This window comes from Salvia splendens, chromosome 11, assembly GCF_004379255.2.
Source record: "Salvia splendens isolate huo1 chromosome 11, SspV2, whole genome shotgun sequence".
Lineage (NCBI taxonomy): Eukaryota > Viridiplantae > Streptophyta > Magnoliopsida > Lamiales > Lamiaceae > Salvia > Salvia splendens.
Window position 1 is genome coordinate 9,408,454 of NC_056042.1, and position 72,089 is coordinate 9,480,542.

The 72,089-nt window shown below is 38.3% G+C and overlaps 2 protein-coding genes and 1 pseudogene across 3 annotated transcripts; 2 read left to right on the forward strand and 1 right to left on the reverse strand.

The window, feature by feature from the left end:
• The first annotated feature begins 4,033 nt into the window (after nucleotides 1-4,033).
• On the forward strand, nucleotides 4,034-12,823 carry LOC121754402 (annotated as a pseudogene).
• Nucleotides 12,824-18,959: 6,136 nt separating this feature from the next.
• LOC121756173 (CTL-like protein DDB_G0274487) lies at nucleotides 18,960-22,284 on the forward strand. 2 transcript variants are annotated; one of them, XM_042151645.1, is made up of 8 exons: nucleotides 18,960-19,213; nucleotides 19,943-20,016; nucleotides 20,299-20,394; nucleotides 20,736-20,919; nucleotides 21,052-21,276; nucleotides 21,354-21,470; nucleotides 21,669-21,902; nucleotides 21,981-22,284. In XM_042151645.1, exons 1-8 carry the CDS (start codon nucleotides 19,142-19,144, stop codon nucleotides 22,191-22,193), a joined length of 1,215 nt encoding a protein of 404 aa, XP_042007579.1. In that variant the 5' UTR covers nucleotides 18,960-19,141; the 3' UTR covers nucleotides 22,194-22,284. The 2 variants fall into 2 exon arrangements, with proteins under 2 accessions (XP_042007579.1, XP_042007578.1); XM_042151644.1 differs by having other exon boundaries at nucleotides 19,943-20,394.
• Nucleotides 22,285-66,715: 44,431 nt separating this feature from the next.
• Nucleotides 66,716-68,788, reverse strand: LOC121754403. Its single transcript, XM_042149766.1, has 3 exons — nucleotides 68,434-68,788; nucleotides 67,400-67,541; nucleotides 66,716-66,903 (listed from the first exon to the last, which is right to left on the reverse strand). Exons 2-3 carry the CDS (start codon nucleotides 67,536-67,538, stop codon nucleotides 66,716-66,718), a joined length of 327 nt encoding a protein of 108 aa, XP_042005700.1. The 5' UTR covers nucleotides 67,539-67,541; nucleotides 68,434-68,788.
• Between the last annotated feature and the right edge of the window lie 3,301 nt (nucleotides 68,789-72,089).

The window sequence follows — 72,089 nt, forward strand, 5'->3', positions numbered from 1 at the left end:
TACTAACCCCGCCTGCCATCCCGGGCATACTACCCCCGGCTGCCATCCCGGACATCATCTGCTGCTACGGGTACATGTTGTAGTACCCGGGCATCGGACCCCATCCACCTCCCACGGGTACCAAGGGAGTTTGAGACCCCATCGTCACTGGAGTACCTTCGTTGTTGTTATCCATTTCGCGTTATTGCTTTTGTACAGAAATTAAGATAGAGAGAATACTCGTTAAAACAAGCGGTGTAAATGAAAATGACGTGCAAATCGCGTATTTATAGTGTTTCGAAAATTAAATAAAAAAAATCCGCTCGCCGATCGCTCGCCGATCCGGAGCCTGCAATGGCGGCAAGCGGATCGGCGAGCCCATCTGCCAGTGCTCGGAAATCGGCGTGCGCTCGCCGATTTTTTCGCCGAAATTTGGCTAACCGGTTACAATGGTTCGGCGAGCGGACCGGCTAGCGCCGGGGATCGGCTAGCCGGTCCGCTCGCCACCATGGTGGATTCTCTTAATAACAACAAAATAAAGAAAAAAAGGAGAATCCAAAAGTAATTAATAGTTAACTAAATGTGGACATGGAAGTAAACTTGCACCTATATATACAAAATATTAAATAGCTAAAGTAAATAGCTAAAGTAAATATATAGATACTACCTAATTATTATATATTTTGAGCATAAAAATAAATAAATCTGAATACACTAAATATTAAATAGTTAAAATAGATATTTTGGGCTTAGAAACAAATCTAAATACATTAATAGCCCAAATAACAACCCAAAATAATGCCTTCGTAGTATACATAACTCAATACTCCTATTTCTCAAACCGTACAATAACGCCTCCCTCTCTCTCCATCCATCCCTCTCTCCCCTTTAATTAGCGGAAATCATCAACCAGCCACAAGCACTGTCCCTTCTGCCTCGTCAGTCGTCCCACCTGCCTCGCCAGTTCCTCCGCCTTGCTTGCACCTAGGCATGCACAATGGATCCGAACCGCCGGTTCCGGTTCATGAACCGGCGGTTCACGGTTCATCATATGCATGAACCGGAACCGGCCCGCCAAGGGTCCCGACAGTTCCGGTTCCTGTTCAAAAAACCGCCGGTTCACGAGGCGGTTCAAAACAGCCGTTTTTTGCCTGAACTGCCGGTTCCGGTTCATGAACCGGCGGTTCAACCGAAATTTAAAAAAAATATTTATTTATAAAAATTGATTTTTATATTTAAAAACAATTTTTACAAATAAATGAATACAAGAAATTCATAATATCCCATATATATTTGATTGGCTTGCGAATTTATGAAACCATTCTTGGTTGTTTCTCTTATATAGAGACATCCTTGAATGTTTTATGTTTCACTTTCGATGTGGGACAAAGTCATTCTTGGTTGTTTCCCTTTTATAGAGACATCCTTGAATGTTTTATGTTTCACTTTCGATGTGGGACAAAATCATTTTGGTTGTTTCTCTTTTATAGAGACATCCTTTTTTTTATAGAGACATCCTTGAATGTTTTATATTTCACTTTCGATGTGAGACAAAATATGTTGAAGTATTTTCTTTTATAACTACATGTTTAGAGCATTCATTCATCTTTTTCCAATGTGGGGTACAAAATTTTCTTTTGTCTTCTACTTTTCTTCATGTTTTGTATAATATATAAATAAAATTATTATTCAAATATATTCTTGATTGATAAAAATAAAGAATTATTGAGAAATATGATTTGTATATAGAAAATATTTATTTGTATATTGTTAGGTTTATACCATTTGTATAAGAATTATTCTTTTAATGTGTATAATATTATTTATTAGTTAACATATACATAAATTTATAAACATAAGCAAATTATTAATGATAAATAACTAATGAATAATAGTTTATGTAATAATATTTATTATTAATTTATAATAATAGAAGATAGAGTATTAATATAGACGAAGAATGATGGACGATCTATCATATACTTAAATAATGACTTTTATCCCACATTGAAAGAAAGAGTAACACATCCAAGAATGTGTAACTATAAAAAAGAATAATCCAATAAACTATCTTCCAATTTAAATGCTCAAGTCCAATATTAAGTATTGATATTTTAAAAATCAAAAGGTTTAACTTGAAATAGTGTTTATTAATTTTTATAAATAAAATGTATTCATTATAAGTTGTAATTTTTAGTCTTATTTAAATTTATTATCAATAAAATTGTAATTTTCACCTTATTGTTTAAAATTTGTTTAAGCACATTTTATACATAATAAAGACTAAAAAGCAAAAAAAAAAATACTTCGTACTTAAAGTTGGATTTGATTTTTAAAATGCCAATACTTGGATGAGAGTATATTGGATTTGATTCAATTTGGAAGAGAGTATATTGCATTATTCTCTTTTATAGTTACAAATTCTTGGATGTGTTACTCTTTCTTTCAATGTGAGATAAAAGTCATTATTTGTAAGTTTATAATAGATCGTCCATCATTCTTCGTCTATATTAATACTCTATCTTCTATTATTATAATTTAACAACAAATATTATTACATAAACTATTATTCATTTGTTCTTTATCATTAACGATTTGCTTATGTTTATAAATTTATGTATATGTTAACTAATAAATAATATTATACACATTGAAAGAATAATTCTTATACAAATTGTATAAACCTAACAATAATTATTATACAAATAAATATTTTCTATATACAAATCATATTTCTCAATAATTCTTTATTTGAATAATAATTTTGTTTATATATATCATACAAACATGAAGAAAAGTAGAAGTCAAAAGAAAGTTTTGTATCCCACATTGGAAAAATATGAATGAATGCTCTAAACATGTAGTTATAAAACAAAATACTTCAACATATTTTGTCCCACATCGAAAGTGAAACATAAAACATTCAAGAATGTCTCTATAAAAGAGAAACAACCAAGAATGATTTTGTCCCACATCGAAAGTAAAACATAAAACATTTAAGGATGTCTCTATAAAAGAGAAACAACCAAGAATGGTTTCATAAATTCACAAGCCCATCAAATATATATGGGCTATTATGAATTTCTAGTATTCATTTATTTGTAAAATTATTTTTAAATATAAAAATCAATTTTTATAAATAATTTTTTAAAAAAAATTCGGTTGAACCGCCGGTTCACGGTTCAACATTACTTCAACCCTGAACTGGCCCGTTGGAACCGGCAACCCGCCGGCCGGTTCAAACCTCCTGTTCCGGTCCCGGTTCTGATTCATGAACCGGTGGGCCGCGAACCGGCGGTTAACTGCCGGGCCGGTTTGGTTTGTGCACGCTTACTTGCACCTGCCCCCGCCAGCCTCGCCGGCCTCCTGTGGTGTGCGCTTCGCCGTCCGCCTGCAAAACCTCCGCCAATTCAGCCTCCTCTACAACCCTACTTCGCCTACTCCCGCCGCCTGTCTTGCGGGAATCCTTCTCCTGCCTCAATGGCTTCGCCGCCCACCTCCTTCACCACAACCACCATGCTCCTAAGATCCAACTTTCATCACAAATTCAATTACTTTTATTGTTTTATTGTAATACTCTTCCTGAAATTTAGTACTCCCTCCATCCCATCTCCCAAGATTTTAGGAGATAGTTATTTTATGTGTTAAGTGGTGAGAGAAAATATAATTTTATAATTGATATGAGAAGGAACTTTTTTTAAAAGAGGAAATATGACATCTTTTGTGGGACAAATTAAAAAGGAAAGTGTGATATCTACTATGAGACGGAAGGAGTATAATGGACTAGTATTTTATAGAGATTTCAATCTTGTTTGGGAAGCTATCTATTGTCTGTCATTGTATTGGACAATCATTTGGTCCAATATTAACTTTTATTATGGAAGATTGTAAAATAAATATAGAAAATAAAGATTACACAGTCAGCTTCTCATTTTCCCTCCAAAAAGGGTAAAAATGTCTTTTCATCCAACTGTCCCTTTTGATAGTATAAATTGTCGACATCATGTACACGTGTATTATCTTGCACAATATGATTATAGTAGACGACGGACCGATGACAGCTAACTTTTTCGACGAGAATGAAGCCGGAAGCTCAACCGCAAGCTCTCCCACCCGTCGAGGTGTGCATACGACGGTGCGCGAGAGGAGAAAAAAGAAGACACACAATGCGCGATACCAAATCCCAAATTGAGCTACAACAAGACCTAATTCAACACATTTGGGCGAAATTTGGCCACGAGAAGTGGGTTTTTTTAATTTTATAAATTTAATTATGTAATTTTAATTTTTAGGAATTTAATTATGTAATTTTTATTTGTTTAGTAATTTGTAATCGTATTTCGAGTATGTTTAATGCATTTTAATATTGTGAAAATATTTTAGTAATTGAAGTATTTAAATTGAATAATAGAATGATGAGACCCTTGAGCATGCTCTTGCGGAAGAGCATGGGTGAGAGTGTTGTGCTCTTGCCGAAGTACAGGGAGTAAAAAATGAATAAAAGTAGGTCCGGGCCGACATTCATGCTCTCAAGGATGTGGATGCCCTAAAGCTCTTACTATCAACCCTGAACCTCTCCCTTCCATCGTTAATTTCATCCCCAATCTTCGTTTCTTCACATCCGTTTCAACCTGCAACATCTTCAATGCTCCAAATCTGATCAGATCCATTTGCTGCGCCAGATCTTCCAAGCCTCTCACGCCCCAAGCATTCTTCTCCTTCTGGAACAAACCCAAGCCTGATCCTTCACCTCCATGTAACAATTCCCTAGATTTCGGTCCTGATTTTGTTCAATTGATTACGAATTTAAAACAGATCTGCGATAATTTCTAAGAAAACTGAACAATTTGCGATGTCTCTGTTGTGGTTTGCACCGCCGATCTCGCACACAATCGATGAACAAGAAAATAAAGCACACGAAGGGTTTACGTGGTTCCGCAAAGGTTGCCTACATCCACGGAGAAGATAATCGGAGTTTATTGATCTAGCTCACAATTACAAGACTCTCACACTCTACAATTGAAACGCCTATGACTAATCTCAAGCAAGGCTTCTACTATCAAATATGTGTGTGTGTATGTGTGTGTTCTCTCTCTACTCTACAGATTCAATCTCACAAGCTTATACCATGGGGTATTTGATTACAAGAATGAGAAAACTAACTAACTTCTCGAAAGCAAGAATCAGTTACAACTACTGCCTCCAAACGACTATTACCAGCTCCTCACTTCTTGATCTTTCACCCGAGCTCCAACGGCTCTTTCTCTTCAGCTTGATCAGCTCATCTCTTCAGCTTGATCAATTTAGGTTGCAGGAGCATAACTCACAATCCTCCACCTTGATCCTGCAAACCAGATCAATATCTAACTCCATTCTCAATTTTTCCCAGAAGCTCAACATTCCACAACCGCTACCAATTCCAAGAAATGCTTGAATTTTGAAACTGGTAGAGACTTTAGTTAACATATCTGAAGCATTATCCTCGGTAGGAACCTTCACAACATTTATCCTCCCATTCTGAATTTCATCTCTGATAAAGTGCCTTCTAATGTCAATATGCTTACTCCTCTCATGAAACTTATGGTGTTTTGCCAAACATATGGCTGAGTTACTATCAAAATTTATCTTCACTCCTTCTACATGAATGTCAAAATCCTCAAGAATTCCCTGCAGCCATTTTTCTTCCTTTGCAGCCTCTGTTGGTGCAATATACTCAGCCTCCTCTGTTGTGGACAAAGCAACCACAGACTGCAAGTTTGACTTCCAACTTATTGTTGCTCCATATAGAGTGAATACATAGCCACTTTGAGACTTCCTGTTGTCCAGATTAGCCGCATAATCTGAGTCACAAAAGCCCTCAGGAATTTCATGTTTTTCTAACCAAGCTCCATCTCCAAACTTCAGACCCACATTCACTGAACCCTTTAGATATTTTAGGATCCATTTCAAAACATTCCAATGCCCTCTGCCCGGATCAGCCATATATCTACTAGCCACACTGATAGCATGTGCAACATCTGGCCTTGTGCAAATCATCAAATACACCACACTGCCTATTTCTTGAGGAGACCATCTACATGGAACAACCCGAAGGATATGCCGTGAAGGGAAAGGATCTCATGGTTTGGAAGCTTAAGAAGGCCATTTATGGCCTCAAGCAAACATCTAGATCATGGAACCAGTGCTTCGATCAGACTGCTCATAAGTTTGGATTCGAAAAGTGACCAGATGAAAGCTGCATTTACAAGAAGGTTGAAAAGGGGAATGTTGTGTTCTTAGTTTTATATGTAGATAACACTCTTCTAATTGGAAACAATAAAAAGATGTGGTCATCAGTACGAACTTGGTTGTCGAACCAGTTCGAGATGAAGGATATGGGAGACGCGGGACATATCCTCGGGATCAAGGTTCTTCGGAATCGTGAGAAGAGGTCGTTGTGCTTATCTCAAGAACCTTACATCACCACTGTACTTAGTCGCTTTAGCATGCAAGATGCCAAGAAAGGTTTCTTACCTTTTAGACATGGCATCCATCTATCTCAAGAGATGTGCCCCAAAGCGCCATCTGAGATAGAAGAGATGAGAAGTCTCATGTATGCTATGCTTTGTACAAGGCCTGATTCAGCAGTTGAAATTGTCATGTATGCTATGCTTTGTAGAAGGCCTGATATTTGCTTTGCTGTTGGCATGGTGGCAAGATATCAGTCGAATCCGGGCCAAGGACATTGGACTGTCGTAAAGAACATACTCAAGTACCTTAAACGGACTAAGGACTATGCTCTAGTTTACAATGCAACTGAGCTTTGTCATTTGGGATATACTGACTCAGATTTTCAAGCTAATCAGGACTCGAGAAAATCTACTTCTGGATATGTGTTCACCTTAGGAGGTGGAGCCGTAATTTGGAAGAGTGTGAGCATAAATGCATCATGGACTCTACCATGGAAGCCGAATATGTGGCCGCTTCTGAGGCTGTAAAAGAGGCTGTATGGTTCAAGAACTTCCTTATGGACTTAGGTTTGGTTACGAATCTGCCCAAAAGCATCACCATTTATTGTGACAATTCTGGTGCTGTGGCAAACTCGAAAGAACCAAGGGCTCACAAAGCGAGCAAACACATAGAGAGGGAGTATTATATCATTAGAGATATAGTGCGAAGAGGAGACATACAAGTGGTCAAGATTGCGTCAGAGAATAACCTGGCAGATCCTTAGGCATTGGCGGTAAAACCGTTCGAGCGCCATGTTGAAGGGATGGGAGTTCAACTCATTCAAGACGTCAACTCGCTTTCAATATAAGTGGGAGAATTAGACGTAGTGCACAATTATATTGTATACTCGAAAGCTGTTTTGAGTATAAGTGGGAGATTGTTAGAGTTTGTAAACTAGAAATCACCTTTCGAGTGATTGAATACTGTAAAAATCTATATTCTATTTTCCAATGGATGCAACAGATTATTTTTTGTCATAATGTTGTTATGTTTTACATTTAATGGATGTTTATTACATATTTAAATGTATGAGCAATGTAACAAAGTCTAACTCTTTATTTTAGTAGACCGATTGTGGGCGTCGTTCACTTTAAGGTAACACGGTCAGTTCTGAACAAAGAAAAATAAGAATTTCACAACCTAGATAGGCCTAGACTACCTATCGTGAAAGGTTGCAATGTCAGTCCGCATATTTCTAAGCCTTACTGAAATAAGATGACATTGGTGTGGTATAGCACTGAATTGGATCTAACAGCAAGACGAGTCTTTATGCTATCTACTGAAAGACGAGGTCTTGATAATTAATTTCTTAATCAATGTACGTTAGCATTGAGCATACGGTATTGATTATGCACTACTTTGACTTACCAAATTGTGCGGGTTTTTCGCAACCCAAGAATCCTGGTATATTGGGTAGTGTTGATTAATATCTAGCGGTGCTAGGATTGCTATTATATTGAATCGTGCGCGAGGTGAGTCTCGTGTGATAACATCCAAAAGAGGAGCTCGAAACAAGGTTTTATTATTCGGAACCTAGCTAGTTGGAGAATTGATTACTCTATGAATAATAAATAAACGTTTCTTGCTAAGTCCACTCTTGGAGTTAATAATATGTTAATTAATTAAGTCCATAGCAGACCTTAATTAATTAATGGACGTTTCTATCTTAAGCACGAGAAATGAACGACAAACAAATGGAAACCCGGAATACTTGTAATTTCGGGTTTGGATGGGCAGTGCAATATTACTTCTGTAGTGGCTGCTCGTAATATTCTAATATAAGCTTATATTAAGTTGTGGGTTCAATTTAATTAGTAAAAAAGCTAATTGGGGGATGCCATATCCAAATTCTTCCATAGATCCCTGACTTGGCCCAATATGTGACTTAATATAAATAGGAGAATAAAGGAGACAGAAAATACACTTATTATTTTCATAGAATTTTCGTCCCCCTCCCTGTCTGGAAGAGGGACGATTTTCAGCTCTCCTCCGTGAGGGAATTCTGTCTTCTTTATTCGAATCCTAGTATTCTGGTGAGATCAGCCCAATATCAGTTTACAGTTCGGGAACCGGTCAGAAGATCTGTGGTTTAGTACTCAAGATCTTCACGTGGAGAAGGTGCTAGCTATCTTCGATTCTTTGGAGAATCAACGAGGTAAATTGGCTAACTCCATAGTAAGCATGTTTTAGGTGTTAATTGCGCTAAAGCATGTTTAAATTCAAGTTATGAGCATGATACACGTGAGAATTACGCGAATAGATTTTGTCTAAATAATCTTCTAAATAGATCAGAATTATTATGTGATCAATTCCATGCACGCTTCCGCTGCCAACCCCTACAATATCATCTACATACAATAGCAGAAAAGCAACTATCTTTCCCTCTCTCTTCTTCATGTAAACACAGCTGTCAAAGCCTGATCTTTCAAATTTCATTGTCTCCATATATTCATGTAACTTCTTATTCCCTTGCCTACAACTCTGTTTGAGACCATACAGACTTTTTTCTTCAACATAAAAACTCTATGCTCTTCTCCAGGCTTCTCAAAACCCTTTGTTTGTACCATGTATATTGTTTCTTCCAGGTCTCCATGTAGGAAAGATGTCTTAACATCGACTTGATGCAATTCCCAATCAAAATGAGCAGCCAAAGCTAATAGAATCCTGATAGAAGTGTGCTTCACCACATGAGAGAAAACTTCTGTGTAGTCAATCCCTTCTATTTGTGTGAATCCCCTGGCTACCAGCCTAGCTTTGAACGTGATGCTTTCAATTTCTGCCACTTCTTCATTATTCTTGAAGATCCACTTACAACTAATAAGTTTCTGAGTTCCTAGGTTATCCACCAAGATCCAAGTACCATTTTTCAGCAGAGACTATATTTCTTCCCTCATTGCCTTGATCCATTTCTGACTTTCCTTGCACTTAATGGCCTCTTCATATGTTGATGGCTCTGCAAACAATAACTCTTCAGATATACATAGTGCAAAGAAACTCATATCATAGTCTGAAAATCTGTCAGGCAATCTGTTATTTCTCCTTGGATTTCTTCTTGGCATCTGATTCTCAGCTACTGGTTGTTGATCATTGTTGTTGTTAGTTGGTTGAAGCTCAGTAGCTCCACATTCTTCCATATTTTCCATGATCTCAGTGTCTTCATCAATATCTGATCTGTTGGAGCTCCCTCCTACTTCAAAATTCTGCAAATCAGGATTATCATTCTTACCAGAATTCTCCTTTTCTTGAATGACATTTCTTCTTCATTGAATACTACATCTCTGCTCACCACAATGTTCTGGCCATCTTTTTCCGAACACCACAACCTGTAGCCCTTCACACCATCCTGGTATCCCAGCATTACACATTTCTTGGCCCCAGGTTCCAGCTTATTCTGCTTCATGTGCATATGCAGCACACCCAAAAAATTTCAAACTGGAATAATCTCCTAAACTCCCATACCATCTATGATCTGGGATTTCATTAGAGATTGCAGAAGAGGGACATTTGTTGATAAGAGTTGCAGTAGTAGACACAGCCTCAGCCCAGAATTTCTTGGGCAACCCAGAAGAAAACAACATGCACCTTACTTTCTCTAGTAAAGTCCTATTCATTCTCTCTGCCACCCATTTTGTTGGGGATTCCTTGGTGCTGTCTTATGCCTTCTAATTCCCTTTAATTTGCAAAAGTCCTCAAATTCAGCAGAAAGAAACTCCATTATCAGCTCTTAGATACTTCAACACAGTTCCCTTCTCATTCTCATGCCTAGTATGTCATTCTTTAAACTTTTCAAAAGCTTGAGATTTATCTTTCAAGATATAGACCCATACTTTCCTACTATAGTCATCAATGATGGAGATAAAATACTTACCTCCACCCATGGATTCTATTTGAGCAGGCCCCCACAAGTCACTATGAGCATACACAAAAGGAGCATTTGAGATGTGTTTCCTAGTTGCATATGACAACTTCTTTGCCTTTCCTAAAATGCATGGCTCACACTTGCTTAGATTTTCTAATGCAGCTACTTTGATCACACCCTGCTTGGCCAGCTCCATGATGCCCTTTTCTCCAACATGGCCGAGCCTAGTGTGCCAAGAATCCAGACTCTCTGACGGAATAATGTTAGCTGCTACAGTTACAGTCTCTGCCATCAGATAATATAGGTTATTACTTCTCTTGGCCTCCATAATGATCCTAGAGTATTTGGTGACTCTTACGATACCATTTTCTGACTCAAACTTATAACCTTTTGACTCTAGTATACCAAGAGAAATGAGGTTTCTCTTGGTCTTTGGTATAAATCTGACTTCTGTCTGAATCTTGATGCTCCCATCCCTCATCATCAGCTTGATCTCACCAATCCCTTTGACTTCACATATCTGATCATTTCCCAGCATTACTGATCCTTGTGAGCTTCCCAGATTCTGGAACCAAGACTTATGAGAACAAATATGATAAGTGCATCCAGAGTCCATAATCCATGACTCTTCAATGGAAACTCCAGTGTGTACGTTCAAGGCCTCATGGGCCTCTACTTCCTGGGCCAAATCTGCTGTCTCCACCGCACCAACCTTCTTTTGTTCTTGCCTTCTCTTCCAAGCAAAACATGCTTTCTTCAGATGGCCTGGCTTTTTGCACTAGTGACAGCTTCTAGTTTCCTTCTCACCTTCACCTTTCTTTTTCTCTTGCTTCTTCTAAAACTTCTTCTTGGATCCCTTCTTCTCACTATTCTTGAGATATAAACTCTCAGCCGCTTGATCAGTTTGCTTTGTAGTAGATCTCCGTGAGTCCTTCAATTTCAGAGCTGAATGGACCTCCTCGTAGGTGATCTTGGACTCTCTTCCAAGAAGCATTGCATCCTTGAAATGCTCATAGCTTTTAGGCAGGGAATTGAGCAACATCAAAGCCTTATCCTCATCCTTGATTTCTTCATCAATGTTCTCAAAATCATCAATGCATTTGCTGAATTCTTCAAGCTGCTCTGCAATACTTCTTGTGTCTGATATCTTGACGGTCAGCAACTTCTGCTTCAAGTGCAGGCGATTGGCAAGAGATTTAGTCATGTACAATGACTCTAACTTGGACCACACACCTTCTATTGTCTCCTCTTTTGAGACCTCCCTCGGCACTCTATATGTAAGATTCAAGATCAAAGTGTTGTAGGCTTTGTACTGCATTTCTTGCAACTTCGCCTTCTCTCTCTCTCATCTAACTCGGGCTTCTTGTCATCATTTCCGCTGCTACTCAGAATATCCCACAGCCCTTGTTGCATTAGGATTGCCTTCATCTTCAGCCTCCATAGGCCAAAGTCATTCCTGCCTGTGAATTTCTCTACCTCGAACTTGGCTGTGGACATCTCTCGAACAACTGGTGAGCAACAACCAAGATTGGCCTAGACACAAAACTTCTGAACTTCGATCCACCTAGAAACCAATCAAGAAAGCCCTCAACTCGCTTCCCACAGACGACGCCACTTGTTGTGGTTTGCACCGCCGATCTCGCACACAATCGATGAACAAGACTCTCACACAATCGATGAACAAGACTCTCACACTCTACAATTGAAACGTCTATGACTAATCTCAAGCAAGGCTTCTACTATCAAATGTGTGTGTGTATGTGTGTGTTCTCTCTCTACTCTGCAGATTCAATATCACAAGCTTATATATGTGCTATGTGATTACAAGAATGTGAAAACTAACTAACTTCTCGAAAGCAAGAATCAATTACAACCGCTGCCTCCCAACGGCTATTTCCAGCTCCTCACTTCTTGATCTTTCACCCGAGCTCCAACGGCTCTTTCTCTTCAGCTTGATCAGCTCATCTCTTCAGCTTGATCAATTCAGGTTGCAGGAGCATAACTCACAGTCTCAGCCAAGGTTCAGGAGCTGTACATGTAAGAGATGAACGAGCGCGATCGCGGTAGCCCTGCCTACTTGCGCTGAGCCAGAAGGAACAGAACAACCTAGGCGATCTCGCCCCCTTCTCCAACAAGCTCTACTCCGGCGAACTGCGGAAAAGATTAGGGATCACTGCCGGTCTCTGCGTGCTAATTCAACACTTTTTGGAGCAGAATGCCGACCGTTACGAGGCGATCTATAGCTTCTACTTCGGAGATTACGGCCACATTTCGGTGCAGGGTGCGTACCTCACACTCTCCGACACTCACCTGGCCATGACGGGCGGCTCCGGTGTGTTCGAGGGCGTTTCCGGCACGGTCAAGTTGCAGCAAATAGTGTTCCCGTTTAAGCTGTTCTACACGTTTTATTTGAGGGGGATTAAGGATTTGCCTGCGGAGCTGGTGGTGAATCTGGTGCCACTGACGCCGGCTGCCATCGCTAACTTCACGAATTGATGTTGTGGGGGTTAGAGTGTCTACAATAGGGAGGACACTTTAGTGGACAAGCCACTTTTTTTTCCACAGCCACAAAAAAGTGTCCACCGCAATAGTGGACACTTTTTTGCCACATTTCAAATTATTTTAACAATTGTTTGTATATTTTAATTCAATTAGAATTAAAATTATCGGACTGAAAATAATTAGAAAATGAGATAATAATAAAATAAAAAAAGAATTGGGACCAAATATTCATTGTATTATAGATACGGGAAAATTATACAACAAATATTTTATAAATAAACAAATAAAAACACCGCCACAGTCTACTCGGTGGATAGAGAGTGAAATGAAGGGTTTAGATGTGTGTGGAGTGAAAATAAAGGGGGAGGGGGTATTTATAAAAAAAATTTGAAAATTAAAAAAAATTGAGGATCAACTCAAAATTAGTAAATTTTTGACCTAATTAGTATACTAATGCATAATAAATTAAAATTAAATAAAATAGAAAATTAATAAAATTAAAAATTTTCAAAATACAACTTCCTCTCTCACTTCTTCTCTCTCATCTCTCTCATCTCCTTACTTCTTCCCCAAATCAAACGTTCTAACTCTCTCTCTTCTTCTCTCCGGTTGCGTTCCAACCATGAGTACGTCGTCGTCGTAGTGTCTTGCCGGAAGCCATAGTCCAGCAGCTACTGCTAGGGGTGAGCAAAAAAACCAGAAACTGAATATCCGAACCGAACCAAACCAAAATTTTGAAATTCGGTTCGGTTATTTTGGTTTTTCGGTTCGGTTCGGGCAAAGAAAAAAATCGAATAACCGAATTTATTTAATTATTTATTTTATTATATATATGTTACTATTATTTAATTATAACTACAAGTAAAAGCCCTAATTGGAAACTCACGTCTCTGAATTCTGAATATGGATTAGGGATATTATCATTTTTATCATGTTATGTTTTGTAGGTTGAAAATTTCTAAGTTTGTGTACTGTTTTCTTTCTCTCCAGATTTTCGGTTTTTTAATTCGGTTTTCGGTTTAAGGTTTTTCAATTTTTCGGTTTTTTATATAATTTAAGTTTTTCGGTTTAGTTCGGGTTTTTAAGTTTGATTTTTGGTTTTTCGGTTTTCGTTTTTTCAGTTTTCGGTTTCGGTTCGGTTTTAGTTTTAGGCGAAATTCGGTTTTTCGGGTTCGGTTCTGTTAGGGTGAAAAATCAAACCAAAACCCGAATGCACACCCCTAGCAACTGCCGTCTCGCCCCTAGCTCTCTCTCTCTCTCTCTTTGTGCTCGCCTCCTTAGTGAGATCAAAATATATGCTATAAATATTTTTTTGTCATGAATTTAAAGTTAAATTCACTTGCCTTTGCCTTTATTAGTTAATACGTCCTCCGTCCCACAAAAATATGCACTCTTTATTTTTTAGTGCGTCCCACAAGAATATGCACTTTTTAATTTTGGAAACTCTTTTCTCTTTAATGAGGTGTGACTCATTCTCCACTAACAATACTTTATTTACTTTTTCTCTCTATCTCTCACTTATTTTACCAATTTTGCATTAAAACACGTGACGAACCCAAAGTGCATATTCTTTCGGGACGGGGGGAGTAGTAATTTTTTTTTTATCATATATATATATATATATATATATATATATATATACTAGAAATAAGTCTTTTATAAAATAATACTTTTAACTTTATCTATTCTTATACTCCGTGGAATATATAGTACTAAAATTATATATACATTAACTAATAATTTATATTTAATAATATATTATAATAATTAATTATAAAATGTACATAAAATTATACTTCATCCGTACAAAAAAGGACATTTAGACCATCACGTAAATTAATGTATAATTGGTAAAGTATGAGAGATGAAGAAATAGATAATTAAAATATTGTTAGTGGATGGTGAGAGTCATATTATTATTAATGTTTAATGGTGGACTCTTGTAGTGTACGTTGTAAATAAATTAATGTATTTGGGTAATTAGTTTGAGAGAATTTTCCATAATAGAAATGAAATAATTTTATGGGACGAACGGAAAAGGAAAGTGTCCTTATATTTATGAGATAGAGGGAGTATTTATTATCCACACAATTTTAGTTATATTTTATTATTCATTAAATTTTAATATTCTTTTAACTATGTTAAAACTTTTCATACATAAGGTTTAATATTTTTATACTAAATTCACAAAATTCTAATAATATATTTTGTATAATATTTATTGAATTATACTTATATTCCTACAATATTATGGTTTAATTAGTGGTCCAAAACTTCAAATGAACCAATAACTTTCTCAGTTCATTTGCCAATCTGAATTTTAAAATATATTAGTAATATGACCTCAAAGCTGCATGACACTAGCTGTTTATGAAGCATATATTTATTTATAAATAATGCTCCGTTTAGTTTAGAAGAGGCACTTATTTTATAATTTCATCTATCACAAAATATTTTGTACAATACTAAAAATAACCAAAGTCGGTTTTTCACATTGCACGACCGTATTTTTTGAACCGAAAATTTGAATTGAAAACTAATCGTTAGGGGACTAGTTTTCACATTGCACGACCGTATTTTTTGAACCGAAAATTTGAATTGAAAACTAATCGTTAGGGCACTAGCAATGGGGCCGATAGCAAGGGCATAGCTATCGCCCCTTCATCGGCTCTCCTAGGTCATCATTGTGGGGATGAGGCCTATCTAGGGGTGGGTCGGTACGGTATACCGTACCGACCGTGCCATACCGCATACCGTACCGGAAAGTACGGTATGACAAAATTTAATACCGATACCGTACCGAATTTTCGGTATACCGGAATTCCGGTATACCGAAAATTCGGTATGATATTTTTTGATACCGTTACCATACCGTTATTACGGTGTACCGAAAAAAAACCTATTGTGTCCAAAATATTTAAAATAACAATTCAAGTGTTCAACTATTTAAAAAAGCCCAAAATAATAAAACTTCGTCACAATCAAATCTTGTTCATAGCATTCAAATTAATAAAACTTCAACATTCAAATCTAAAACAATTTATGAAGTCATGATCAACAACATTATCTTCATTTCTTGCAACCACGTTGTCTTCATTTCTCAAAATTCCATAAAAAATCGTTGAAGATGACCCTGCATTTGATAACCTTTATTAATAGTTGAGCATAATCACAATACACAAACAACCAAACCAAAAGAAATGTATGGAGTGTAACATCCATATATCAAAACACCTAATTATTGCAACGTAAACTTGCTCCTGCAGTTATAACTCAACGGTTAATTCATATTTTCACAGATTTAAAATGCTTTTTAATTTTAAGTCTGATATTTAAATGTCAAGACAATTTATTAAAATGTCAACACAAATTTGTGTTGAAATTTTAATGTGATCGTATTGACATTTTTAAGAAAAGGTGGCATTTAAACGCACTCGTGTGGCTATGTGGGGTTAATGTGATTGAAAAAGTATAATCCAAAGTAAGAGGATGTCGAATATTCTTTTGTTTATCATTTCACAACTTTTATTTCGCATAATGAAATAAATATGAAGAAATTAAAATGACCCGTGCATCAAACGGGAGTGACACTAGTTAGTAATTTAAATTGGACATTTATTTCTCTTTAAGAATTAAGAATGACTGATCAGTATCCTATTTATTCATCCTTCAATTTAAGTAGTATATAAAATAAGTTAGCATACAATGAATTAAACACTAATTAAACGATTTGATTCATTTTCAGCTGCACATATTTTTAATTGACATTTTATGAAGTGGGACGAAGAATAAAATAAAAATTTTAATTACTTTGTATATTTGGAATATGACATTACACAAAGAATCATATGCTAAATGGTGTGGGTTAATACAAATTCTTTCAAATGTGCTATGTTGAAACATATTCCCGATATCGTATTTCCAATCTTCTTTCAGTGTTATGTGCTATTGTGTTTATTATATTTAATAGGATGAGTTGATAAAAAAATAATTCAGGTTAATTTTGAATTTGTTTGAATAAATTATCATTTGAATGTTTAAGTTTATTGTATTAATTAATGTATTAAATTTTTTTAATATAATATATATAAATGTAATATATATATTACAACACATTTAATATTAATATATCTATATAATAATCTATCGGTATATCTGTATACCACGGTATACAGAATATTCGGTATACCGTAGTATACCGGTATACCGCGGTATAGAAAAATTGATACCGTTACCGTACCGAAACACTGCGGTACGGTATCATACCGTGCCGGAAACTGCGGTATACCGAAAAATCGGTATTTTCGGTACGGTAAGTCCGGTATTACGGTATTTCGGTATAATTTCCCACCCCTAGGCCTATCTCCCATCTCCAAGGCCTCGCCCCCATGCCCGATCAATTGGCAAAGCCGAAGCCCCATTTTTATTTTTTGTTTTTTATATTTAATTCATTTTTAATCCATTGTATACATCTCATTCCCCATCAATTCACATTTCCTTACAAATCACGCCGTTTACTCAGTCTTATTTATTTATTTTTAAATCAACATACATTAGAGCATCCGCAGCGGTGGCGAAAGACGCCACCGCCGTCCGCGCCGTTGGCAAGGCGCAGGACCGCCGCCGCTGCAGCCGCGCCGCTGGCACGGCGCTGCTCGATGTATCGAGCACGTCCGTGCCAGCGGACGCACACGTGGCGCGCTCCCATTCGTCAACGGCATAGCCGTTGTGTTTAAACTTTTTTTTATTTTTATTTTTTAAAAATCGGTATTTAATTATAAATAATGCTAAAAAATAAAAAAAAAATATTTTCCAAATCCCAAAAATATGGCCGTTTTTTTCCCGTTTTTTCTGAATTTTTTTGATTTTTTTTTTATTTTTTTTTCCCCAAAATCATCTATAAATACACACATTCATCATCCATTTATCACATCAAATCATCTCTCATTCATCATCCATTTAAACTTTCCCGGAATGCTTGGCAGCATTGACTGCATGCATTGGAGGTGGAAGAATTGTCCGACTGCTTGGAGGGGGCAACACTTGAGCGGTCACAAAGGCGGCGGCCCAACGCTTATCCTTGAGGCGGTCGCCGACTACCGCCTATGGATTTGGCATGCATATTTCGGCGTTGCTGGATCCAACAACGACTTGAATGTGCTATATTCGTCACCACTCTTCAATGATGTGATGAATGGTGTAGCACCGGCGATCGACTTCACCATCAACGGAAATATATACCGCATGGGTTACTATCTCGCCGATGGTATCTACCCAAGGTGGTCGACGTTCGTGAAGACGCTCCACAACCCGCACGACCCGAGACGGGTTCTTTTTGCGCAGCGTCAAGAGTCAGCGCGGAAAGATGTCGAAAGAGCCTTCGGGGTCCTTCAAGCTCGATTCAACATTGTGAAGGCCCCGGCTCGGCTGTGGTACGTGAATAATATCGCCGACATCATGTTCACGTGTATTATATTACACAACATGATTATAGCCGACGAAGGGCCGAGGGCGGCTAGCTTCTACGACGAGGACGAAGCCGGAAGCTCAACAGCGAGGTCTCCCCTACGCCGAGGCGAGCATACGACGGTTGGCCAGAGGATCGAGACAAGACACACAATGCGCGATACTCGAATCCACAATCAACTACAAGAAGACCTAATCAACCACATGTTGGCGAAATTCGGCAACGAGTAGTGTCATTTTTAATTTTTAGGATTTTAATTATGTAATTTTTAATTTTTAGGATTTTAATTATGTAATTTTTAATTTTTAGGATTTTAATTATGCAATGTTTAATTTTATTTGTCATTTGTAATATTTATTGTGGGTTTTAAATGAATTTTAATATTATGGAAATGTTTTTGTGTAATTGAATTTTATATTAATTGTGCTCGTCCTTGCGGAAGAACACAGTTGTGGGTGTTGTGCTCTTGCCAGAGAGCAAGCATGAATAGTACCGCCCGGGCCCACAACCGTGCTGCTGGCAAGAGCACGGTTGTGGATGCTCTTACTCACAGGAACAGGGTGGCGACTATCTTGCAACTCACGCCGTTTACTCACTCACATTTTTAATTTCATTTTTTTTGCCTAATCTATCGCTAAAATTAAAATAATAGCCGTTTCGTTTTTTCCTCACTTCACTTCCAAAATTTTCCCTTTCCCCATTTTGCAAATGCCGTCACCCTCTGAAACTACTATTTGCTGTCAAAATTTTCTAAACCCTAGCAAAACTACTCATGTTCGCTACCAAACAAATTTCTGATCCAGTATATACGTTGATTTTGCCGAGTTCCTGGTAGCCGTGGCCTAATGAACGACTTTCGCTCTTCATCCTCGTCGTCTTCTTCCTCCTATGACTCCGCCGTCGGACCACCGCAAGCGGTATGGAAATGGCTAGATTATGTGTTGTTTCGGAGCGACTATAAGTTTGGATTTCGCTTTATTAATATCTAGAGTTTAATTTTGTCGATTGCTTCACTGTGCTTGATCCGGCGACCTATGCAGGCGTTTATGTTTTGGTGAAATCATCTTATTCTTATTCTATTGATTTAGGAGAATTTGTGTGCTTGTGCTGTGTGGATTTTGCTGTGATTGATTTTAAGATGTGCCAGCGATTGGAGACCGTGGCAAGCGGAACAGTTCTCGTAAGAAAAAGTCGATTTGGTTGAATTCTCGGTTTAGATGCAAATGAAGTTGGGCGGCAATTTTAGAATCTAGTATAGTTAGTTTTTGCAGATCACTGAATTGGTTTTTTCCTGCATTTCCGGCCGATTCTGCTTTAGATTTCCCCAAGGAAAAACCAGAACGCACTATAGATCCTCTTGTTAAACTTTTTCTTGTTTTATTTTAATAATTTGTGCATAACAGGAATTTACTCTGAATGGATATGATCATAAAATTAATTTTAATTAGCTAACCAAATGACTGTATTGGTAGCTGCAACAAGGATCATGATGGGTCAGTACCTAGACATATTCGTGTTATTAATTTCTGTGTGAATGATCAACACTTGCTTGCAGATATATGAACAAGTGCAGGATGTAATTGTACTCTTTATCTCCCCCAGTTTTTTTCTCGTTTATGTGGATAACATTATAAATTGGACTGCAGAATGTCATGGGGAGTCAGTCATCTTCTCAAGGAATCTCTCAAATAGTGTCTCGTTGCTGGCGGGATGTGTTCTGGTTGGTGATATTTATAGCACATTTGGTTGTGGTAGGTTTTGCTCTCGGGGTTTTCGGGCTAAATAGGTTTAAGCAATTGGATAGGCTAAATATTGATAAATACACAATGGGATTTCTCGAGAATAAGGACGGTTTAACTGAAGACTACTGGCCATTGTATGCCGTGGCTGGTGGAGTTGGTGCAGTTTTGGGGTGGACTTGGTTATTCTTGCTCGGTTCATGTGCTACTCAAATGATGAAGTTCTCAGTGCACATATTGACTACATATCTTGCTGTCATCAGTGTGCTGTGTTTCTGGATCGAGCAGTTCTTCTGGGGTGTTGCTTTTGCTATTGGTGCTGCATTGCAATTCCTGTATGTCATCTCTGTTATTGACCGGTAAGCATTGTGGCCTTGTGGTTAATACCTTAGTGTTTGTTGATTTTTCAATAACTTTAATGGGTAAAAATAAGGGCCCAGTATGTTTAGATGCTCTTGCCTGTTGCATTTCCCAGTAATAACCAAAATCCTTTTCTTTTCTTTAAGTACAAGTATTAATATTAAAGTTTTCCTCTTTCAATTTGTGTATATTTCTAATGATTTTTTTTTGAGATTTTTAATATTCTGAAACATTTCAAGGATTTTTTTATCATTTTCAATTTGTGTATATTTCTAATGATTATAGCAAGGATTTGACATTATATGCATGGTTTGATCCTGTTTCTCTTCTCTCCTTCCAGGCTCCCGTTTACCATGCTGGTACTACAAAGAGCAGTACAGATGGTCTGGGACCTTCCTGAGGTCACACGAGTAGCTAGCCTTTTCATGCTTGTAATGCTTTTGTGGCTAGCCCTGTGGTCTTTTGGTGCAGCTGGGGTTATTGCTTTAGGCATCGGGGATAGTGGTCTCTGGTGGCTTCTTGTGGTGAGCTGGCAAGTTTTTGCTCTATAAATATTATATATATATGTATTTCAGCTTTTCTAGGGTTGTGAACTAGTTAAGCTCTCATCTACTCATCTTATAACATATTATTGGTCCTACGACATGCATTTACAGGTTCTGTCAGTGAGTTTGTTTTGGACTGGTGCAGTTCTCTGTAATATTGTCCACGTCGTTGTTTCGGGTATGGTTTTTCTTGTTCTTATCCATGGTGGTCGAGAAGCATCGTCAATGCCTCCCAAACTAGTTATGAGTTCGTTGCAACATGCTGTCACTACTTCTTTTGGTAGTATATGCTACGGATCACTTTTTACTGCTGCTATTCGAACTCTACGGTGGGAGGTGAGCACATTTAAACCATATGTAGTTTCACTTCGATTGCCTGTTACCATCAATAATTTGTTTGATGGAATTTACAGATCAGAGGATTGCGGTCAAAAATTGGCAACAATGAGTGTCTGCTCTGCTGTGTTGATTTTTTGTTCCATTTAGTAGAGTTTCTGGTTCGCTGGTTTAATAAGTATGCTTATGTCCAGGTACTAACGAGTACGTCTATGCTAGCAATAACAACTACCTACAGAAGACAATAAATCCTTTAATTTGCCTCACTTTTTTCGTTACTTGGGGAAATTGTGAGGATAATATGTACAGGAGTGGAACTTAATAATTCTTAATTTGTAAATTGAGATTACACTTGGATACCTACCTAAACATGGATTCGGCATCTCATCCAGATTGGTGTTTACGGGAAAAGCTTTAATCACTCAGCGAAAGATGCGTGGGAGTTGTTCCAGTCCACCGGTGTGGAGGCACTTATAGCATACGATTGTTCAGGTGCTGTTTTGTTCATGGGCACAGTATTGGGCGGGCTGATATCAGGAACATGTGCAGCAATCTGGACTAGGATGAAGCATCCAGAGAGGGTGGTTATGGTGGGCTCTACTGCCATGTTGATGGGTATGATCTTGGTAAGGAAGCAGCTTTTGACAGTGACAAGCATTGCATTTGGTTTGCCTGCTTACTGGTTTCTTATATATGGTTTGCAGGTTGGACTGGCCATGGTGGTCGTGGAAAGTGCAGTTACATCGATTTATATCTGTTATGCAGAAGATCCTTCGTTAATAAGCAGATGGGATGCAGCATTCTTCGCCCAGATATCGGAAAAACTACATCAACGCCTGCAGCACAGAAGTGCTCGTGCCAGACAAGTATTAGCAAATAGAATAGACCAAATACAGGAAGAAGCAGGACTTGCTTGACTTGATTTTATATAAAATTACGTACGTCTGTATATTTAAATATGGCTTCATGTAACTGATCACCGAACTTGTATAAAATGTTGTCACATTATATCCCTGTTTTCTTAAAATAGCATAGCATAATGGCCCTCTGATATTTGGGTTCAATTATTCAGACACCAAAACTAAAAAAGAAAATAATTTCATAATCATCAATTTAATATGTGCATTCCATTTTGAAAAGTTATACTATCAATTTATTAATAATGTAAGTTGCACTATTCATTAATACTACTTTAACTATCATTATCTTCTTCTCTCTTACTTTACCATACCATTCTGTTCATCTTTTTTACTTTACTAATTTTATCTTAATTCACGTGTCATATCTATTGCCCATATTTTTATGGTACGGAGGGAATAGCACCTACCTCTACTGGCCTACATATTTGTGTTTGTATTTATGATAGTTTCCCAAGGATGGTAGAGGTATCACGGCTAACAGCATCTCCAATACACGGATGTCCCACTCGGACATCCACTAGTACTTCCCAAAAACACCTCATGCCACGTCACTAGGACTTCCATCCCAATGCCACGTCACTAGGACTTCCCCTGCACAATCCGCCTTTCCCATCGCCCTTCCCACTAGGACTTCCCGCAATTAAAAAAAATCACAATTATTTAATTATGAAACGGAATTGTAATTTTGACACGAATTACGGGAAAATTACATAATAAAAAAGAAAAAATACATAATCATACAAAAAAGAAAAAATACATAGTCATACATTCTCGGCTCACTCCGCGTTAACACAAGTGGTGCGAATGAAATGAGGTTCAACGAGCCGTATATATAGAGTTTTAATAAATAAATAAAAAAATAAATACCGGACGTCCGACCCATGCCACAATGGCGGACGTCCGCCCGCCCGTCGCCCGGACGTCCGGTCGCCCGTCGCGGATGTCCGACAGGATGTCCGCCATTGGAGATGCTCTAAGGTTAATGTGCTTCATCTACTGTTGAGATATGTCGAATAGTGTCGAATATTAAAATTATTAAAATTATTAAATAATAAAAATTAATAGTTTTAATTAATATTTGATAGTGTCGAATATTTAATCAATAAGATATGCCGACGCCAATTTAGTTTTAATCAATATTTAATAGTTTTAATCATAAATAGATATGCATCTAATGTCAGACTATATAATTTTTGTTTATTTATTTGAAAACAATCAAAATAGCTAGAAAATTCAAACAAAAATACTCCTATATAAATACTTCAAATGGGTAAGTGGTAAGAAATAATGGATAGCGAGACACATACTTATTATAGTACGGAGTATAATGTTTTGATAAAAAAGTTTTCAAAAAATATAAAAATGAACTAATTTTGTGAGATGAACAAAAAAAGACTATGTTTTAGGAATGGATGGAGTATAATAGAATAATAGTAGTCTCAAATTTTTAGTAGAATTAAATTTTTAGTCAACTTCATAATATTTAATCACAAGTAACTATAACAAAAGAACGAATACTAAGTAGAATATCTCTTATTTTTCCATCATGATTCATACTCCCTCCATCCCATAAAAATATGTGCACTTTCTATTTTCATCCGTCCCACAAAAATATGTGCATTCCATTTTTGAAAAGTTATCACAATCTGTTACCCCTTTACATCAACTTATTTACAATTTATAACACCATTAAACACTACTAATAATGTAGGTCCACTATCCTCTAACACTACTTTAACTATCATTCTCCTCCTCTCTTAGTTTACCAATTTTGTCGTAATTCTCGTGTCATATCAACTGCACATATTTTTATGGGATGGAGAGAGTATTATTTTTTTGTACTTCTTCAATTCAGCGGAATATTATATTAAATAACAAAAATTAATAGTGTTAATCAATATTATATAGTGTTCATAAATTAATAGTTTTAATTAAAAAAATTATTGATATTTAAAAATCTAAATTTAAAATTTAATTTTATAAAATTAAATCTAATATTGAAATAAAGAAACAAAGTGAAGGATGACAAAAAGGAAGGAGAATGATAATTTTGAAATAATATCAGATTTAGTACATCACTGAAATAATACTATCATACTTAAAAAGTTAAAAGTGTAAAAAAATCAAATTCCCCAACATCCCAAAAGGGCATTTTCGGTTTAAAAAAAAGCCAAAAATACCATTTTCGAGATAAATCCTTATCCCAAGGATGTCTAGCGATATTTATAAAGTTCAGAGACTATGAGTAAGATAAACTAATAGTCTAGGGACTTTTTTTGTAGTTCACTCTAAAGTATGAACTAATAGTTGGTCGCAATTTTCTATAAAAAAATTAGTAGTTAGACAATTTTCAGACGAAAATATCCTTGTCTTTTTAAGTATTCCTAGTAACTATTGAACCTTGATTGAAAACTCATGATTTGAGCTATAAAACCCGACAATAAATATCAAACAACCAACCAAACCTATAAAACTATGAGTTTATTAATGCCAATTGTTGATTTAGGGAGGAGTAAGAGGGGGCAATCACCTCTATTTGTGGGAGAAATAACCAAAAAATCAGTATATTGGCCTTATCATATTAAAAATATCAAAAGTGTTGAATTTTTGGTATACCATGATTTTCGTTATGGTATAATTCCACAATGAAAATTTTGGTACGGTAATGTTATGATTTTCCTTTGTCCAGCTGAAAAATACTATGATAGCTCCTCCGTTCTATAAATATACTACTTGTTCATACATGTCATTCGTCTAGTGGAAAAATTTAAGACCTTTAAAACATGCGGTCTTCTGTTCTATTTTCAATGGAGCACAATGGATAAATTTTTAAAAGTTGCATGATTTAATTATTAGATACTTTGATAAGTTATGTGATTGACCAGTGGTCAACAACCAAGAATTGTGAGTTAAGGTTGACAAAGAATTGTGAGTTAAATGTCAATTTTCCTTAGTTATAATCATATCTAAATTTATTTAACCAGACAATAGAATGATATTGTAACCAAGAATTGTGAGTTAAGGTTGACAAAGAATTGTGAGTTAAATGTCAATTTTCCTTAGTTATAATCATATCTAAATTTATTTAACCAGACAATAGAATGATATTGTAACCAAGAATTGTGAGTTAAGGTTGACAAAGAATTGTGAGTTAAATGTCAATTTTCCTTAGTTATAATCATATCTAAATTTATTTAACCAGACAATAGAATGATATTGTATAATACTCTCTCCTGCTGCCATTAGATGTCATACTTTGAGTCGAAATGATTTTTAAGAAACGTAAGAAAGTGGATTGAAAAAGTTAATGAAATGAGAGTCGTATTTTAATATATTAGTTTTATAATAAAACGTGAGTGAGAATAAGTTATTGGTATATAAGGTCCATTACCAAAAGTAGTAAAAGATAAATGTGACAAGTATTGACGGACAAACGAAAAAGGAAACTAGTGACATTCAATAGCAGACGGAGGGAGTAGAATTTAATGAATTGTAGAGTTATTATCGTCTATTTATTAATCTGTAATATATTTATTATTTTTGACAATGTTTTAGGATATAGTCATATACTCTTCATTACCAAGATATTTGATTCATATTCCTTTTCTGTTTGTCCTAAGGTAATTGAATCATTTCTTCTTTTTTTATAATAACTTTATTTCATCTAACTTTCTCTTCACCTCTCTTACTTTATTACCTCTCTTACTTTTCTCTCTCCGTTTTAACTTTTAACAAATCAATTTTTTAAATCTCGTGCCAAAATAAATGCCCCAACTACCTTGGGACGGAGGGAGTATGACTTTTGGTTTAATTCAATTTTTACTCCCTCCATTCCATAGTAGTAGAGTCATTTTGTCATTTTGGTACGTTCAATAGTAGTTAAGTTATTTCCCTTTTTAGTAAAACTCAATACATTTCTTCGCATTTACTTTACTTTCTCTTACTTTATTCTCTTTTCATATATCTACCTTTTTTCATTTCCTACTTTATTCTTAATTTATTTAACTCACTTAACACAATTTTTTTAAATCGCGTGCCAAAAAGAAACGCCTTCACTACCGCTGAATGGATGTAGTATTTGATAATGATAGATAAATCTTGTGTGCATGATTATGAGTAACATCGACCACAATTAGAGCCTAACTTAATCCATAAATCTTTTGTGTAACGTAATATAATCAATATATATTGCCGCTCAAAATTGCAAGAACGAAATTTTTTCTTTGAGGTCTACAGAAAACATTACGATCGTCACCTCGTTTTGAAAGAAGAAGACATTAGGCCATCCACAAAGCCGTTGCTATACCGTTCCTTAACTTACTATTTGTGGACTCTACTGTACTTTTTTACTCAATTCCTTAACTAAGGATAGGAACATGCAATCCTCCGTTCCTTATCCGTTCCTTAATCGTTCCTTAAATTACTATTCATTCAATTTCATCTTTTATTTTTATTTCCAACCCAATTCAATTAAAACAAACACACTTCATTAAAATTAAAATAACATTACAACTTAAAATAAAAAAAATAGAAAAAGATATAATTAAAATCCTAAAAAAAAATGACATAATTTTAAAAAATAGAAAAAGACGTAATTAAAATCTCACATCGAAAGTGGAACATAAAACATTCAAGGATGTCTCTATAAAAGAGAAACAACCAAGAATAAGTTTGTCCCACATCGAAAGTGGAACATAAAACGTTCAAGGATATCTCTATAAAGAGAAACAGCCAAGAATGAGTTTGTCCTACATCGAAAGTGGAACATAAAACATTCAAGGATGTCTCTATAAAAGAGAAACAACCAAGAATGAGTTTTATAAATTCACAAGTTCATCAAATATATATGAGCTATTACGAATTTCCTGTATTCATTTATTTATAAAAATTATTTTGAAATATACAAATCAATTTTTATAAATAAAATATTTTTTTTAAAATTTATTTTTTTTAAAAAATGAATTATTGCGTCAGCGGTGATGACGCTCACTCGCGGGCCGGTGAGTGGGCGTCACGCATGGCGCAGGAGCGCGCCACGTCGCCGTGGCGCGTGGTGAGACAGTTCGTCCCTTGTCTCGTAGTATTTGATAATGATAGATAAATCTTGTGTGCATGATTATGAGTAACATCGACCACAATTGGAGCCTAACTTAATCCATAAATTTTTTATAATCAATATATATTGCAGCTCTAAATTGCAAGAACGAAATTTTTTCTTGAGGTCTACAGAAAACACTACGATCGTCACCTCGTTTTGAAAGAAAAAGATATTATGCCATCTATAACGCTGTTGCTATATTGTTCCTTAACCGTTCCTTAAATTACTATTTGCGGACCCCACTGTACTTTTTTACTCCATTTCTTAACTAAGGAACGGAACCTGCAACCCTCCGTTCCTTATCCGTTCCTTAAATTACTATTCATTCAATTTCATCTTTTACTTTTATTTCCAACCCAATTCAATTAAAACAAACACACTTCATTAAAATTAAAATAACATTACAACTTAAAATTCAAAAAAATAGAAAAAGACATAATTAAAATCCTAAAAAAATAAAAATGACATAATTTAAAAAAATAGAAAAAGACATAATTAAAATCTCATATCGAAAGTGGAACATAAAACATTCAAGGATGTCCCTATAAAAGAGAAACAACCAAGAATGAGTTTGTCTCACATCGAAAGTGGAACATAAAACATTCAAGGATGTCTCTATAAAAGAGAAACAACCAAGAGTGAGTTTGTCCCACATCGAAAGTGGAATATAAAACATTCAAGGATGTCTCTATAAAAGAGAAACAACCAAGAATGAGTTTGTCCCACATCGAAAGTGGAATATAAAACATTCAAGGATGTCTCTATAAAAGAGAAACAACCAAGAGTGAGTTTGTCTATAAAAGAGAAACAACCAAGAATGAGTTTGTCACATATCGAAAGTGGAACATAAAACATTCAAGGATGTCTCTATAAAAGAGAAACAACCAAGAATGAGTTTTATAAATTTGCAAGCCCATCAAATATATATGGGCTATTACGAATTTCTTGTATTCATTTATTTGTAAAAATTGTTTTTAAATATAAAAATCAATTTTTATAAATAAAAAATATTTTTTTAGAAATTCATTATTTTTAAAAAAAATGAATTATTGCGTCAGCGGTGATGACTCCCACTCGCGGGCCGGCGAGTGGGCGTCACGCATGGCGCAGGGGCGCGCCACGTCGCCATGGAGCGTGGAGAGACAGCCCGTACCTTGTCCCGCAGGGACGGGTCGCGGAACGCGATCGTGACGGGCGCGGGACGGGCTGGTGTGCCGCAACGCGTCGCGCGAGGGTTCCATCTCTACGGAATGCGGGACGGTAGCGCGCCGCGTAGTGGATGGCCTTAAATTATATCGTTTTGAGATTTCTTTAATATCTTATTTGTTAAACTACAAATTTACCCCATTAATTTAAAAAAATCGCTTGTTCACCATCATTCGTTCACTCATAATTCCACCCCCTCCAACTTATTTCGTAGATATACCACGAGTATACATTACAAGGGTGTTCGGTTTGGCAAGATTAAATCTAATGATTAAATATGTATCATATTTGGTTCATAAGATTGAACCCTACAACTTAATCTTAGATGGATAGTCTCATGATAATTAGTCATAGCCTCTCCCTCCAACTAAAATAATCCCAAACTTAATCCTAGATGGATAGTCTAATGATATAAGTCATGTCAACCGAACGGCACCTACGTGTATGGATTATCTGCAGTGTGTATTATGTCCATAGTTGCATGTAGTATGTGTATTGTGTGTGGTGCAAAATGTATAGTGATCTAGGGAAACCACTGCTAAAATGCAATCTAGAGAACACAAATTTAGTTCACTATAAGAGCGATTTAGTTCACTACACGAAGGAGTGAACCAATACGCCATTACAATGAACTAAATCATTTACAGAGTAAATACTTCACTATAACGGTGTTTTGGCTCACTCTTTGTTTTTAAATTTATATTGTGAACTAAAACGCCCATATAGTGAACTAGATCAAGAGATCGTCTTGATCTAATGGCTGAGATTAGTTTTCTAATTATGCACTTAATATTAGTTATACTTTGATCATCTCCTGTGAATGTATACCATATGTATGGTGGGCTGATCTTATCGAAACACTAGGACTCAAATAAAGAAGACAGAAATTCCTCACGGATGAGGAGCTGAAAAACTCACGAAGGAGATATTCACTGAAATTTTCGTCCCTCTCTTATAATTAGGAGTAGGCGAAATTTTCACTTAAAAATTGTATATCTCTTCTGTCTCCTTTATTCTCCTATTTATAATAGTTACATATTGGGCCCAGTCAGGGATCTATGGAAGGCTTTGGATATGGGCTCCCCCAATTAGCATTTTACTAATTAAATTGAACCCACAATTTAATACAAATCCGAAAATCCGAAGTAATATTAAACTCCCCATCCAAATCCGAAAATTACAAGTAATCCGGGTTTCCATTTTGTTTATTATTTATTTCTCGCGCTTAAGATATAAATGTCCATTAATTAATTAAAGTCTGCTATGGACTTAATTAATTGACATCTTATTAATTCCAAGAGTGGACTTAGCAAGAAACACTTATTTATTATTCATAGAGTAATAAAACTCCAACTGGCCAGTTTTCGAATAATAAAACCTTGTTCAAGCTCCTCTTGAGGACATTATCAAACGAGACTCACCTCGCGCATGATTCAACATAATAGCAATCCTAGCACCGCTAGATAATGATCACCACTACGCAATATACCTGGATCGTTGGGTGACGAAAAACCCGCACCTCTGGTAAGTCAAAGTAGTAGATACTCAATGTCGTATGCTCAATGCTAACGTATGTAGATTAAGAAATTAATTATCAAGACCTCGTCTTTCAGTAGATAGCATAAAGACTCGTCTTGCTGTTAGATCCATTCAGTGCTATACCACACCAACGTCATCTTATTTCAATAAGGCTTAGAAATAATCGGACTGACATTGCAACCTTTCACGATAGGTAGCCAAAGCCTATCTAGGTTGTGAAATTCTTCTTTTCTTTTGCAAAGCATTGCTTAGAACCGACTGTAGTACCTTAAAGTGAGCGCAGCCCACGACCAGTCTACTAAGCAAAAAACTTAGGCTTTGTTTACTTCTTATGCATTTAAATGTTTATAAAACATCTTATAAACGCACAAGCATATAAAATGTAATAATATATTGATTCTATTCGTGCGAAATGCTCGAATAATACTGAATCGGGTCAAAAGTGGATTGTAGAGTTTTTCCGTACACAAGCAAGATTCTATTCGTGCGAACTCGCTCGAAACATGCTTTTCAGTATACTAAACCTAACAATCTCCCACTTATACTCAAAACATGCTTTCGAGTATACCCACTGCCAAAAACTCTCCCACTTATACACAAAGTAGGTCTTGGAGCTAGATATATCAAACTATCATTCATTTCACATCATGTTTGAAACATGTTGCCACAAAGGCATTTTCTGTGAAAAATCTGCTTGGTTGTTCTCTGATAATATCTTTTCCACTACTATGTCTTTCCTGCGTACTTTATCTTTAATTAATTTCATCTCTCTATGTGAATTCTTAGCTTATGATCTCTTGTGTCCCTTGAGTTAACCTTTGCTAGAGTGAAAATTACTCATAGGCATACTCAAACTTACGATCAAAGCTACTAGGAGTATACTTCTAATGTAAACACATATAATGAGGATGACTTACTCGATCACTGATTAGCCATGAGACTTAGTCAATGTATCCCTAAGGACATTACATGAATGACTGGTAAACTAGAATATAGCGATTAGTCTTTCTCAAGTACTATAGTATATCCATTACCTCAATCAAAGTCCTTTGCCATGGTTAAAATGATATATACTTGCTATGCAAAAGCACAACTAATATCAAACTTAGTACACATTATAGCATATATGAGACATCTATCTGCAGAACTAGTCTCATAATTCTTGTTCTCACTAAGTGTCAAACGACACTTGACTAGAGACAAGACAATTCCATCTTGAATGGTAACAACCTTTTCATGGAATTTCCAATGCTAAAATGTTACAAGCTATGTATAGATATAGGATTTCTAAGAGAATCTCAACATTCTTTCTAACAATCTTAAAGAATTAGATGCTTAGAATGTAATTAGTTTCTCTTAAATCCTTTATCTTAAACTGGGTTGACAACCAGTTTCCTACGCTAGATGCCAATAATACCATATTCAATGCACTCTCAACTTCCATGTGCTTACAAACACACTTAAAGGGCACATGTTAAATTCGAAACATTTGACAATCTCAGCAAAACACTTATCTCTGATTTAGATGCTTGCCTAAGACCACAAAGGTCTTCATAAGCTTTCAATCATGTGTTTCTTGCCCTTTATTACATACCCATTAGAATGTTCCATGTAGATGATTTCCTCAAGACTTCTATTAATAGAAATCTGTCTTGACAATCATAATAGATACATTCTAATTTATGTAATTTCTGATAGACAGTAGGATCGAACAAATCTTGGCACAACGACAGCGAGAAGAATGTTCTCATTGGGTAGAACCCATTGTCATTGTCTAGCCATTTGAGATCCATATTTACACTTGCAAATATACTAGCTCCCACTGACTGACACAACCTGTAGGTAGTATTGCAAGTCTTGTAAAACATGTTGTCTATCTTAGCATGTAGTTTGGAATCTATCACCTTTCCAAAGATGAATATCCAAATGAACCAATTCTACATTGTAGTTAAAGGGATTATGTTCAAGTTAATCTAAGACTGCGTCTTACGATACTCTCAGACCCATGAACTTGTTATGTTCCTTAGGAACGCTACCACTACGACATGGTTCTTACAATCTTAGGTTCTGACGTTGATATTATTAGTGCAAATTTTATAATGGTATGAGTCCTTGGTAATGTGGAAAATTCGATATCTCTCTTTATCTTGAGAGTTATCACATTGTTAGGTTTATAGTTCATCTCCTGATCTTCATACAATAATTCTATCTTTGAAGATTACAGAACTAATAATCTTACATCATTTGGGACAACCTTAAAACATACCTCAGTACTCAACTCCAATTACTTGGATACCTTTCCAACATGTGTTGGAACAACATTACACCTTGAGATGTACCAGACTAAAGTCTCTGTAGTCCACAACTCGTGTTTTGTAGAAGGTACTGATTTTGGTAATTTCTTTAAGGTGTATTTCGTTGTATCTAACGTTTATCCCATCAATGATAAGATTTTCATGAGTAAAACTCATCACTTAATCAAACTTGTCTTAGAAAGACTTCGATTCCTTCTTACATGACTATCCCATTCTTTAGAAGAATGCTTGGATTCGTCAATGGAGATTAGACTCCCACTACTGATCATAACCCATTGCTCGTCTTCTTATGGTGTAAACCATTAAGACTTGCTAGTCTCTAGTCTTTCTATGTCGCACTTGTATAAGTATTCTGAATCATAGAATTCTAACTCATAGTGCATCATACAGACATTCTACTTTCAATTTATTTAACAAATAAATTGTTAAAATCTTGATAGTCTAGATCAGTTTGAACAATAGCTAAGTATTTTCTTGGCCTTAAGACTAAGAGCCATAAATACTTTATCATTCATAGTTTAAGAAGTTGATGTGTTGTTTAATACTCAATCTTGTTGCATCTATATTGTTTCAATACTATGATGCCTTAAACATCAACCATAAAACAATAATTGAGCATTAATAGCTCCCACTGCAACAAAAACCTAACTGGATTAAGATCTCATACTTAGAAGTTGCATTGTCATGTAAGTCATTGTCCTTCTATAAAAGATGTCAATCCAACTTACAAAGCATCTTCACTCGCTTTAAACAAACTTTGATGACAATTCAGGTTCTCTCATTTCCATATCTAGTCTTTTGTTCAAATGAACTAGGACTTAGGAAAAATGCAGCCTTTACGAATTCGTCATCTATCATGTTACTTTCCTCTAACAGTAATATAACGACTAATATTCTGAAGGTTTTCTACTTTTCGGTTAAACATTCTTTTAGTCATTTCTTATTACTTCAGGCGATGACTTGAGTCAGAAATTATTTGAGTGATCAAAAGATTCCTCAAAATATTCTGCCCCTTTAGGATATTCCAATCGAATCATCTTGACAGATTCTATTGATATCCATCTTTCATCGTCACTAACCAAGACTTGTCGTGCTACTTAAAAGAAAATAGCTTGACCTTATTCCTCAAAGAACTTGTCAAGTACATGCAAGATGCATTCTCGAACAATCTTCTTGTAATTATGTCGAGAAAATGGAGGACATGAATCAGTGAGTATAAACTCCAAGTTTTAGCGATGAGAATCTTATCCATTTACGTTTCCAGTCTACATAATTTTGGCATTCGAGTTTATTTCTTTAAGGATCGCAGGCAAGATACTGAATGACATAATGAAGATTTGGCAAATAAACTTATTATCACATACTTATGCTCAATACATAATCGCAAATAACCACAAAACAATTATGTATCTTGTAACTGTAAAATTAAAATTTTGTATCCTCCAGAGGAAGTCAATACGCATTAAAATCTTACAATTTTATTGGTCACAACACCGTCGAATAGTCCAGAGACCACAGAGTGGCATGGCCGCCTAATGTTGCCTAAGCAAGACCACCGAATTTAGCATTACAGAATCTCATTTCTACAACACACTCCCATAACAATGCTCATGTGCTGCTAACAAGATCAAGCTATCCCATAAATTCTGTGTGAACTTCTGAATCTCGCAGTTTCTTAGGATTATTGTCCCCACAGAGCAGGTGGCGATAATATTGGAAACCACATTCTAGTTCATACTATTTATTTTTGAGAAGTCCGCCCTCATGAACTCGCTATTTCTTAGGATTATTGTCCCCACAAAGCAGGTGGCGATAATATTAGAAAAAAACTTCATAAATTGCAGACCAATTGATGAAGACCATATACAACGCACTTGTTGTAATTATCGCTTAGATATTTTATATGGTTTTTGCATAATTATCACATAAGTAGATAAGACAGATAATCCACTTAAAATAGATAAACACCAAATAAACAGATAATTCCATTTAATGCATGGCATTTAAACACGCTGGATAATTAACGGAAATTATTTAAGATTTATCTTGGATAATAAGTATCCAATTTCACTTAGGATTTATCAAGATAGTGTTAACTATCTAAATCCAATTAGAATCATTCTAGATTTTATTTCGATAAAATCAAATCCTTCAATTTAAGATAACCTTGACACTTGATTATCATTATTTAAATCGTTCTAGGATATTACTAGATAGAAACGATTCCATCATAATCCATACGATAAATGAAATCCAATTAACTTAGATTTATACAAATCTTAATTCTATTTAGAATAGACATCTAGAATATATCAAGTATTACTTAGAATTTCTTAGATAAATAAATTTATCTAAATCCAATTAAATAAGGATTTTCATATATTATCTTTATCCTAATCTATCTAGGATATAAATCCAAAAGATGATGATAACTTGGATTAATGTTTATTTTAATCCATCTAAGATTTGTCTTAATAGAATTAAATCTATTCAAATCTATAGGATAAAATAAATTAATATAAATATTTATCTTAATTCATCTAGGATTTTATCTTGGATAAATCCACATAAATCCATAGAATAAGATAATATTATATTATAATTATTCATATCTATCTAAGATTTATCTAGGATTAAATCCACATAAATCTATAAGATAAAAATAAAATATTATATTATCACTATCCAAATCCATCTAGAATTTATTTATGAATAAATTCATATAAACTCATAGGATAAGAATAAAATAATATTATCATTATCTAAATCCAACTAGGATTTGTCTCGGAATAAATCCATAGGATATAGATAAAATTAGATTATTATTTTCCAAATATAACTAGGATTCATCTAGGAATAAAATCCAAATAAATCCATTAAATAAAGAAATAATCTAATCAATCCACGATTTGATACAAAATCAAATCTTATATAATATATAAAATCCACAAGATATATTCAAATCTTATTTCCGTATTTATCTTGAATTATTTCCAAAATTGAATCCAAGGATTTAGAAACCCTAATCAAATTTGAAAAGCGAAGTCACGAGACGAGTCGATGCGACGTCGCGCGGGTTCCACCCGCGCGAGCGTCGCGCATAGGGAATTTACCCCAATTCAGCGCCGCTGCACTCCCACTGAGCCCGCAGCCGCTGCTGCTCGTCTCCGTCTCAACCGCTGCGTCGTCGTCACAGCTGTGACGTTGCTTACGCAGCCACTGTTGCCCTCCGTTATCTGGAACACCGCGTCTACTGCCCTAACCGAAGTCAGGGCTGCCGCTGTCCAACGAGGCTGCTGCCGCTGCCTCTACGCATCCGCTCCGATTCAGCGTTGCGACAATATGCTTCGAATTGCCGTCGAATTGAATTAATTCACGTAAAGCATAACAAAGCAATTAAGCTATGCAAACGTCACGCAATTCAAAACACATAACATTATAATACGTAATGATTGAAAGCATAAAAACATGTAATCATTACAAAGGTTTAATCCTCACGTATCTTGAATTAATCACCAAACAAAGTCAAAGCTTCATAAAAGAATTAATTCACGCAGCGGAATATACGGAGCATTCACAATTCGTCGTTAGACAAAAACACTACGAATAGAAATATGCATTCAAGCCACTCATATAACATGAAATTAATTTATATAATCAGAGCAAAAAATTAGCTATGATACCAATTGTTGGGGTTTTGAAGCCCTTGCACAGCGGAAGACATATACAAAACAAATAAATCAGACGTGAGATCTATTTGACCGATTATGAGATTAATCTATTCACTTATTAACACAGAATTGCATGCTAGAACGCAAATAATTCATGCTCATAGAATATAAATCCTAAACATGAATTCTACGGTTTAGAGTTACCGATTTGATCTCCAAAGAATCATCGATTGCTCGCACCTTCTCCACGATGATCTTCAATACTAGACCACAGATCTTCTGACTGGTGTCCCGAAATGTATTCCGACATCAGGGTGGGCTGATCTTATCGAAACACTAGGACTCGAATAAAGAAGACAGAAATTCCTCACGAAGGAGGAGCTGAAAAACTCACGGAGGAGATATTCACTGAAATTTTCGTCCCTCTCTTATAATTAGGAGTAGGCGAAATTTTCACTTAAAAATTGTATATCTCTTCTGTCTCCTTTATTCTCCTATTTATAATAGTTACATATTGGGCCCAGTCAGGGATCTATGGAAGGCTTTGGATATGAGCTCCCCCAATTAGTTTTTTACTAATTAAATTGAACCCACAATTTAATACAAGCTTATATTGGAATATTACGAGCAGCCACTACAGAAGTAATATTGAACTCCCCATCCAAATCCGAAATTACAAGTAATCCGGGTTTCCATTTTGTTTATTATTTATTTCTCGCGCTTAAGATATAAATGTCCATTAATTAATTAAAGTCTGCTATGGACTTAATTAATTGACATCTTATTAATTCCAAGAGTGGACTTAGCAAGAAACACTTATTTATTATTCATAGAGTAATAAAACTCCAACTGGCCAGTTTCCGAATAATAAAACCTTGTTCAAGCTCCTCTTGAGGACATTATCAAACGAGACTCACCTCGCGCATGATTCAACATAATAGCAATCCTAGCACCGCTAGATAATGATCACCACTACCCAATATACCTGGATCGTTGGGTGATGAAAAACCCGCACCTCTGGTAAGTCAAAGTAGTAGATACTTAATGTCGTATGCTCAATGCTAACGTATGTAGATTAAGAAATTAATTATCAAGACCTCGTCTTTCAGTAGATAGCATAAAGACTCGTCTTGCTGATAGATCCATTCAGTGCTATACCACACCAACGTCATCTTATTTTAATAAGGCTTAGAAATAATCGGATTGACATTGCAACCTTTCACGATAAGTAGCCAAAGCCTATCTAGGTTGTGAAATTCTTCTTTTCTTTTGCAAAGCATTGCTTAGAACCGACTGTAGTACCTTAAAGTGAGCGCAGCCCACGACCAGTCTACTAAGCAAAAGACTTAGGCTTTGTTTACTTCTTATGCATTTAAATGTTTATAAAACATCTTATAAACGCACAAGCAAACAAAATGTAATAATATATTGATTCTATTCGTGCGAAATGCTCGAATAATACTGACTCGGGTCAAAAGTGGATTGTAGAGTTTTTCCGTACACAAGCAAGATTCTATTCGTGCGAACTTGCTCGAAACATGCTTTTCAGTATACTAAACCTAACAAGGGTTTGGCATCTCACATTACTGGAGTTACAGACCCTTCCCCTCCGACTGATCCGAGCTACAATCGTTGGCAGCAAAGGGACGATTGTTGCTTCAATTGGATCATAAGCAATATCGACGCCAGCCTCGTAAATGAGGTTTCCCAATACGAAACGGCTTACGACTTGTGGGATAGTATAGCCACCACGTATGGAAGCGGCGCCGATCAATTCCAGATTTCAGACCTACACAGACGAGCATATAACATCAAACAAGGAGATTCAACACTGAAACAACTATGGCAGAAGCTTCATGATCTCTAGATATCAATCGATACAAGGGATCCAAACCCGATGGACACTCCGTCCAGCATCGAGAAGTATAACCAACACACACAAAGGCACAAATTGTACCAGTTCATATGGGCCTTAGACGATCAACGGTACAACAAAATTAAAAGAGAAATCCTAAACATGGATCCCATCCCAACCGCAAGGAAGGCCTATGGATTGGTCAGAAGGGAGTTAGTCAATGAAAAGCTCCTCAACCCAGAAACGAAGGATACCGGAATCAGAGTAGGACTCGCGGTATTCGATCTAAACTGATCTCAACAACATCAACCACCAAGGAACCCTAACTATTAGAAGGAGGACGATAAAAACAAATTAACATGTAGCCATTGTGGAGGAAGAAAACACACCAGAGATACGTGTTTCCACATTCACGGGTTCCCGGAATGGTGGGAAGAAATGAAGCGAGCAAGGCAGGCCCGGAATGGAGGCCGAAACGGAGGAGGTAGAGGAGGCGGCAGAGCCTCAGCCGCCGTCGGTCACGACCACGCCACCAGCACCGAAAATTCGGCGGGTGGCAGCGTTGGTAACAACATCAGCAGAGAGATCAAAACCGAGGAGAAACCCAAAATCGGCTCCGTATCCATTGCAAGGACATGGTCCGAAGGTACAACACCACCAATCGGAGAAACCAAAGGAGAATCTGCTAGGGTTCCCACAGGCGAGAGGATGGAGGCGACTAGGGTTCCGGAAAAAACCTCTTTAAACGCCCTACTCCCAGAAATCCCAAAACCACCCCAAAATTTGCCAAAACCCCGAAAATTACCCCATCCCCTAAAATATCCTCCATTTCTACCCCCAGATCCTAAGATATCCCAAAAACACCCCACATTAATTTTACATCACTCTTTCCACCCCAAACTTTCCACAAATCCCAATTTAACCCCCACAGAAAGGATAAATTCCGAACAGACCCCTCCCTTGCAAAAACTTTGCAAATCACACCCCAACCTTCCGAAAAATTTGAAAGCCAACCAACCATACCGTGTCGGAACTCCTTTGACGCCTTAGCATGTTCCTCTACATCCATTTCTGTCCCAAAAGACCCTCACTGGATTTTTGATTGTGGGGCAACGGATACGATTTCATGCGAAGCCTCAGATTTTGTAACAATTGCCAAATCCAAAAAATCCTACGTCCAAACTACCAGTGGGGACCTAGCCAAAGTTATGGGGGCAGGCACAATAAATATCTCGCCGACTCTATGCCTCTCTAATTGCCTTTTTGTCCCGTCTTTATCACATAAGTTGTTATCAATTAGTCATGTGACTAGAAAACTGAACTGTAAATTACTAATGCAACATCGATTTTGCATGTTACAGGATATCAAGACGGGGACGATAGTTGGGCGTGGCACTGAGCGGAGCGGACTGTACTATGTGGACGAGATAGCCCAACAGAGTGCGGCAATGATACTGACTTCCGGACCGACTGACAGACAGGCTTGGCTATGGCATCGTCGGTTAGGACACCCATCCTAAGGATATTTTCGACTTCTTTTTCCTGAATTAGCTAGAACATTGAACTCTTTTCATTGTGATACTTGTGTGTTGGCCAAAAACCATAGACATTCATTCAAGTTAAACAATACGAGAGTCAAATCTCCTTTTTCCTTGGTTCACTCCGATGTTTGGGGTCCAGCACCTATCACTGGGGGCAAGGTTTTCGTTATTTTGTACTTTTTATTGATGATTACTCCCGCATGACCTGGATCTATTTCTTGAAAAATAAACATGACGTGTTTGATAAGTTCATAGATTTCTATAACTTTATTCAAACTCAATATAAACACACCATTCAGATTCTTAGGTCGGACAATGGGGGGGAATTTGTCAACAATAAAATGCAAGAGTTTTTAGGATTAACGGGTGGTCCACTAAACCTCATGTGCATACAATCCAGAATAAAATGGGGTTGCCGAAAGAAAAAACTGTTACATCCTCGAAATTACCCGAGCCCTTCTAATTGAATCCAAGGTTCCAAAATCTTTTTGGCCCGAAGCTACAGGCACTGTCGTATACCTCATAAATTGTCTACCTACCGGCATACTAAACTTTAAAACTCCCTTGGACACCTTTTACCAACACTTCGACATCCCATCATCTCTGTCCCTAGAACCCAGAGTCTTCGGATACTCGGTCTTTGTCCACATTCCTAAGCAAGACCGTTCCAAATTTGATCCCTGTGCCCTAAAATGTGTATTTCTTGGCTATGGAAAAAATCAAAAGGGATATCGATGCTACGACCCAAAGACCCGTAGGATACCCACCACCATGAATTGCGATTTTGTGGAAGGTGAATACTTCTACGCCCAATCTAGTAGTCAGGGGGAAGCACAACCTTCAGACAGTAGTCCTCAAGATGGCCTCCTAGATTGGTTGCCAAGTACCCAAAATCACCAATTCGAGGGAGAACCACGACGAGGGGGAGAGCCACAGCCAAATCCTATCATAGATGTTGATCCACCTGAGAAAGTTAGCAACACCGCCGGGTCATCGAGTCGTGTAGTACAGAACGAAGAACAAAGTGACACCAACCAGCCGTCAACCCCGCCTTCGATTCCTGAGGTAATCAGTTCTGATATTGATACCATACACTCGGATGGCACTAACCTTGATAGGAACAACGACGAAGAATGTGGAACTTGTGGAGATACTAGTGATCCATTCGAGTTGCCCCCAAGAAGAACAAGAGGAGTACCTCCTCGGCGGTACTCACCAGACTGGAAATGGAGAAAAGCAAAATACGCAGTATCCAATATTGCGCAAGGCCACCTATCAGAAATGGTCCGGGCTTTCGAGGCCGCTCTATATGGAGAAGAAGACATTCCACAGACGCTTGAGGAGGCAAGTAAGCATAAGCACTGGAGATAAGCCATGAAGAAGGAAATCGATGCCCTAGTAAAAAATGGCACTTGGGAGAAATGCACGTTACCAAAAGGAAAGAAGCCAGTTGGATGTAGGTGGATATTCACCATAAAAAGGAGAGAAGATGGTTCAATCGAGAGATACAAGGCTAGACTAGTGGCGAAAGGATACACTCAAGTATATGGAGTGGATTATGAAGAGACCTTTTCCCCAGTTACTAAGATGGAGATTGTACGAGCACTGCTGTCTGTAGCAACATGTAAAGATTGGACACTACACCAGTTTGATGTGACTAACGCTTCCTCCATGGAGAACTAGAAGAAAACAATGAAGTATACATAGAGGTTCCACCAGGTTTTTCCGAGGAATTCGGAGAAGGAGAAGGATGTCAACTACGAAAAACTTTGTATGGGTTGAAGCAGTCCCCACGGATCTGGTTCGGAAGATTCTGCCAGGCTATGCTCAAGCACGGATTTCAACAAAGCCATTCCGATCACACACTCTTCACAAAAAGGAGAGATGACAAGGTAACATGTCTGATTATATACGTTGATGACATAATTATCACTGGAGATGATGTAGAGGAAATCCAGAGATTGAAGGAAAATCTATTCAAAGAATTCGAAATGAAAGACTTAGGGGCATTGAAATACTTCTTGGGGATAGAAGTGTTGAGATCCAAACACGGAATCTTCCTAAGGCAGAAAAAGTAAGTCCTAGACCTATTGGCAGAAACTGGTCTTCTAGAATGCAAGCCCACAGTCCAATGATTCCCAACCATGGTCTGAAGATAGAGGAAGGAGCGGAACTCACAGACAGAGAAAGATACCAACGGCTTGTCGGAAAACTCATCTATCTCTCACATACTAGACCCGACATCGCATACGCCTTAGGCATCATAAGTCAGTTCATGCACTAACCTCAAGCTAATCACATGGATGCAGCGTTGAGAATCGTGCAGAACTTGAAAGGTACTGTGGGATATGGAGTATTCCTAGCAAGGAAAGATGATTTGGAGATTGATGGATACACCGATGCCGACTGGGCAAGCAACCCTGTGGATAGAAAATCTACAGGAGGATATTTTACCTTTATTGGGGGAAACTTGGTCACCTGGAGGAGCAAGAAATAAAAAGTTGTAGGCCTTTCCAGCGCCGAGGCTGATTTCCGAGGGATGAAAAGTGGACTCATGGAAATCCTATGGCTAAGAAGGTTACTCACAGAAATTGGCTTCCCACCTACTCGGAAGAGCCAGTTATTCTGCGACAATAAGGTACAACACAACAGAACCAAGCATGTAGAAGTTGATCGGTATTTTATCAAAGAAAAACTGGAATGAGGCATTGTTGAATTCCCATTTGTCCGATCTGAAGAACAACTGACAGACATACTAACCAAAGCGGTTCATCCAAAAGTCTTCAAGGAGGAATTGGGCAAGTTAAGCATCGGAGATACCATTGCTCAACTTGAGGGGGAGTGTCAAACATACCAAACTTAAGCAATTACCAAAGGAAGATGCGACATTACATGAAGAAGATTTTCAATTGATATCAAATTTAATTGTATTACATTGTCCTAAAATAGGTGATTTGATACCTAAATTACATTGTACCTCTCCCCTACTTAAAGGGAGAGAACCGATGGATGTAAAATACAAGATATAAGAAAAACAGTCTCTTCTTCCAATTCCAAAAGCTTCCAATGCATAATTCTTTCAATTCTCTCGATTACCATCGTTAAGATATGGTGTGTATCAAATTCACTTTCATATCAATTATTTTAATTTATTAAATAAAGGATTCTGATTCCGTTTTCGTTCCTGATTCCAGTTCCATGATAACAAACAAACCTTTTTAGTCCTAATAGGAACTGAACTTGAAATGATGGTTTCACTTTCACCTACAACAATAGTGAGAATACCTCATATTCATATTTCAGCACCAACTAAGGTTGTTACATAATTTGGAGATATAAATAAAATAGGTCGTATTTTAAGTGAGATGTTAATGATAGATACTGCATGCATGAAACATAGCAGCAACTTAGTTACGAGTATTAAAGACTTTATGAATTAATATGTGGGTCCGATCAATGCTCCTCGCCAGATAGGTCTATCTATATAGCTACCCCTCCGTCCATCAATAAACTTCTCATTTTTTCATTTTCATTCGTCCACTAATAAACTTCTTATTTACTTTTCTAGTACTCCCTCCATCCCACTTTAGAGGTCCTATTTGAATTCGGCACATGTTTTAAGAAATGCAAAAGAAAGTTGTTGAAAAAAGGCAATGGAATGTGTGTCCTACATTTTTATGTTAATTTTACTATAAAATGTGAGTGAAAAAAGTTGTGGAATGTGAGGCATATTACCATTTATGGAATATATCAACCGGGACTCTTGAAGTGGAACACCCAAATATGGTTAAACTGGGACTCCTAAAGTGGGGCGGAGGGAGTACTACATTTGATAGTGGACCCACACTCCACTAACTTTATTTTACTCACATTTTATTATAAAACTAATATTCACTCTGTAAGACGACACACTTTTCTTTCTAGTTTGTCTCATCCAACCAAGATGACACATTTTTATTTTTGATAACTTTCTCTCTCCAATTAATACGTATAACCACTTTTTTCTCTCTCCTATTAAATATTCAACTATCTTTCTCTCTCCAATTAACCACATTAACCAACAACTCCTAAAATTTCGTACTGACTAAGAAATGAGTCATCTTAACCGGGACGAAGGGAGTATATAAAAGTAGGACTTATTGTCACACCTCAACCCCTCTGACGTATACTCTTATAATACATAAATCCCTTATCATAAAAGCAATCAATACACGTGTCTAATTCATAGAACACACATACTATATAATTCTAAAATTCATCATTTAACAAGTACATATTTCAAAACATTCTACACAGTAGTGGAACCCTGTCACCACTCTATATACTATACATTTATCTACATGCAAAATGATGAGGAGGAGAAGGTTGCCAAAATGCGTCAGCCGCCGAACCTGATAACATGTGGAGTTCCTATGACCCATGTCAGTCAAAACTTTACTGTTATCTTATTCCTGAAAAATTTAGTGGTTTATATGAGCCACAACTCAGTATATATAAATCTCCACCTTTAATCTCACATGATACAAACATCAAGCATATTCTTTTATCAATACATAAAATCATAAACAAAATATAACATAATTTAAAAACAAACCATTTCATATTCATATGCATATGCCACTCTATTCAATTTATTATTTTGTAACAGTCAAGCCTGGTATCTGCCCGGGATTCCTCTATGACCCGAAGGTCCCTCTGTAATTGGACTCATAGGTCCCTCTGTATTTGAACCAAAGGTCCCAATATGTTTGACCCGAAGGTCCTAATATGTTTGACCCGAAGGTCCCAATATATCCACTGTGATTTCAGATCCAGGGCAAAACCGTCACAGATCCTCTTTAATCCAATGATTCACATAATCGGTATCATGAACACATCATTTGCATCAATAACATATCCATATCATATTCCATCAAATTATCCAATATATCTAAACAAACATGTCCATTTCAGCAATCAAATATTCATATCATATTCGACCATCAAAATCAAACAATTCATAATCATATCAATTTCATACCATATAATCCAATAGTTCACTTCAATTCAACATATAACAAGCAACCACATAACACATGTAAAACTAAAAGTGTGATTTATACACACCTGCTTACGAAAATAATCCATCCGAACATTTGATTTTGCTTCTTGATTCAGGACATTCGATTCTTCTCGTTTTCTTTCTTTTGTTTCCGTTCCCTACTAAATATGTCTATATCTAAAGGAATTAAAGTATTCGTTGTTCTCTGTTTTCCCTTCCTCCCCTATCCACCAACTTTACGTATATATATAGATATTTGATTTATAAAATAATGAAAACAAAAGATAACCATGCATGTTACGTTGCTTCCCTTTAAGGAGATTAGTGGCACTACTAAATGAGAACATGTGTGCAATAAAATTATATATATATGAATTGCATCGTATTTACTATTTTATTTATAATAGAATATTCTTCTAGAATCACTCAACCTATTTCTATTTCTTTTTCTCTTTTTTATAACTATATGTGTATAATATAAAGAAATCACATCACATATATATAGTATACATATATGCGTACATCTATGACATTTTAAGTTAATGACTAATTAAATACAAATTTGTTATTAATATATAACTAACTCATCATACTAATCTGTTAAAATTTATTAATGCTCTCTGTAATTTGAAGGATAATAAAATGTGTGAAACCTAATAAAATGCACAAATATGCAAATATGATGCATGTTTTGGGTCATGGATGTCATAACTCTTCCCCTCTTTAAGAATTTTGTCCGCAAAATTCATTTCTTTCTAATTTGACGTGCGCAATAAAATTGCTAGCCCGTAAACAGATGTGGATAGTTCTTTCTCATCTTTTCCTCTGTTTCCCAAGTCGCTTCTTCGACTCCGTGATTTTTCCAAATAACTTTTACCATTGGAATCTCTTTTCTTCGCAATTGCTTTATCTGGCGGTCCACTATATTGACAGGTTCTTCTATATAACTCAATTTCTCAGAAATCTATATATCAGTATCTTTCAAAATATGTGAAGGATCAGATCGATAACCTCGAAGCATACTGACGTGGAAAACATTATGAATCTGCTCCAACTCTGCACGTAATGCTAAACTGTATGTCAATGGTCCCACTCTTTCTACAATATCATACGGACCGATATAACGAGGACTCAACTTACTTTTATAACTCTTCTGTCTATCCCATGTCGCTTTCAATCTGCTTTTAATAATGTCAATCTTGGACAGTTTCTCGAATAATCTCTGACATTTCTAGAATCTCCATATAGAACTTCTACATTTTCTACCATACAATGTCTCATACAATGTCATAAATGAAACTGGTTAGTATACGCAAACTTTATCAACAGAATATACTCATCCCCTGAAGCCTGAAATTCAATAACACGAGCACAAAACATTTCTTCCAACGTCTTTATAGTTCTCTCTGATCTAACATCTTTCTAAGGGTGAAAAATATTACTAAAATATAATCATGTCTCCATAGATAGTAAATTGCAGACCTCTAGACATAAAAGATAGAATACCATATAATCGTGCTGCATCTTTCGCGTACTTTTCAGCTAAGTGATATAACGAAGAAAGCTATCGGATCGGTAAGAAATGTCTTGTTAGTCTGTCTACAATCATCTAAACAACATCTTTTCCATTTTTGTGTTCTCAGTAACCTCTAGCAAAATATCGTAATTGCGTTCTCACTTCAAGACTATAATAGCTAAAGGCTTTAACAAACCTGTAGACATATGATGATCTGCTTTAACATGTTGACACGTCAAACACCTCGAAACAAACTCTACGACTTTCTTCTTCCTCTTCGACCAACAATAATACTCTAATAATGATATTTGTATATATGTAATCACTCTGCTTGACTTGTAACTCAAAGCATCTGTAACAACATTTTCCTTCTCAAGATGGTATTCGATGGTGCAATCATATTCTTTAAGAAACTCCATCCAATGTCTTAGTCTCATATTCAACTCCTTCTTACTCTTCAAATATTTCAAACTCTCGTGATCAACCATAATTCGACGAAGTCCTCCATACAAATAATGAAGCCAAATCTTCGAAGGAAAACAACACTGCTAAATTTAGATCAGAAAGAGAATAAGAAGCTTCATATACTCGTGATTGTCCTTGACGCATAAGCAATAAACTTTCCATTTTTTTAATAGAAATCCAGATCAGAAATAGAAAACCAAATCCATGTTGCAGTGCATTACTGTAAATAACATAATATCATATACCTTGAAATTGATCAAATAAGTCTTCTATTCTCGGTAATAGATATTTATTCTTCACAGTCACTTGATTCGACTTCTAATAGTGTATATAATGTCGCAGTGTGTCGTCTTTCTTCAAAAATAATATTGGTGCTTTCCAAGGTAAAACATTGAGTCATACATATCTCTCGTCAGACAACTCTTGTAACTGTTTCTTAAACTCCTGAAATTCTAATGAAGACATTTGATAATGGTGAATATAAATAAATGCAGTACCTGGTAGTAACTTGAAACGATGGATTTCTCAGGGTGCTTAGGTGTCGTTCAAGCAAGGATATGTCCTACTGGTCAGGATAGAGATCCTAACTAAGCCTAGACCCTGGTTTCAAAAATTCCTCAACCCACTTCTACTGATTAGTATAGTGGTGGTAAGGGTCGAATCCCACAGAGATGGTGCGTTAAAACTATTGTGGTGATATTCTGGATGGTTTGGTTAGCTACCACGCTCGGGTTGAGTCTCTACCTAGGCAAGAACTTAAAGGTAATTTCCTACTGACTAGAATGGGGAAAGGAGTGTAGGGGTGCAGCTGTGTACGTGGAAATAGGGAGACATTTTTGTAACAGGAAATATTTAGAAGGTACGGGATTCTATTTTGGGCTAGACAGAATATTCAGAGGGTAGTGGTAGTCAAGGTGACTGGGCTGACAGATCTGCAGGTTATAACGAAAAGCAAAGGACAAAAAGTAAAAAAAAGCAAAAAGCATCTAAAAAAGCAAGTGGTCCCCAACATTTGACAGGGACATCATCTTCTTAGCAACACAAACTGAAATCAGAAAACAATTCCAGATTCAACACGGAAACACAGTTTATCAATTCGCGAACACAGATCCACAAATACGAACACCAAATCTTAAATCAAGCACAGAAAATGCAACTCCGCATACTGATCAGCAGGAAAACGAAAACGAACTCAAACAAGACTTCACATGCAGCGATTCACTCACAATCAACAGTTCCACACTTAACTAAAGGAATTTTGATGGAAACAAGAAAGGAAAGTTTCAGCACTTAAAAAAACACTAAGGAATCTTAGATCTGAGCTAACTAGGCGGAATAGAAAGGAAAAGAAAATGACACAATATACGAAACGGAAATCAACTTCATAGCATAAACACGTTCGGATCTTCCACAAGTACTTCAAAACAGAAAATATCCAAAAGCAACAAAAGATCCAACGTAAAGAAAGCAAGCGAATTAAACTACGAAAGCGAGTAAAAGTGTTTTGCCACTCCGGGCGATGATATCTCTAACTACGGTTCTGCTGGCTGGAACGAACGATCTGGAATTCCGGGAACATCTAAATCTTTAAGTGACCATGGCAGTGGCGAGAAACGAGATTCTGGACTGGGCTGAAGGACTGAACTCCGAGAGAATTCTACCTAAGAGTGATGATGATGATCTTTTTTTTTCTCTCTCCAAGTGGCTTCCTTTTATAGGGAGGCTTACCCTTGATTTTTAGGGTAAGACCTTGCGGTGAGATGACTTCTTTGCCCTTAATTGTGATTGAGCAGTCCCAGCTATCCTCCTTCTCCATCTCGAGCCATATTTGCATGTATACTGGTCAGTACGTAATCGTCCTGACGCCCTTTTCACTTGAAGTGTCTGAAACTCTGCCTACTGGCTAGAATGCTTACCCTGCACGCTTAAGCAACTAGTTTTTGCAGATATAATTCAATTACGCACATCATACTGACCAGTAACCTAGGCCTAGAATACGACTTATCAAACTGCTCACACTTACCACATGCTTGTCCTCAAGCGTGAAGAACAAACAAAAACGAATAAGTCGAATTCTAGCCTGGTTACTCCCCTGACCGACTCTACCTAAACTAGACTCGACGCAAAGAAAAACACTTGGTCAAACACAGAAAAAAAACACACAAACACACAAACACAAATAAAACCAAAACACAAAGATTTGGGCTATATTTTCAACCATCCCTTACCTCGGGATCTGGTGCAATCCGGCCTTAGACAGCCTTGAACTCCTGCCACCCCCCATTCCTTCATGGTCAGTACATCCGTTTGTCAAGATCGCCCAAACTCTCGGCCAAACACTAGATTCACTCGGTCTCTCATACCTCACCAGGAATGTTAGGACCGCATTCTCTCAATATGCTCAACCACACTTGCTTCGGACTTAGATCTCACGTGCAGCTACTGAAGGACTTAAAGGCTTGTAATGGGGCTATTGGGTTGCAGCGTTTTGGGGTAGATGTTCCTAAGGCTCTAAGTTTTCAAAATTCTATTTTATTAATGCGGGAGAACTGTGTGCTGTAGGCTTTTGATTAGTTGCTTTTTAGCTGGCGCTTCTGGCTTGGGTCTCCAACTGTTCAGTATCATCTTGTGGCTTTGCCACCCTTATTCCTTCTCTTTTTTTTGTGGTCAAGTTTCTGACCATTTTTCTCCACATTCTTCTCTCTTTTTTTTTTTTTTTTTGTGGCTTCGCCACCCTTATTCCTTCTTCTTCTCCCATTTTTTTTCTTTTTGTGGACCCGGGATAACTCCTGGTGGATTTTCTTTCGAACTTTCTTGCCCAGCTGGAGTCTGCTTTCTTGTACATCTTTCTGGCCAGTAGGCTTCATTCGCCTCACGCTTTGCACACACACAGTCCCAGTGGCTAGGGGTATTTATCTGGGTAAAAGAGTTAGGAAAAAAGGTTCTAAGGGTGGTTTTTTTTTTTTTTTTTAGATGGGGGGTTTCCTACTGCCTTCAGTCTTTGCTACCCGTGGTCACTTCATCCTAGGCAATTTGTGGCAGCCTCTCTTTCTTTTCCATATATGTGGAAAGTGGTTCCACTTAAAGCTTATAACTCACATTTTAAGAGGGCTTTCGCGCTTGGCTCTAAGTATGGGCTTTTCTCTCATACTCACATCATCTATCCTGACTATGAGGTACTAGGGAGGGTGGTTTCGGTTTTCCAGCACGTCTTATCTCCCTCAGTTCCCTTCACCGTCAGCTCAAGACGGTTGAGTTTTAAGCCCAATCAACACACAAAATAAAAAAAACTAAACCTAACAGGACACTAACACAAGCACGAACACAAAAACTACACATATACACATACTCATCATACTGGTCATTGCGTCCCCCCTCCTACTTCACAAGTGTCTGCCCTCAGATAGGGCTGTGAAGTGGAAAAGGTAATGGCCAGTATGATGGACACATAGACAAACAGACAAAAACAACAAATTGAAACTAAAACTTCTCACACTTAGACTATGGAATAGGCTAAGTGTGAGATTTTGAAAACCTAAACAGCAACCAACAAAACACATATATATACAAAACTCCTCACACTTAGGCCGTGCAACGGACTAAGTGTGCGTCAATCATGCTTACGAAAAACAGAAAACACAACACATGCGTCAAAAGACAAACCCTTAACTTCTCACACTTAGACTATAGAATAGGCTAAGTGTTATGAACGGGGTTTGCGCACAAACAGAAATTATACTACCTAGACACACAAAACACAATTAAAACAAACGAAGAGCTAAAAACGAGAAAATAAAAAGAAAAAAAAACTAACTGGTCAGATGGGGGTGGTCTTAGCGAAGTCTCCTGCTCCTCCGTGGGGCAGGTGGTGTAGGCTGCTTTTCCAGGGGTTCCTCTTCCGTTCCAGTGTGATCCTCACTCTCCTTCGCCGGTTCCTCGGCTGCTGCCGGCACCTCGGTGTTCTCTTCCTCGGGCTCGTCTATCATTGTCTCTGGTGGGTGGGTCTCATCGTCCTGGCCTCCATGGCCGCTTGTTCCTGTAGCTTGTTCTTTCTTCCGGCTGGTCACTTCTTCCAACAACACATCTATCACGGATGCCATCCGGCCCATCTCCGTGATCAATCGATGGTTTTCCTCTCCCAAAGTAGTCACTAACGTCTCCATAGCGTCTTGCTTTTGAGCCAATGTCTTCTGCTTTGCAGATCTCTCCAACATCCTTTCCATCATTGCCGCTAGCTTGACCCTCTCTGCTTTCAATTGCTTATTCTCCTCTCTAACTTCATCCATTTCCTTCTCCATTCTGGCTTGACGCTGTTCCTGGTCCGATGCCAATCCGATCATTTCTGCCCTTATCTGTCTGCTTCCCTCCGCTATCTTCTCCACAGCTTTTTCCATCCCCTCTTGTCTCTGGTCGTGTGCCGGTGCTTCATGAGCTGCTGCCAACCGAGCAGTGGGTGTAGCTTCCTCTCCCATCGCGTAGAAGTGTGGCACGCCTTGCCTCATGTATACCGCATTCGTCCGGACGAATAGGGGGGTATCAAACAATCCTGGGGCGTCCACCATCGTCAAGGGGGTTAAGTCTTTGTCCTCTGAAACGGTGACGTTGTTTCTCACAAAGATTCCCAATATATGGCAGAGGGAAATATTCCGTGCTGGGTGGGTAGCGATGAGGTGACATGTGTATGCAGTCCAGAACCCTAAGTGCAACTTCTTGCCTCTCTTGGCACACCACATAAGATACAATTCCGTCATCGATGTCCGGACTGCCGAATTCGACTGTCCTAAAAGGTTGTAACCCAAGAAGAGTTGAACCAGGCGTAGATTAGGATCGTTGAGATGGATAGATCGGGAGATAGTGGACTGAAACTGCCCTGCCCCGGGGTGAGTAAGCTCTTCCCAAGCTACCTGGGGCTCAAAGTCCACATGCCTGCGGAGAATCCCTCGCTCCCTATCTCTCCACTCGGGCCCTATGGCCTCCTCCAAACTGCATATTCCTAGCCGAACAGTCCATTCAATCAAATTCATCCTAATCTCTCATCCAAATACTCTGAAACTGATGCAATCTACATCCAAATCCGTGGTGACCTTGAATCGAAAGGTCACGAAAAATTCTTTGGCCAAATCGACCGGAACATTCAAATTCTCATTCCTTAACAGCCATTCAAAACCCAATTCGTGGAAAAGGGCGAGAAACGATTCCCGAACCTTCAATTCATCTAACGAGGGGAGATGAATTACCTTTCCACATTTAACCTTCTTGCCTTTTGCGTTCTTGGTGCGATAGATGGATTGGAGCTCCTTCGAGTCAAAAAATTGCATCCCCTCCACCACGTCATCTGTGAGCTCCACCGTCCAACGCTTATATCGGAGTGGTTCTGCAGGTGGATGCAATAGTTCCCGATGATCGTTAGGGAGTTGCTGCTCCTTGTACTCCTCATCTTCCATGGTCGTATCGCTATCGGATTCAGATTCTTCACTGATCTCATATTCACTGTCACTCTGTGTTTGCCGGTTTGATGGGGTCCTCTGGTCAGCCTCAGTGATCACGATGCCTGTGTTCACGGTACGCGGTTTTTTGGTACTCGGCTTGTTCTTCACAACGGCTTTTCCTTTCCTTTTTTCTTTCTATCTGGTACCTGGCTTCCTCCTCAGCTTTGTCGTTCTCTACTTCGGGTTCTTTCTCAGCTTGTGTTGAAAATGGGTACTGGGTAGTAGGACCGGTCTCCCTGTGGTCTACTGACCTGGATGCGAGGTCCAGACCCTCAGCCATCCCGTCAGCCTCTTCACCTTGGCCACTCAGTGTTGGAGAGACCGCTTCGGTTTCCTCTGCAACAGGTAAAGACTCCTCCCCAGGTTTTGTGGGAGTGGTCCTCTCCTCTTCACTCAAGATTTCCACGGGATCTGCCTCTGTGTTCGGCTTCGCCCTACTAGCTGCCCACTTTCCCAAGCATCTCTGCGAAATTCTCCGCGGTTTGGGTGAGTCTGCCTTGGGGTCTGCTTTCACCACCAGTTTCCGCTTTATGGGCTTGGGCTTCACTACCGGAGGTGCCACCGGTTCTGGCTCATTGGTTTCTGCAGCTGTTTCCTCCTCTCCTACCTGCATTCTACCATCCTCTACTTCTACTCGGGGATCTACTGGCTCTTTTTCTTTACTCGGTGCTTCTCCTTCCCCTCCTACCAACTGGAAAGGTCGGCCTTCCGGTATGTTTCCTGATGTGGCTTTCTCCCTGTTTCCTGCTGCCCCCAATGCGAGGTCTAGACCCTCAGCCATTGGTGCAGTGTCCTCTTCTCTCTGGTTGACCCTGTTCAGAATCGAGTCAAATTCTTCGTCTGTCATTAGGCCTTGTTTTCTGGCCGATTCATTCAAATCTATTTCCGGCCTTCTCACTTCTTGAACTACCGGCTCCGCTTCGGGCGTTTTCTCTGTTCCTTCGCTCCCCTCCGGAGTTGTCTTGCCTTGACTCGACTTTTTCGTACGCTCCTCAGAGCCGGAGTCGTAATGTGCGGTGATAGCGTCGAGCTCTGCCGAATTCGGCACTGAATCTGCTGCATGACTGTCCGGCGCAGGCGGGAGTTCACTGGGTGTGGTTCCTACGCCCCCCATTTGATCAAAACCAGTCAATGCCGCCGTCCAGTCCCGAGTAGGGTCCTGTTGACGAAGAAATGCCATCATGGCATCCATGGAAATCATAGGTGGTGGCTGAGCGGTCGGTGCTGGTGGCGGTGGATTTTGCTGTGGTTGTGCCTCCTGGGTTTCTTGGCGGCGCGGTTTGATTTTCTGGGCGAAAGCTTTCTTCCCCATGAGTGGAAATCTGCGATTTAGTGGTGAAAAGGTAGGGTTGAGGGTTGAGAATGATGTTTCCGCGAGAGAGATGGACAAGGATTTCTTGAAAGCGAATTGAAAATGAGGGTTTGTGAGGGAAAAGTGTTGGGACGGTAAGTTTAATTCGGGTGAGAGAGAGCAGTTGCAGGTGGTTGTAACCGGTTATCAGGGGTAGCCGGTCGCGACGTTTCAGACGGGAAGGGCGGTTGAGGTTGCTGGCCTCTGATTGGTCCGCGCGTCTTTTCCCTCTGCTCACGCGCCATTTCTCTTGCTGTCACCCTGCAAAAGCTGCACAAGCTTTAATTCAAATTTTCGTCCTTTCCATAATTCCTCCTCTACTTGCCTAAAAAAAAAAGGAGACTAATTTAAATGGGCACTTAAATAACATTTTGAAATAGCACCAGATAAGCAATCCTTTGGTCAATGTGCACTTCAAATTAAAATTAAGGCCCGAAAATATTTTTTTTGGATTTCTAGGAATTATCTAGCGTGCAAATATTAATTACGTATTTACAATATTTACAACTTTCTTAGGTAATTTGTTTGGAATTCAACTTGGCCAGTATATGCATACTATTCTCAAAGGGAAACTGGCCGCGCGGAATTCCAAATTCCTATCTTACTGATCAGTAAGAAACCGATGTAAGTGGCTGTAGTGGAATTTCATCCACTACACCCAGCTCGCTATTATCCCTGAATATTTTCAACCTATGCCCATTTACTATGAAAGGTTCAGAGTTAGAAAAACTCCCTGAAATTTCTACTGCCCCGTTGGACCGGAGTGCAGTTATGATGTAAGGTCCTGTCCATTTGGACTTGAGTTTCCCTGGCATAAGCTTCAATCTTGACTGGAAGAGTAGTACTTTCTGGCCAACATGGAGCTCCTTAGTCCTCAGATTTCGATCATGCCATAATTTAGTTCGTTCTTTGTACCACTTGGCGGAATCGAATGACTCCAATCTAAGTTCCTCAAGCTCCTGCAGTTGCAGCTTCCTTTCCTCTTCACAGGTTGTAGCATCCATATTCACTTTCTGTACTGCCCAGTATGCTCGATGCTCGATTCCAACTGGTAAATGGCAAATCTTTCCAAAGACAATCCGGTAAGGGGACATGCCTATGGGAGTCTTGTAGGCTGTTTGATACGCCCATAGAGCATCCTCTAACCTTACACTCCAATCCTTCCTAGAAGTGTTCACCGTCTTCTCCAAAATTTTCTTTATTTCGCGGTTAGAGATTTCTGCTTGACCATTTGCTTGCGGATGGTAAGGGCTGGATAGTCTATGGTGCACACCGTATTTCTTCATTAAAGCTTCAATTGTGCGATTACAGAAGTGTGTACCTTGATCGGATATGATCGCCCTGGGCACACCGAATCGGCTGAAGATATGACTCTTTAAGAATTTGGCCACTTCCTTGGCTTCACACGTGCCTGTGGCCTTGGCTTCCACCCATTTGGAGACTTAGTCTACAGCAACTAGGATATACAGATTCCCATAGGATGAAGGGAAAGGCCCCATGAAATCCATTCCCCATATGTCGAATAACTCGCAAACTATTACGGGTACCTGTGGCATTTCATCCCGGGCAGATATTCCACCGGTCAGTTGGCAACGCTCACAACTTCTGCAAAACTCGTACACATCTTTGTTGAGGGTTGGCCAATAAAAGCCGCTATCCAAAATCTTCCTAGCCGTCTTCTTGGACCCGAAATGTCCTCCGCATGCTAACGAATGGCAGTGGGTCAAAACATCCCGCTGATCCCAGTCAGGAATGCACCTCCTTATCACTTGATCGGACCCTATCCTCCACAAATAGGGGTCGTCCCAAAAGTAGTATTTCGCTTCACTCTTGATCTTCATTCTTTGGGCTTTGGTAACACTTGGCACTTCTGGAAGCTCTCCAGTTACCAGGTAGTTGGCCAGGTCTGCGTACCAAGGCTCTTGCCCTACCTTCTCTTTTCCTTTTGCTGTATCATTCTGACCAGTAAGCTTGAACACTTCTTCCCAATCAATTTTTCTGGGCACAAAAGTCACCTCACACAAATGTTCCTCTGGAAATTTATCATGCACTTCGTCACCGTTTCCATCTTGCACTATTCTGCTCAAATGGTCCGCCACTTTGTTCTCGACTCCCCGCTTATCTTCTACCTCCCAGTCAAATTCTTGTAGCAAGAGTACCCATCGGATCAAGCGTGGTTTGGATTCCTTCTTGGCAATCAGATACTTAATCGCCGCATGGTCAGTATACACTATGACCTTAGATCCCAACAAATATGGCCTGAACTTCTCGAAAGAATACACCACTGCCAGCATCTCCTTTTCAGTGGTATCGTAATTCCGCTGGGCTTGATTTAAAGTCTTGGACGCATAAAAAATTACGTACCTCTTCTCGTCGATCTTCTGACCCAGCACGGCTCCTACCGCAAAATCGCTGGCGTCGCACATTACTTCGAACGGATGGTTCCAGTCAGGAGCCCTTATGATAGGTGCGGATATCAACTTTTCCTTGAGAGGGTTGAAAGCAGCCTTGCATTGCTCATCAAAGATGAATTCCACGTCATTCTGAAGTAATCTAGTAAGGGGCTAGGCGATCTTGGAGAAATCCTTGATAAATCTTCGATAAAATCCGGCGTGCCCCAGAAAACCCCTTATTCCCTTCTGATCAGTAGGGAATGGTAATTTGGATATAACATCTACCTTGGCTCGATCCACTTGGATACCTCTCTCTGAGACCACGTGTCCTAAAACTATCCCTTCGGCGACCATAAAATGGCACTTTTTGAAGTTCAAAACCAAACTCTTTGCTTGACATCTCTCCAAAACTATATCTAAATGGTGAAGGCAAGAGTCGAACGAGTCTCCATAAACCGTAAAATCGTCCATGAATATCTCTATGCAATCCTCAATCAAATCAGAAAATATGCTCATCATACATCGTTGAAACGTACCTGGAGCGTTGCACAGGCCGAAGGGCATGCGACGGTATGCATAGGTTCCAAACGGGCAAGTGAAAGTGGTCTTGTCCTGGTCCTCAGGATCTACGTAAATTTGGAAATACCCGCTGTACCCATCTAGAAAGCAGAAAAACTTCTTCCCAGCTAATCTCTCCAACATTTGGTCGATAAACGGCAGGGGAAAATGGTCCTTCCTGGTCGCATTGTTCAGCTTACGGCAATCGATGCACATTCGCCAACCCGTGACTAGCCTCGTTGGGATCAGTTCATTCCTCTCATTCTAAACTACTTGGATGCCCGACTTCTTTGGGACCATGTGGATCGGGCTGACCCACTCACTATCCGGTACTGAATAGATAATCCTTAGCGACAACAACTTCAAGATCTCCTTCAATATCTCTTCTCGCATGTTAGGGTTTACCTTCCTTTGAGCATCTCGATGTGCCTTCGCTCCTTCCTCCAACCTAATGTGGTGCATGCAGACGTCGGGGCTAATCCCCACTAAATCTGTAAGACTCCATCCAATTGCCTTCTTGTTCTTGCTCAGCACGGTCAGTAGCCTAGCTTCTTGTTCTTTCGTGAGGCTGCTACTGATGATCACTGGATAAGAGTTCTCCTCTCCAAGGAAGGCATACTTCAAATTTGGTGGCAACTTCTTCAGCTCAACTTGAGGTGGAAGTGTGTCTTCGGGTAGAGGGTTTTTCTCAATCTCTCCTTCTTTTTCTAAACCTCCCTTCGATGGTTCTTCTATACTGGCTGGTAGCTGAACCCCTGCGGCTCCAGTGAACTCCGATTTCTGACAGAATTCCTTGATTGCTACTTCTATTTCTTCATCAGTCAACCCTTGGCTACTGATCATTTCACACCATGCAGCGGCTTCGACGTCAGCCTGCTCATAAACATCTAATGCTTGGAGTTTCTCCTGCAATAGTTCGGTCTCAAGAAAATCTTGGACAAGGGGGTCAATCACGTCAACATAACACAAATTTTCAGAATCAATCGGTTTCTTCATAGCTTCATTGATATCAAAAGTAAATTTCTCTCCATGGAAATCAATGCAAATTGTCCCCTCGGCCATGTCTACTATTGTCTTAGCCGTTCTAAAAAATGGCCTTCCTAACAACACTCCAATAGATTCCCTAGCTTCATGCTCACTCATTTTGATCACATAAAAATTAGCAGGATAGGTAAAATCATGCACTCTTACTAACATGTTTTCTAAAACTCCCTCAGGACTTATGCACGACCTATCAGCCAGTTGGATCAACACCCTAGTATTAGACAATCTAACTCCCTTCAATCGGTTATAGATAGACAATGGCATAACATTTATGGACGCCCCCAAATCACACATTGCATGTTTGACCTTCACATCTCCTATAGCTATAGGCAAAGTGAACATACCTGGATCGGCTCTCTTGGGTGGTAACTTCTCTTGCACTATTGCTGACGCTATTCCTTCCACCATAATCTTGCCATCCTTCTGGGCTCTCCCGGCTATGAAGTCCTTAATGAATTACCCGAGAGGGGGTAGCTTCACGGCTTGGAGGAATGGTATGGTGACATCCAACTTCCCAAAAATCGACAAGTAGTCAATCGGGTTCTCTTTCTTCCTCTTTGTAACAAATCGGAATGGGAACGGTTTCTCCCCTTTTTTTCCTCTACTGGTTCTTCAGCAACCTTCTTGGAGTTTTTCTTGGGTAGTTCCTGGGTCTGGGCCTTCATTCTGGGTTCTACCTCTTGAGGGGGTTTCTTCCTGGTCAGTAGGGTGTCGGGTTCACCTCGTAAACTTGGTGTATCATCCAAGAAGAATGGATCCTTCATCCGAGGCATAGTTCTCCCTAATTCATCCACTGAAATGGTATCACCTCCTATCTTCGTTCCATTAAATCCTCCACCAGGTTGTTTCGGTTGAGGCGCGTCATAAGTGGTTCCCGACCTCAACGTAACCTTACTCACATTTGCCTTTTCGGGCATTTGGACTGTAGATGGGAGTTTCCCTGCATTTCCCTTCAAATCACCCACCGAACTGGCCAGTTGAGCTAACTGCCTATTCATCATATCCATGTTCGCCTTATGTTCCTTCTGGGCGTTTTGCATCCCCTGCACGACCTCATTATGGGATTGCAATTCTCCTTTGATGCTCTGTTGTGATGCTAGCATTTCACCCATCATGTCTTCAACGGATCTCCTTGACCTGCTCGAGTTTTGGAAGTGACTTGGCCCTTGGTGTTGATAGTTCTGGGAGGTTTGCTGGCCTTGATTAGGCGGGTATTGGTTATACTGGGCAGGAGGGGTGTACTGATCTTGAGGATATTGATTCTGGTGCTGGCCTTGGAATTGATTTTGGTTCTGATGGTTTTGGGGTCCTGGGTTTGGCTGATTTTGGAAGTTTTGGAAGTTTCTCTGGTGGGGTGGCACATAGACAGGGTTCGGGTTCTGTGGGTTTTGGTTTTGGGAATGTTGGTTTCTTCCTGACCAGTTGGGCTGGTAGTCTGGGTTCGCTGGTCCACGGTTAGGGTTTTGGTTCGGATGGGGGTTATACTGGCTCTGACCTTGGTTCTGATTTTGGCTCCCGTCACCCCATCGGAAGTTTGGATGATCCCTCCATGATGCATCCCGTTGCCTACCTTGAATCCAATGCCCACTAGAGTTGAAGTACCCCGCAACATTAACTTGCTCCATATTCCCGAAGTCATTAGGCTGATCATAGTTCGGTCCTTGATTTCCCTGCTCTGCACCCTTGTAATTCCCAGCTGGGGGAGGTGGTGGAGTGCTCTTCTCGATCGCACTCAGAAGTGACTTCTTCAGCTCATCCATTTTCAAATCCATTTTCTGCTCCAGTGTATTTTCCTGATCAGTAACCGAGGCAACAACAGCCCGCTCTCGGTTATATCCTTCCCTTGAATGGTCATACTCTTTCTTTGCATTCAGTAGCTTCCTTAGGACTCTCTTTGCTTCGCTAACCCCGCAATTGCGTGAAGCTTCCTCCCGACGATGAATTTGCCAGGTCCTTGGTTACCGCGTTCATGCCTTCGTAGAAAGTATGATGTACTTCAATGTCCGCCATGCGATGGTTGGGACACGATTCCAAAAGACCCATGTATCTTGCCCAATAATCACTCAAGGGCTCATCATACCCTTGCTTCACATTAGTTATTTCCCTCTTCAGCGCGCTTGTCTTGGATGACGGAAAAAACTCGCCCAGAAATGCTGACTTGAAATCGGCCCAAGTCTCGATGGAGTTGGGGGGCAGGCGCATGAACCAGGTGTTGGCTTCCCCTTTTAGCACAAATGGCCAAGCCTTCAACCTATAATCATCCTCCGTCGCTCCTGCCGGTCTCCTCTGCGCCCTACAAATTTTGCAAAACTCATGAAGAAACTCATACGGCCCTTCATAGCTCTTCCCACTGTATGTAGGCAGGATTGCGATCACATGAGGCTTCACATCGCAGGCGGTTTGGCCTGGAGTAACGACTATGGCTTGCGGGGGCTCTCCCTCAGTATGCGCGTTCAGCGTCCCGATCTCCGGGTCCTCATCTCCCTGGTTGGCCATTTCCCTTGGGTTGCCTTCCAACAGTGGTATCTCTTCTGGTATCGGTCCCTCTATGGTGCCCTTCTCCTCGTCACTACTCGTCCCTAGGTCAGACAAGGTGGTCGACAAGCCAGAACGAGTGGTTACGAGTATAGACCCTCGCTGAAGTATCTTCGGTCTCCCCTGGTCAGGAGCCGAACTGCTTCTCATAAACTGAAATGGAAAGAAAAGGAAAAGAAGATTATGCACAATATATACGCCAAAGTATCACACACAAAAGTAACTAGTAACGCCATCCATCCCCGGCAACGGCGCCATTTGAAACGATGGATTTCTCAGGGTGCTTAGGTGTCGTTCAAGCAAGGATATGTCCTACTGGTCAGGATAGAGATCCTAACTAAGCCTAGACCCTGGTTTCAAAAATTTCTCAACCCACTTCTACTGATTAGTATAGTGGTGGTAAGGGTCGAATCCCACAGAGATGGTGCGTTAAAACTATTGTGGTTGATATTCTGGATGGTTTGGTTAGCTACCACGCTCGGGTTGAGTCTCTACCTAGGCAAGAACTTAAAGGTAATTTCCTACTGACTAGAATGGGGAAAGGAGTGTAGGGGTGCAGCTGTGTACGTGGAAATGGGGAGACATTTTTGTAACAGGAAATATTTAGAAGGTACGGGATTCTATTTTGGGCTAGACAGAATATTCAGAGGGTAGTGGTAGTCAAGGTGACTGGGCTGACAGATCTGCAGGTTATAACGAAAAGCAAAGGACAAAAAGTAAAAAAAAAGCAAAAAGCATCTAAAAAAGCAAGTGGTCCCCAACATTTGACAGGGACATCATCTTCTTCAGCAACACAAACTGAAATCAGAAAACAATTCCAGATTCAACACGGAACACAGTTTATCAATTCGCGAACACAGATCCACAAATACGAACACCAAATCTTAAATCAAGCACAGAAAATGCAACTCCGCATACTGATCAGCAGGAAAACGAAACGAACTCAAACAAGACTTCACATGCAAACGATTCACTCACGATCAACAGTTCCACACTTAACTAAGGAATTTTGATGGAAACAAGAAAGGAAAGTTTCAGCACTTAAAAAAACACTAAGGAATCTTAGATCTGAGCTAACTAGGCGGAATAGAAAGGAAAAGAAAATGACACAATATACGAAACGGAAATCAACTTCATAGCATAAACATGTTCGGATCTTCCACAAGTACTTCAAAACAGAAAATATCCAAAGCAACAAAAGATCCAACGTAAGAAGCAAAGCGAATTAAACTACGAAAGCGAGTAAAAGTGTTTTGCCACTCCGGGCGATGATATCTCTAACTACGGTTCTGCTGGCTGGAACGAACGATCTGGAATTCCGGGAACATCTAAATCTTCAAGTGACCATGGCACTGGCGAGAGAAACGAGATTCTGGACTGGGCTGAAGGACTGAACTCCGAGAGAATTCTACCTAAGAGTGATGATGATGATCTTTTTTTTTTCTCTCTCCAAGTGGCTTCCTTTTATAGGGAGGCTTTACCCTTGATTTTAGGGTAAGACCTTGCGGTTGAGATGACTTCTTTGCCCTTAATTGTGATTGAGCAGTCCCAGCTATCCTCCTTCTCCATCTCGAGCCATATTTGCATGTATACTGGTCAGTACGTAATCGTCCTGACGCCCTTTTCACTTGAAGTGTCTGAAACTCTGCCTACTGGCTAGAATGCTTACCCTGCACGCTTAAGCAACTAGTTTTTGCAGATATAATTCAATTACGCACATCATACTGACCAGTAACCTAGGCCTAGAATACGACTTATCATAACTCTATAGGAAGTTTGTCTCTTGATCAGGTTGATAATCTAGAGAAATTTCACTTCGAATAAATTGAAAAAAAAGACGATAGTAGCTACATATAGACAAGTTGCAATTGGTCGATATATCATTAAAATATCACTCGATCTCGTCTCGATGATTATATTACCATTTATTTCAATGCAAGCTGCCTTAGTTCGATCAAGTGATAACCAATCTCTACCCATGATAATATCAATTTGTGTATGAATAAGAGAATCAATATTCGCTGGCAGCTCAAATGAATTAACTCACACCACGTAGTCTAGATAAACCGTGTTGTATAATGAAACCTGCCAGCTCATAATCAACAACAAACATAGTTCTTTGTAAACACAAAAACTCTCTTTAATTCTCATCACAATACACTTCGTGCATATATTTATCATTAAATTCTCTAGGAAAATCATCTGAACTGAGTACCAGAGGTTGTATCAAGATGTGGGACTGTTTCTCACCAATAGTAAGTATTGCTTCAAAGAAGAGACATTATGTAATCAAAACGCTCATCTGACATACAACTCATCTGATTAAACATATATTCTATCCTTTTCAACCATATCTCAGTCACGGCTGGATCAGTAGTCTCATAAAGTCAACAATTCCATTTTTGGTGCTATTTAATGTTTCTACCTCTTTGATTCATCATTGGTCCATGTATTTACTAGAAATCACCATATGATGCAATATGTATATGAGATGTTTCTATAATTAATTGATGATGCAGGGCGGCTGACCCTTCTCTCCTCAGTGAGATATGTTCATGACAATACAAATGCAAATGAAACTTATAACATAAATGTATCATATGATATACATGAATACTATGTCCCAGCGGGATTCTATCCCCGCTCTGATACCACCTTAAACTGTCACACCTCAACCCCTCTGACGTATACTCTTATAATACATAAATCCCTTATCATAAAAGCAATCAATACACGTGTCTAATTCATAGAACACACATACTATATAATTCTAAAATCATCATTTAACAAGTACATATTTCAAAACATTCTACACAGTAGTGGAACCCTGTCACCACTCTATATACTATACATTCATCTACATGCAAAATGATGAGGAGGAGAAGGTTGCCAAAATGCGTCAGCCGCCGAACCTGATAACATGTGGAGTTCCTATGACCCATGTCAGTCAAAACTTTACTGTTATCTTATTCCTGAAAAATTAGTGGTTTATATGAGCCCAAATCAGTATATATAAATCTCCACCTTTAATCTCACATGATACAAACATCAAGCATATTCTTTTATCAATACATAAAATCAGAAACAAAAATAAACATAATTTAAAAACAAACCATTTCATATTCATATGCATATGCCACTCTATTCAATTTATTATTCTGTAACAGTCAAGCCTGGTATCTGCCCGGGATTCCTCTATGACCCGAAGGTCCCTCTGTAATTGGACTCATAGGTCCCTCTGTATTTGACCCAAAGGTCCCAATATGTTTGACCCGAAGGTCCCAATATGTTTGACCCGAAGGTCCCAATATATCCACTGTGATTTCAGATCCAGGGCAAAACCGTCACAGATCCTCTTTAATCCAATGATTCACATAATCGGTATCATGAACACATCATTTGCATCAATAACATATCCATATCATATTCCATCAAATTATCCAATATATCTAAAAAAAACATGTCCATTCAGCAATCAAATATTCTATCATATTCGACCATCAAAATCAAACAATTCATAATCATATCAATTTCTTACCATATAATCCAATAGTTCACTTCAATTCAACATATAACAAGCAACCACATAACACATGTAAAACTAAAAGTGTGATTTATACACACCTGCTTACGAAAAAATCCATCCGAACATTTGATTTTGCTTCTTGATTCAGGACATTCGATTCTTCTCGTTTTCTTTCTTTTGTTTCCGTTCCCTACTAAATATGTCTATATCTAAAGGAATTAAAGTATTCGTTGTTCTCTGTTTTCCCTTCCTCCCCTATCCACCAACTTTACGTATATATATAGATATTTGATTTATAAAATAATGAAAACAAAAGATAACCATGCATGTTACGTTGCTTCCCTTTAAGGATATTAGTGGCACTACTAAATGAGAACATGTGTGCAATAAAATTATATATATATGAATTGCATCGTATTTACTATTTTATTTATAATAGAATATTCTTCTAGAATCACTCAACCTATTTCTATTTCTTTTTCTCTTTTTATAACTATATGTGTATAATAAAAGAAATCACATCACATATATATAGTATACATATATGCGTACATCTATGACATTTTAAGTTAATGACTAATAAATACAAATTTGTTATTAATATATAACTAACTCATCATACTAATCTGTTAAAATTTATTAATGCTCTCTGTAATTTGAAGGATAATAAAATGTGTGAAACCTAATAAAATGCACAAATATGCAAATATGATGCATGTTTTGGGTCATGGATGTCACACTTATATTCCACTAACTTTTTCAATTCACTTTCTACTACATTTCTTAAAACCGCACCCCGTCAAATGTGCCATTGTATGATGTATGGAAGAGTACTTACTTCTCAATCTCTCACTAACTTTTGATTTGTGAAGTTAACGTTAGAATGAATTCGAACAAATCAGACTGAAAAGAGCATAAAATAAATCAGAATGGGAAAAAAACGCCAATAATATAATCTCACTTAAATAAATCGAGCCGTCGTACTCGTATTGATAATTGGTAGTCAAAATGAACAAGCGCAAAGATGTTGAACTGAAGCTCCAATAATTTAATTCGTACATGATTTTCATGCTACCTATATCACGTCAATCACACCCACAAATAATTAAATAATTATGATAATGGTACTCCCTTTAGGCCATCCACAATAGGAATAGCCCAGCCATAGCCTAGCCAATGCCACATCATCAGCACTAACAATCCTCCTGCCACATCATCAAAACAAGCAAATAACTCAGCATAGCCCAGCCATAGCCTAACCACATACTGTCCACATCACTATTAACAAATATGTACAAAATGAAATAATTAACAATCACACAATATACGGAATTAAATTTACGAAACAAAACGAGAAAATTCACTAATATTAATAAAATTTAAAAAGTACATTAATTAAAAAAATTACAAAATTAAAAAAAAAACTAACGTCGTGCAGTCCTCCGCGCCCATAACTCTTCAATTAAATCATTTTGGAGTCAAATATGAGCCTCCGTTTGGCGCATGTCGGCATGTGCTTGGAGGCGGCCGTCTTCATCGTGGGGTACCCCACTCCGTACGTTAGGGCGGCAACGCCGTGGCTTGGACCAGCTTCATCGTCGTGTTGGCCCAATCAGTCAGTTGTCCACCTTCATCTTCGACAATCATGTTGTGCATGATTATACAGACGTACATTATATCAGCAATGCAGTCGACGTGCCACAAACGCGTTGGCCCCTTAACTGCCGCCCATCGAGCCTGGAGCACACCAAATGCGCGTTCCACGTCCTTGCGCGCCGACTCCTGCCGTGCCGCAAAGTAGGCCTTCTTCTCATCTCTGGGCATCGGATCGTCTTCACAAAGACGGGCCACCTAGGGTATATATCCCATCCGCCAAGTAGTAGCCCATATCATGTCGGTTGTCGTTGGCGACAAAACTGATGGCCGGACCGACACCCTGACACTGCTCGTGAAAAAGTGGCGACGAGTTGAGGATGTTGAGGTCGTTGTTCGAACCAGCTATCCCAAAATACGCATGCCAAATCCACAGCCGGTAATCAGCTACGGCCTCAAGGATCATCGTGGGATTCTTTCCCTTGTAGCCGGTAGTGTACATCCCCTTCCAGGCGGCGGGGCAGTTCTTCCACTCCCATGCATACAATCTATGCTGTCTAACATCCCTGGGAACCCATGTTGTTCCCCGTGCATCCGCAGCAGATCCCGGCAGTCATCGGGGGTAGGGGTAGGCTTCGAAGGTACTGATCAACGAATATTTCAATCACGCCCTGACAGAAATACTTCATACACTCCAGGGCAGTAGTCTCACCGATGTGGAGGTACTCGTCCCACATGTCTGCAGCGCCTCCGTAGGCAACTGCCGGATTGCCGCAATGCACTTTTGAATAGGAGTGTGGCCGGGTGTGCCAGCCGCATCGTGCTAAAGCGGAAATACAGATATCGTTGCTCCAATCCGTTAACAATACGCATAAACAGGGACCTGCGCATCCTAAAACGGCGCTGAAAAGGTTGGCGTTGAACGCGGCCTGTGCGAAGTAGTCTTCGTATAGGCGCTGATGTGCAGCTACGTGATCACGATCAATCACGCTCGGCGGCTTGTACCACTGGTCGAGGTCGAGGTACCGCCGGCTGCAAGGCCCTCTGCATCCATTGATCAATCTCACGGTTCGTATAGGCCTCTAGCGCTTCGTTCATTATACGCTCGTACTCCTCAGCATCCCCACCACTCCCACCACTACCACCGGCGTTACTCATTTCTAGGTGTTGATCTTGTACAGAAATTAAGATAGAGAGAGTACTCGTTAATACAAGTGGTGCGAATATAAATGACGGGCAAATCGTTATATATAGTGTTTCGGAAATAAAAAAAAAATTAAAAAATCGCGCTAGGTGATCCGGGACGCAGTAGAAGTCGTAGCGCCTAGCGGATCGCCTAGCGCACCGCCTAGCGCCACGGGAACCGCCGAGCGCTAGGCGGTTTTTTTTTGCGAAAATCGCTGGACGGCTGCAATAGAACGCCTAGCGCCGACGCTCGGCTAGGCGGTGCGCTAGGCGCTATTGTGGATGCTCTTTTCTCTAGCTTCATCCACATGCTTGACCTCGCAACACATCCAGGGATCCCAATATCAGGCAAACTAAGAACAATCTGTTTGCCACGCCCAACTCCACTCCCTTCCATGTTGTAGCATTGTCAGGCATTGCAATAAGGCAGGTTCCGACTACTCCCTCCCTGTCACAACCACAAATAACTGCATTTGTATCCCATGGTGGGACATTCAGCTTGATGATCAATCAAGAAGAACTAGTTTCTTAGGAGGAGAGTTAAACAAGATATGTACGGATCGTCAAATTGATTCAGGGACGCCTTGGAATACTAATATCAGTATCCAGGAAAACAAGACCAGCTAGAGGTGCCCTCAATCACAACATCTTCCTCGCTGCTGCTACTGGTGACCAAAGACAAGGGCGTACTTGCTTCCAGTTCCTTGTCAGGCACAAAAGCATTATCACTGTCGCCATCTTCAAGCTGCTCAAAATGCATCTGATAAAACATGCTCTTTGCTTCACCTGAAATGCTATATTGCATCAGTTGGGAACAATGCCAGATAGACCAGAGATTGTGCAATACGTAACCAGATAGCATAAGCATGAGTTGCTTCTTTCAAATTAGAATAAGCAACATCATGAATATCAGATGTACAATTGAAAGACCAATCATATACTCCATCCGTCCCTTAAAAATATGAAATATTTCTTTTTTAATTTGTCGCTTAAAATTATTAACTTCTGAATTTAGAAAACTTTTCTTACTAATGAGGTGGGGCTCATTCTTCACTAACAATACTTCAACCATTTTTTTCTATCTATCTCTTACTTAACAATTGTGCATTAAAACCTGCGCCCCTTCAGAATTTCATATTTTTAAGGGACTGATGGAGTATGTAGCTAAAGCAGCTTTTTCAGCACTACGCTCATCATGAGTATCAAAAAGCTCATCAACGCACAAACATACAGAAACCACTGAAATTTGTAAATACAAAATGAATCAAATAGGAAAACTCACCAGGGGATTGAACTGCCAGAGTCGCTATGTGATATTCTTCTGCATTTAAGGTTAACTTTCTGGCATAATCCTGTCGTTTAGGTTGCCTGAAAGAGGTCTCTGGAAAATCTCCCTCTTCAAAAGGACGTTTAATCCCCATTCTCTGTATAAAGAATAAAGGGACATCAAATTTAATTCTTAGCAAAGAAAGAACATACACATAGTAAAAACTCAAAAGGCCCTTAATGTACGTCATTTTGGGACCCCAGTGTACATGTTAGTAAGAGCAAAAGAAATCAATAAAATTTGAGAAAGCAAGCAAATGAAGTATGAACGCAATCTCAGAAGCTAGGAAACAGAAAATAACAAAATTGACAAACATAATTTATTATGTATGCAAACTATACGTCAATTAAGCCTGTGCCACAAAAGGGAAGGAAATTAGGAAGTATATATTACAAAACTTGTAAAAACATATAAAGCAAATAGATACGTTTCGATTGCAACATCCAATGATCCAACAAACACCAAGTGACCCAACTACAACTTATGACAACCAGTGCAAGACATAAAGTCACCTTGCTACTAAAAGGTGGTTGGAGAGATTTACACTGAAGAGATGAAATAACATTAAATGAGTATAGACTAATGAACAACATTCACCAACTTTCTACACAAAACAACAACTGATTACATGGAACAACACAAAAGGCATTATTGACAAATACTTTAAGCTATGAATATAAAACTAAATAACATCAGCCAATAGATTACTTTCTTTATCAACTTTGTAAGATTCCCATGCAAAAAAAAACGCATGCACGTATCATTGGTTTAACTAGCAAAAACTAAAATAAAATTCTACTACTAAATAAGCTAAAGATAAATAATTTTTCATGACACAAACCATCTGAGACTTGACTGCAACAACTATTGAGATAAAAACAGAGCTATAAAAAAAACCACAATTTCACACCCAAACCTAACCGTAGATGTACAAATCCCCCGCCCCAAAAAAATACAAAAGGTAAAATCAAATTAAGATATAAACGTACCAAAACCCTAAATCAATTCGCAGATCCGAGGAGCTTTGAGATTGAACAATCCCCAAGAATACGCAAACCCTAGGTGTCCGAAAATCTCCGGATAAAATTAGGGTTTCAAAATCAATTCTATATAATAAATCCAAAAAAATGCAAAATAATTTCGATGAATAAATCTAACGCATCGACGGATTCACAGTGAAACCCTAGAATTTTTGGAATCAATAGAATTCCGAGAAGAGAGGCGTCAGACGAAAGAGGATAGAACGAATTGAATAGAAAATAAATCGAATTGTATGTCAAACTAAAAAATAAAATAAATTTGGAGAATCCACTTGATGAGATCGGAGGAATTTGGGGGAAAAATTGGTACGACCGCGTCTTTTTTTGTAGAGAAGATGAGGATCCGCATGCGATGACCCGGAATTTGACCCGCACGTGACAGACTGCTAGTAACACGTGCATAAATTAAAGGCCCGATTTGGTTTGGTTTCAATGAAAAACTATGAGTCCATGTCGGCCCACTCCATTTTACACTCTATTCCACAATTTGGGCATGAAAACCATTAATCTAATCAACAAATTTTCAATATGAAATTAGTTTTATTTTTATATATTATTATTATTAATTTAATTCATACATAATTTTTTTATATTTAATTAATAACCATCAACCACATCATTATATATTTTATAAACAAAAGCACTATAAATGACAAGCTGAAAATTATAAAACAAACAAACAAAAAACGTAAATTATGTCAAAGAAGAAGGATTATGTGTGTAGGAAAGGAGCTTTTTTGTATGTGCAAAATATAGCAAATGTGATCTCTATTTATAGAGGATAAAAAATAATGAATTTTGATATAAATTTCATATTTTTTAATACTCTCTCAATCTGTGGAAAAATATCTCATATTGTCATTTTAGAGTGTCTACCATTTAAAGTCTCATTTTACCTTTTTTTCATTCTAAGTAAGTGGAATCCACCACTCAACAAAATTATTACACCCTCATTATATTAATAAATCAATTATTCCATATAAAAGTGAGGTACATATTACTAATTCATTTTCATATTTTTCTTCACAAAGTTAAACAATTTTTAAAAACCGATGCCGAGTCAAAATGAGACTATAATATGTAAAAGATTTTTACATTTCAAATAAAATATTTACCAACCAATGATTATACTAAATGCATGTTAATCTTTTTGGCTGAATATTTTGTTTTAAAATTAGTGTATATAGGTGATATTTACTTAATTGAATGTCAGTCGTGCCAAATAAAATAGACAGAGCTCAAGACAGGAAAGGTAGCCATATAGTTAAAGTAACTAACAAATCTTGGAATTTTGCAGGTAATTATTAATCAATGATTACGTACTAAGAAAAAATTAGTACGTAGAGAGACAAGGTTTGTTAAGAAATATCCGTATAAAACTAAATCGCAAATGGTAGGTCTTGCTATTTTTTATTCTATCATTGTACTTGTTTAAATCTATACCCGAAAACATAATTTTCTTGACGAATTTATTAATCAAAAGGCTAGGTGCCTGCCAAAGTTGTTACTCCATATCTGTATGTTGTCACATTCAAATTAGGTGATTTTTCTAAATGTCTGAGAACTTCATTCATCAATATAGTATTCTCAATGGACAAAAGTAATTTGTATTGAATATTACTTTATTTTGACCTAACATGGAGTGATGTGGGGAAATGGAATATGCAAAAGAAAAGAAAAGCAATATGTCTTTAATTTTACGTGCAGTTTAATTGTATTTTGCCGTAGTTGTATTCTATGAATGGTTTGATTTTATGTTTCTAACAATTGATATAATTAGTGGAATGACAATTTCGTTACTAGTTCGAATTCCACTTATATGTTTTTGTCAAGGGAATATATTAACTATGAATATATTTTAGTGAAATACTATACATTTATACTTTTCATATTAATTTATTCACAAAGTACGATTGACAATAACTAAATTTGAGTGGCACATAAATTTTGACCATAATACTACTTCGATATTTGTGACATTTGATTCAAAAAATAAAATATAATGCAAATTTAAAGCCATAATACTAACATATTAGTAGGAAAATAATTAGAACCCGTTTATTATCTTTATTATTTATGCACTTTTTCAACAATAAAATAAGAAAATGAATGTAGGGTAAGAAGAAATAACAAAAAAGGGTAAAATATTTAATAGGCCGTGGTAAAAGTAAAAATAAGTTTGTCAAGGAGCGTGTGAGTGAGTACAATACATGATACAAAACAAAAGACTTGTGTTGTTGTTCTATCTGGAATAGTCGCCAATCTATCTAAAAGCCATGTCGTCACATTATCGAGAATGCAAATATCACAAATAAGGAGTTAGAAGATAAGTTTATTTTCTACTATGGCTTGAATATTGAGTGGACAATAAATTACGAGTCCATTGATTAAATAGTAAACAAACAATATAAACTATCAACACATTTTCTTTTGCTAGGGCACTATATGTTTCGACCCACGTCTAGCAACGGAGGTATCTTGGGGCGTGGGGGCTCATAATTTACATTTGTTCATAAAAAATAATGTAGTATGTATATTTTAAATATATTATCAAATGCAAATCATAATGTTACAATTGTTCTATGTAAACACTTTTTCGTCATTCTCTTATAGAGTAGTACTATAACGTTACAACTCTCCACCTCTTTAGTTGAATTGTTATTATAAATAGATAAATATGAAGTTTTTTACTTAATATTTTATTCATTTTTACTTAATATGTAGTTTTTATGTAGTTCAAAGCCAACGACTACATATCCTTATGCTTATATACCTTGTGAGGGTTGAGCTTGTGTCTGCATGCATATGCATTCGCTATTTCCACTCATGTGGGGGATTGTAAAAAATCATGGATTAAAATATGCCCGGTCAATGGATTTTGACCAAATAATAAATGTGACGAGACATTTAATTTTGTGAAATTAAATGACATATCGTCGATCTACATTTTACGTAGATAAATGTAGTATATTCACTTTCTCAAATCCGATTTCCGGTGAGTGAGAAATAGTGGATTAAAGTTGGGCATAATTAGCTTTTAATTAAAGCTTGGAGTTGGAGCTTAGGGAATAATTAACTAGTGTTAATTATCCCACATTGGAGGATTAACACATCTTTTAATGTGTATAAATTAAGTGACTTTATGTTACTTAATAATTATAGTGGACCAAGATGGGTGAAAGAGCCCACATGCGCGCACGCGCGCGCCGCCGCCGCCGCCCGCCCGAGCCCGTGCTCGTGGTCGTGGTCGCGGTCGCGGGCCCCGATCCCGATCCCGATCCCGATCTCGATCTTGGACTTGGATCTTGGCAATTGGTATTTGGGCTTGGTGCTTGGCCCAAACTATTCTTTTTAGACCATCGCCGAGTCAGCAATCCAAGTGGCTTGGCACATCGTCAAGCGAGGCACAGTCACGGCTGCCACGTGAGAAATCCACACGCTCCACACGCGAATGGCACACTCCTGCCACACGCTTGTAACCGCCGTCGGTTACGAATCTGCCATGATGAGCCTTCATGGCTTGGTTGACCCTGCATGGTGGCTTGGCCTATAAATAGGCTAGCCATACCAATGCATTAGGACACACATACAAGCATTCTCTGCAT

Bases quoted from the DNA above. Each gene is read 5' to 3' on its own strand.
- LOC121756173 (XM_042151644.1), top strand. From the start codon at position 19,142: ATGAACGACTTTCGCTCTTCATCCTCGTCGTCTTCTTCCTCCTATGAC. The intron at 20,920-21,051 runs GTGAGCTGGCAA...ATGCATTTACAG, and splicing joins GTCTCTGGTGGCTTCTTGTG to GTTCTGTCAGTGAGTTTGTT. The intron at 21,903-21,980 runs GTAAGGAAGCAG...TATGGTTTGCAG, and splicing joins TGTTGATGGGTATGATCTTG to GTTGGACTGGCCATGGTGGT.
- LOC121754403 (XM_042149766.1), bottom strand. From the start codon at position 67,538: ATGGGGATTAAACGTCCTTTTGAAGAGGGAGATTTTCCAGAGACCTCT. The intron at 66,904-67,399 runs GTGAGTTTTCCT...ATAGCATTTCAG, and splicing joins TCTGGCAGTTCAATCCCCTG to GTGAAGCAAAGAGCATGTTT.